Below are 72,089 nucleotides of genomic sequence, written 5' to 3'. Positions count from 1 at the left end.
CAATCTGAACTGACTTTAACCTGCATTCCCCGTCTCCCAGCACTGCTGGAAAGGAGGGAGGGGTAGGAATAAGGTTTTTAAGGTCTTATTTTACTTCTCACTGTCCTGCTCTGATTTTTTTTAGCAATAAATTCAATTACTATGTCTAATTTGAGTTTGGGTTGCCTGTAATAGTAAATGATGAGTGATGTCTCACTGTCCTTATCTCAACCCATGAACTTTTCACTATAATTTCTCTATTCTATCCAGCTGCAGAAGAGAGTGACAGAGAGGCTTTGGTGGGTGCCTGGCATCCAGCCAGGTTCAACCCACTACAAGCTCTTAGGAAGAGAAGTGGTCAGAGACATGGAATTAAAAGCTAAAATATTGTGCCTATTTCTAAAAATCTATGGATTTTTCTTTAAAAATTAATGCTCTAATGTAGTACAAAAGCCAAGGATTTGAAAATAGCAGAGAAAATTACATTTAGAAAGCGATGGGGCAAATGTTAGGCCTCTTGAAATAGAAAAGGAATTAATTTTCCATGAGACACAAATCGAGCATGTCTCATTACTTTCTCCACATACCTCTCTTTAAGGCATATTTTAAAACCAATACTCTCTGCAATATATAAGGTAGAGTGTATTGGCATAATGAGCAGGAAAGAATCTGAAAACATGAACAAAGAGGAGTGGTATGTTTCTGTCCTCTTTCAGAGGTAGATCAGTATCTTTTAAAATCAGAGGAAGATTCAGTGTGAAAATGTGCCCTTCCAGCTTCTCTTAACATCACAGAACTACATTTCAGAATCTGGTGGGATTCCATGGAACTATTAAGTGAAGAAGGTGTTATTCAACAGGAGTCAGGGTGGCAGACTGTGCTCCTCTTCAATTAGGCTAAACAAAGTTCCTGTCTGATCCTGAAACACAGATTTACCCTTAGAAAGTTAAATTAATCATCCTTTATTCATACATCTCTATAAAGATACTTTTAATTAGCACGTTTCCCCTTGGCCCTTCTCTTCCTTTTAACTTCTCAACATGGTCTTGACGGAACAATTGGTCTTTATTAATGTGTGACAGCTTAGAGCTGCAGCGAGCTGTTTGCCAGATGTTTGAACTCTGTTGAACTGCTGTTCACTTGTCAGACTAGCAATGAGGAGTGAACAAATATCGCACTGTTCAGCCTCCCTCCTGAGCCGCCGGAGAATTTCAAACAACTTCAAGGGCCAGAGCCAAAGGATCTGCTGAGAAAGAATAAGGTATGTCCCTAAAGAGATCAGTGAGCCATGGCTTTTCTAGAAAAGCGACTTTGTTTTTTATTATCTGCTGTGCATGCGAGTCAAGGGCTGAAACATCAGAGGGACCCACGCTACAGGGAGCGAGAGGCTTCAGAATGACACAGCTTTCACAGATCCTAAGGTTCTTCGTGGACTATTAAGTAGAGGAGAGAATAGAAGGAAAGGGGCTACTGAAAAGCTTCTCCAAACAGCACATTTGACTCTGAAGATGATCCTATCTGTGAGCAGAAAAGGAAGCAAGCTTTTGTGAAGAATTTCCATTTTAATCACTCGCTCACAAAGAAGGGAAAGAATATAAGTTTTGTTTCTCCTTTTTGTTGGAACTCTGTCTTCAGATTTACATTCAAAGTGCACAGGGGCAAATTAAGCACCAAAAGCAGGTCCCCCATGATGCTAAAATGTGTCCCACCAGTTCTGCTAATCAAATACACATACGTACCTTGTATGTGACCATCTTATCGAGGAGCTGCACTCACTGGGAGAGCAGGACCCTGTCCTGTGAGGATGTGTTCATAATCCAGTCCAGGCCAGCCCCTTTGACACCAGCTCACTGCCCCCTCCTAGCTATAAGTACATCTGCTTGTCTCCACTAGAACACCTGAAGTCACCTCTTTGAGTGCAGTGTCTGTAAAAACTGGATGGATTCTTTATATATAGAAGTGTATGGTGTGGTTTGGGTAGTCCCAGTACCCATTTTTTATTGCAAAATTATCAAATATTGTTTGTTCTGTGACCTTAAAAAGCCTCAAGATTGTTAAGTAGACTGAAATCACAACAGTTCAGTGTCATTATTTTGTGCCAAATGTACTGCATTATGTTGTTTACACTGCACTGAAGGACTCTTGAGCAGGATTATATGATGGTTCCTGTACAGGATTCTTTTGGATACAAAATGGACCTCTCATGAAGCTATGATTTTCTTTAGTATTCAGATTTTCTTTAGCATTCAGCAGTGATATAAACCCAAAGCCAACAAAATGTATTCATTATCTTTGCTATTTTTGTTTCTCATTTTACTTATTATTTCACTGTAGGTTCCAGATAAGAGAAAGAAGATGAACTAGGAAATAACAAGTACCTTTTTTTGCATAAATAATAAAAGGAAAAAAAAAAAAAAAAGATAGAGAGAGAGAGAATTAAAAAACTCACCACTCCCCCCCCCAAAAAAAAAAAATAAAACCAAAAACAAACACCTAAGGAAACTCATCTCTAGCAAGCTTGTTCTTATTCAAGGCTCTTCTGCCTTCAAACCCAGTTTAAAGTCCTCTCAATCAGCCCTCCCAACTCATGGGGTAGAATATTTTTCTCCCTTTTAGACAAGCAAGACCCATCTGTGTCCAGAAGGCCTGGTGCCATATAAAATGCCCTATATTTAAAAAGACCAAGATTATACCGACAGCACTATTCTTTAGGACACTTGTTGATCATGTGGGTTCTCCTGTTCCTTTTGGTATTCTTACCCTCCTGCTACCTAAGGGATTGAGGAAAACACCACCTCTGCTCCTGTCCCTTCAACCAGTCATCCTGGTGCAATTTTTGATTGCCCTAGGCCTCCTCATCTTCATCTGGACAACCAGAAGTGGGTATTAATTAGAGGGCCAAATCTGTCCAGTCTTCTAGTAAAATCTCATACCTGGGCCCCAGATAAGCAGCAGAAAATCCAAAAATGAAAAATGCAAATAGCCAGGAAATACTTTTATCTTGCAATAAATTTTAAAAAAACCCACACATTTTCTGAGTCCAGCAGATTTTCCAGTGTCAGTCCCTAAGCCAAAGTTTTTGAGCTTTCATTCTTCAGGGTTTATAAGCAGACCGCTAAAGCTGTCCACAGTTGTTTTTATGTGTCACTAATGATGATAAATTGTTTTCACATTTTTCTAAAGAGCTTCTACCCTGTTTAACAGTGCATAAAATTCCATCCAGTTATACCAGATATGATTGAAGGATTTTGACAGTATCCTCATAAAATCGACTACTACTGTGAGTTCACTAATCCTATAAACTCTTGATTTTCATAATTTCCCATGTGATAACAAGAAAAATTGCAAATGAATCTGCAGTTTCTCCCATCTTTTGTCATTATAACCAGCTCAATAAATTTGAGTTATCTTTTCCCTTGTTCTCTCTGAGCTGAAATATTATTTTCTTATTTTATCTACAGGCCTTGAAATCAGCACTAACACCTAGAAGGAATGTGTAATAGCCTCTCTGTGCTGATTGACTTGCTTCAAGTTCTTTCAGGATATTATTTTAGGAAAATAGTCTTTCACCTCTCCTAAATTTGAGAAGATTGGCCCTCTAAAATCTTGTTTTCTTACATATTTAATTGGTCGAAGCCTGGTTAACAACAATATACAGCAGGGGCAAGATGTATCAAGGAAAATAAATCAGCAGACAGTATTTTCTTGTAAGTTTTCATCCATTTTTATGATGTGTCCTTTGGCACTTAGATTGGGCTACAGTACATAGAACCTTGTTATCTGTGCAGCAATTGAGAGTCCCCTTACAGATAACCAGAGCAAATTAGAAGAAACTGTACATGGTAAATGAAGTAACTGTGGTCTGCTTAGCACAATCCCTTTTTTTTTTTTTTTTTTTTTTTTTTTTTTTTTTTTTTTTTTTTTTTTTTTTAAATAGTGCTTAAAGAAGTTCAGAAACATCTTATCCAGGGCTTCATTAGCTAGGGAAGAGGTAATAATACTCTTAAACTGTAGCAGTTCTGCAACAATAGTGCAGCCAAAACCCACCCTGTGTCTATCAGAATTATACCTGCTCTTTCTGATAGTATTACAGGTACAATTATGGGGTTGGGGCTTTTCCTTTTATATCTGGGGTAACCAGGATGTAATATTTCATCTGTACTTGGAAAATTCAGATATCTGAGAGATTAAAGCTTCCCTCCTGCGCTGCAATATAATGACAATAAATCAATCCTCTGCTGACAATTCCTGCAAAATTAACCTTAATGCATGCTGCTGATTGCCATTTTGAGTACTATTTTCCCTCCTTTTTCTTGTGTTAATCAAACTGCCCCTGAAACTGTCCTTTTCATGGTTTTAAACTTCAGTGATAAAGTCATGTCATCTTTTGCACCATGTGGAATAGCAAGCCACATTTTCCTCTAACTTTCAATGTTTGGACAATATAAAAATAAAATTAATAAACATGTAAATACACATGTTCATGTTATCCTCTCCAGCACCTGAGAGAGCGCTTCATGGCTGCCAGTTTGTGTACCAAACTTAATTTTTTATCTGCTTTATGTCATTTGTTGCCCTTCTCATTTTTCATTCTCTCAGTTGTCTTGTGCTACGGCACAATCTATATTACCCCTTCTTTTTAAAACTCCCTAAAACACATCTGCCACGGCCTGAACTGACTTATGGTACCAAGGAAAGAAGGATGATTACCTGTCAGCAATTACAGTCTGATTCTGACCCTTGCTCTCCCCTGTGCTGCTATAACCCAAGGGAGTGTGAAGCTGTTTGTACGATTAAGCAATCCAGGACAGTAAGAATCTCGTATTTCAGCACAGCCATGGAAGTCAGGGAATATGCAAGGAAATTTTCTAATCAATACACCTCTAAGTTTCACCAAAACAGAACAAGTAAAATATAGCCAACCTATAAACAGGACTAATGCAAATAATGTCATCCTATAATTTTTTGCTCCCAAAATATTTGTTATATGGAACAGCCATTAATCCTATCATGGTATGTACTACCTGTTGCATTTCCCTGTGCTGAGAATAATGCTCTCTCCAGCTACTTCAGCCAGAGGGAAAGTCTTGCTAAAGCACACAACCATTTTGCAAGAGGTAATTTAAGAAGTATAGGCATGAAAAACAAGCATGGATTTAATTAGAATTAGGTGAAGAAAGGAAAAGTAATAATGTGAGTGGGATTGCTAAACTAAGAGGAGGACTGGTACTGCTAGACAGAGAAGAGTAAGACCACTTTGGTGATGGTAAGGGTGAATTTTTGTTTAATCAGATCCTGAGACTTAACCGTTTTGAAGAATTTCTATCTAAACAGGAATAACATCACAGTCAGAGACTGAGATGAGAGGCACTGCAGGAGCAAAGCATTAGCTACAAAGCTTAGCATTTGATGCTAAAGGAACAATTTTAAGAAACAGTTATTGAGTTTTACAAAATTGTCAGAAGCTTTCAGAATCTAGACTAGAAAACCAGGACATTTACACACCTTGTGTATGTCTTTTGGAAAGGCAGTATTGAGGGGAGGAGTGTACATATCAGAAGGCAAATAAACCACACCAGTTTAGTTATTTGACATGTTTTGACAAGACAAATTTCTTCATTTCCTTGATGAAAATTTCAGCAAAAAGTGGTGAAAGGCAAATCAAATAAGAGAATCTATTTGGATTCCACTTTAGGCTTTGACAAGGTCTTTTGTTAGACTTGGAGTTATTTGGACATAGAAATCACCAAGCAAATAAATACAGAACACAAAATCAGATGAGATGCCTTCTGCCATGAAAATATAAAGCAAAATATTTAAGGATAAAAGATAAAGTTTCAACATAAAAGAGAGAACTATTGGACTTAAAATAAATTTGCTCAGATTTTCAACACTTAGGTGTCTGAGATGTAAAACTACAAAGTTGAATACAACACAAGAATGCATTTTCTACATTCTGATCTTAGTAAAGAACTAGCAAAACCCAGAAGTTCAGAACCATACTTAAGGAAAATATACTGGTATAAAAACTCTCTGTAACATCAAAAGTGAATGTTGGCAAACGGAAAAAGAAATATGTCAGAAAGAATTGTCAGAACGAATCTCATTTTTTAACAATTTCTGCTTTACCTAAAGTAATTTGGAAAAAAAAATAAACAAATTGCTGAGGAGAGATCAATGAAGGTCTCTACTGAATGTGTCAGCTATTAAAAATGGTCATGAAAATAAAACCTACAAGGATTATGATTAAAAATAAAGCTGCAGTGACTTCATAATGTAGATCAATGGTGTTACTTCACCTTTGTATGGCTGCCCTCAATCTGATCATTCCAATCTGCAGCGATAGAAACGGATCCATCCTAAGAACAGTGTAATGTGGGTCACTGGGAAGGTCTTGAGTGGGGGAAGGTTGGGGTTTATAGGGGGATTCACATTTGAGTAGGTGTGGGAGAGTCAGCTGTTCTCAGGGCTTTCAGGATCCAAGACACCTTGTGCCAGCCATTTGAAGCAGTTTGCCAGTTCTGAAAATAAATACACAGTTTAACTATTACAGCCTTTTTCCATCTTCCAGCTGTTTCACCTCATACTGCTCAAGATGTCTCATGTGGAATTCATCATGATTTCTTTGGCTGTTTGGGACACCACTGCCTATGCATTTGCTTTAACAACAATTAGAAAGAAATCCCAACAGAAGTAAACCACAATTTTTTCTCAGTCACTCTTGGTCTCCACACAGTAGTTTTCATTTTAGCCTAGACGTCCTGCCAGTCTTAATGGTCGCACTCTGGCACCAAGGGAAGAGCAGGTCTGGCAGAGTGAGAAGCTGCAGGAGCCAGTTTACCAGCAGGGCAGAGAATTTGCTGTGGTTCTAATTGAAAAAAGCATCCTCATTTGGGCTTTTGCCTTCCCTATCACTCTCTCTCTCTCTGATGGCTTCCTGTTAAGTTCTATTGTGTTTTGCCAATGCAGTCATCATATTCTCTAGATATTTGATTTACATAATTGAAGCAGTCCAGCTTATTTTAGGAAAATTACAACTTTGTGGGAAAAAAATAACTTATACAGTAATTATAGCAAAAATGTTCTGCTTTGTGTCAGACACAATGAAATTAGTAGGTTTAAAAATTAAGAACAAGCACTTTTAGCACTCTGTGTCATTTTTAAAAGAAGAATGAATACTCTTAAGAAGCAGCTTTGCATGTTAATCTCAGTGGCTGGGAACATTTCTTCTTAAGATATATGATATTCAAAACTATTAAAAGAAATACTGAAGGAAGGAAATTTCTACTAATTTTTCTACAGAATAGTTTTCCTGTCACTCCGTAAGATAAGTCTCCAGTGTATGTGTTTCAATTAAAGAAGACGGTTTTATGAAAAGTTACCTATTACACAAGAAGAAATATTGAGTCCACGTTGATTTCATCCAGGATTTATCCAAGACGTTGTCAGTCAAGAAAGCAAGATCCTGAGAGGTTTGGTTCCCATTAGTGTACAATTCCTCTGTGTGTAGGGTCCATTTCAAAAACAAAAGCTGCAATACTGACCATAAAATATGTGTCCTAGAAATCAGAAACCCTTGTCTAAATGTAAGATGTCTAAATGTAAAGATAAGATGGTGTGGCAATACAAGCTAGAGATCATGTGTATCATAAACAGTGTGTGTGCTGACAGTCAGAAAGCAACAGAGCAGCAGCAATTAGGATTTGGCTAAACTAAATACATACTTGAAGATAATTTTAAGGCCTTCTCTCTTTCCTTTAATAATGAAGACGAAGTCTCTAACTACCATTATCCATTGCATCCAAAGTTTTCTCCCACTGCTGTACTTTCCTTCCTAAAGCAACCTGGATTCAGGTCATCCCTTTTAGGACAAATAGATGTCATCCTACGCTGTTCCCCAGATCATTCTCAGCGAAGACTGACAATTCCACATTTGTGAAACCCTCTTAAGGAACAACTTATACACCAGGAGCACTTGAATGTCTCAGCTGAATAGGCAATTAGAAAGGTTTTGCTAATCAGCCCTCCTTATAAGATCATCTCAAAGCTAGGCTGAAATGTTGGAAGGTCAGTTCATGTCAGAGAGGAATCTACTGATTCACACTATGTTCAAATCCCTTCCCACAGCAGAACTACTGTGCAGTTTGTGGCATTGAGCAGCACTGTGTACTTTACTAGCATAATGCTCAGCACCCACCATTTCCAGTGAAAAAGCTAACACTGTTCACCTCTGAAAATTAATATTTCCTTGTAAAATCTGCTAGAAAAGAAATTTTACAAATAGCTTTTAGTTGAATGAATCAGGAAACCTAGAACCAAAGCCAAACCTAATGTCAAGCACATTCATTCATATATGTTTATACTTACTTCCCTAGTAACTCCTTGTAGCTTTTAGAAAAGTAATGTATCTTCGATTGTATTTTTTTTTCCTTTTTAACAACAGAGGAGGCTTTTTTTAGAGGTGCAGAAATACCTCCATGCTGAGTAGCAACCTTTTCATTCAGCAGCTCCTAGAGGTAGTTTCAAGTCCAATCCAGACCACACAAATGGATTTCAAGGATATCAGCTATGTAACTTTATGCAACATACTCAGCTTCATATTGCCTGTTTTCCTCCTCTTCATCAGTAGTCCATCAGGGACAATCTGTGGAGGCAGAGTATGCTCAAAATCAGGATCTAGAATAACAGCCCAGTTGTTTTCTCCCTTTAATTCAATCTATGATTTCTCTTTTCTCCCATTTAATTTTATTCAATTATTTTTATGATGAATAATGCAGTGTCCACACTTTAATGATATCATTACCTAATTAGCTGATTGGTCAAAGAGAGATGCTACTTTTTAATCGATCAGGAAAAGAACACATATCTGTGTGAAATGAAGGGCCAAAGGTGTTCTACTCAGAGCGATTAATCAGACATTTACTGACCTCCTAGGTACTACTGCATCATGTACAAGCTCTAAAATGCACTCTGTTTCGACACATGAATGCAATCACAAACTTCAAACCAACTTGAACAAATTTGCTTCAAATAAAATCCAAGCAGCTCTGTCCACACATTTCTAGGCTTACAATATCCTGCAAGTTTTGATATACATCTGGAAAAGAAATATGGCTTACTTAGAAAATAGCAGGATAAAATGAGAAAGATGGAGAGAGAAAAACAAAAACAAAACAAACAAAACATCCCAAAAATGTTCTGTCTTCTCCTGCCTTCAGCTAGGCAAAGACATCACAACAAAAGAGGTTTTCTTGGGAATTGATTGACTTTGTGTTACAGCTGCCCAGCCTATACACATAATTTGAGATTATTTTATCTAACACACAATTGAAATATAGTGGTTTCTTTAAATAGGTTAAAAAACAACCCTCAAACCCAAATAACATATTTTAAAAACTCACCAGTAAAACTTCAGAAAAGTAGCCTAAAACTTTGATGAAATTTCAATGCCACAGAGCAGAAATAATGAGGCAGAAAACAAATCAGAGTTAAAAAGTAAACACAGATTGGATGAAGACCTTAGAATATGTACATCAATATGAATAGAATCTATCCAGTTATTGGCCTCATTTGAAATCGACCATTAGCAATTACAGATAAAACAATAACCAGCACTCCTTAGCTAATGTTGAGCATTAGCCATTGGGAGGAAATGAATAGCAGATAGTCTGACCCTAGCTATCTCACAATCTTGTCCTAGCTTGCCATGCTGAACACTGACTTAATAATTTAGGCAAATATTTGATCTTGGAAATTAGTTTTCTCTTGTTTCCATGTGCAGTCCATTGAATATACTTGCAATGAATCTACTAAACTCTTGTTCCTCCACAGTAGGGTAATGTCAGCTTTGTATACAGCTGTTCTTTTCCCTTCTAATTCAATCAGCAAAATACAAAGCCAGCATACATTATATATCAGCTTCTGTCATTAGGAGTTAGTGAGAGGTTATTCAGCCCTATTTGGCAAAAATTGATTTTATACAAGTGTTGTGTACAGTGCACAGACATCTACAGTCAGTCTTAAAGTATTTGATGTAAGTGGGTACAACCTGGTAACATATGGTTTAAGGCCTTTTTACATAACCTCCTTCTTGCTGATGCATTTTGAAAATAGCTCAAGGGGGACAATCTGGCTTAGCTAGGAAGTAAGTGCTGCAGTTTGATACAAATCCACATGTTTACCCCGTGAGCACTAAGCAGTTTGATTTCCTGTCTAGCTAGTGTTGATTAGTGTTGCAAAGTGAATACAATAATAACTCAACATTGCAGAAAAACCTCCCAACCTAAAAGGGTTTTTTATCCATATTCACTCCTTGTGCATGCTGATGTCTCTCCACCTCACCCCACTTGTTCAGTTTTACTCATGTGACTTTATCATCAGTAGCTCTGGGGGCAGGTGACCTTTAAAGGTATAAGTCCAGTGTGCAATTTGTCACCTAGCTGGCATCAAAAGACAGGGGACATGAGGAACGACTGCATGCAATTCTTCTACCTCTAGAACATACAGCAAGCTGTGTCTGTAGTTACTTGGGCCAGATTACTTGCACAGATTCACTTCTATAATGTGTAAATTGCAAACAATATTCCAATAACTTTGAAGACTTTTTAATATGCTTCCTACCAATCTCCCATTATTTAAACTAATGGATCTTTTTACTCTTGGATTTTGTTTGCAGACTTAGTGAACAATTTCTGTTAAATTTGAAAATTACTAGATTTTTGCCTGAATGAAATTGTTAGGCAGGAGCAAACCTCTTTAGATTTGCTATTAGTGACATGCAGCTTGGTGTTAGATCACTGAACTTGTAAGTGTGCAAATCCATTGCCTCATCCAGAGAAGAAATCAGAAAGGAGTGTAGAAGTGCCACATGGCACCACCCTGGCCAAGGAGCTTTGTGCTGTCTTGGACTTCTTTCTCCATCTCCCTCAGATTGCAGACAAATAAAACATACCAGGTCTCACCTTTCTTCTCCAAGCTCAGCAACTCCTTTTGAAATAGCCTGGCCTTTAAAAGGAAGGTGGCTGTGCACCCTCTACACAGTTTCATTGCAATTCAAAGAAGCCTTGAATCCTTAGATGTCAGAATAAGAAAAATCCGAGCAACGTTTTTCCAGCAGATTCTGAATGCTTTCAAATCAGCAGCTTGGGCACAAGCCAGCAGCACCTTTCAGGGTAGCACACCATTTCTATTGACCTTTTGTGCTACCAGTAAAAATGAAGATTGCATTTGATTTCATAGTAGCTCTTACTGAAAGCATGATGTGTTCCCTGATGTGTTTCATGCTATAATGGTGACAGGAATGGGTGTATGTTCCCTCTAACAAATCCGTAACTGCAGAGTGCATTGCAGATTTCAGATATAGTTTATACACAGCACTAGTCTCACAAGCCAAACATGAAGTCAGAAATGGCTGTACAGGGCCTGTACAGCAGTAACTTGGCACAGAGTTAATTTGCAGGCTTACTGTATTTTTCCATGTGTTTGCTACAAGTCTATTTCCCTTCAGTTTTGTGTGTAAGATTGGGGGAGATATTGCAGGATTGTAATGGGATTTTTTACTGCATTATCATTTATAATAGACTCATTACCAAAATGTTACTCTGTTTGGAATTTTCTTACATTGCAGGGATTTCTTCCTAGTCACAAATCCACATGGTTCTCATATCCTCCTCCAGTGTAATTCTTTAAATGTGATCTTTCTCAGGTTTTTGGGGCTTTTTTAAAAATTAATCTTATGGGAGATCCAAACTGGCATATACATAAGATACTTTCCATCATGATAAAAATTGAGCTTTCCTCAATAAGATGATTCCTGGAGAAATATATTTATTATTTATTTTTCCTAAGCTACCTCCCAGGAGATTCAGACTGTCTAGAAGGCAATCCATCCAATCTTTGTAGGCAATTCATCATTGCAATATAGGTTTCTATCATCTACATTCATACTTTTCAGAAAACAAGCTGTAATCAAGTTTCTATCTGTTCCTCAATTTCTTCAGGGTTAAACTAAAAGTGAATATGTGTATCTTCTACAAAGAAACCTTAAGAGCTAACAGCTGCAGACAGAGAGTGAGAAAGAGATTTCAGAAGTGTCATAGATAAACAAGCTGTCCCTAATAATTGCTAAGTCCCAATACAAATACAGGCCTGTGTGTCAAGTGCCTCTGGAAACCTTTCTACAGAGCAAACTTTAAATAGGCAATAACCAGAAGTTAGTCACTAAACAAAGGCTGAAATCATCCTGTCCTTCCAGAAGTCATAACTTTCCCTTGCAAATTTTGCTGGAATATCACTTTGAAAAAGAATAAGATTTCAACTTTCATCCACACTTTAAAAACCTCTTAACACAAACTTAGGTTAGCCTTTCATAAAATAAAGGTGTGTTTCCAGCCCTAAGATAACTATCTTGATTTTAAAACTTATTGGAGGTGAAACAGAGGTACCTTTATCAGCATAAAGTATAGTAAGTAAAGTAAAGTACATAAAGGTACAGTATAAAGTACCTTTAGCAGCAACCTCAATGTAAATAAATTACAGTTCCTTTCTTCTTGGATTTTACAGGGGTTCACTATTTTGATGCAAAAAAAGCATGCAAAAATTTTATGGAAAGATAAGTTTTTACTTTTCTCCACTAGAGATAAGGTTTTAACTACTGGCAGTTGTTGTCATTAGGACATAATGAAAATCATTCCACATCTCTGATAGATGGTCTATCTCTCCCCAAATTACAGATGTGTAGACTTGTTGATGTGTGTAAATTTCTAATTTTCCCAACTGTTTCTAATGGATATAAACTCACTTTCTTAGGAATGGAAGAGTTCTCTAATGGCATGTTGCCACTAGAGAATCAGTTAAAGCAACATCACAAACAAGTTTTCCCAAGTTCTTCCCTTCTCTTTTCATATGAAAATATCTAATGAAAGAACTGATGAAAAAAAACTCATTAGAGGAAAAAATAGTGTACACAGTTGGCTAATAAAGTACAGAAGAGCTGCAGTTTGACATTTAGATGTCATTAAGTATCAAAGATAACACACAAATTATCTGGGCTCAAATCCAGCTTATGTGTATAATGGCAATATAATCAGAGGACACACTATTCAATGAACTGTGCTGTCTAATATAATTCTGTTTCTTAGTCTTACCTTACAGTATCCATCATTTTTATTGTTAGTGTTACCCACTATCATGGATTTTGTTTAAACTATAAACCATCACAACTGAATTATCCTATTACACCAGCTCCTGATGTTGATATATTTTTTGCAATGGTAACTTCATATAAATTATTGCTTGTGTTTTCTGGTCAGTGGAATTACCACTAGTCATTAGAATTTAGCTCATGATAATTTAAAAAAATGAATAAATTTAAAAGGGAATAAAATACCCAAAACTTCTTCCAAAATTGTATAATTTTATAAAATATACAAACTTCAGATAAATATTTTTCAAGTTGGCAGTACATTGAAGGATGAAGTGACTCATTAACAGACAAAATGGGAATGAAAAGACATTAGATAGTTTTAGATTCTGCTTCATAAAAGCTCAAAAGGAATACAAATACACATTCTCTCACACAAGAAGGTCCTAAAAGAAAGGTCTACAATATGAGGAGCTATATAACAGTATCTAACTGCAGACACCAAGAGGATAGGAACTCATCCTACCCACCCAGTCTGGGTGTGGGAACAAAGCCCATAAATGTTCAGCATCCCCAAAAGGGGGAAAAAAATCAGGAAAAAAAATCAAACAAAAACCAGAAGTACAAAACAATCAAAGTGATGTCATTACTGGTCCTTTTAAAAGGGGATACCTATTACAAGGAAATCAGAAGCAACTCCAGCACTCTGCATCATCCCACCATCAGTTTACTGTCCTGCCAGAGCCCTGCTGCTCGGCCACAGGGCTGCTCAGCAGACACTCTCCAGCTAAGAGATGATCACGTGCTTGGATTTTCCTGATGTTCCCTTTCTCCTGTTGCCCTCTCTCCAACCAACCAACCAGCCCACCCATCTTTGCTCGATTCCCATTGGCATTACTGACTGATTTGCAATTTTGTTTAGTAATTTTAGCCTTAGACACTCCCAAGAGACCAGCAGCCCTTCACTGTGTTTTGACATTCTTCACCCAATGGCAGCTCCAAGCACTCCTCTTCCACTGCATATAAAGTCCACTAGTTTCTCTCAATGTTTTATTGTTGTCTTACCTAATACAATCTCTTTGTGTAAATATAAATGCATTTTCTTTTAAAATGCACCATATTAGAGACCTATTCTTCTTAGACCACACTGATATAGCCAAATTATATAGGTTAAGAATTTGGTTCAACAAGCATTTTAAGAATTGGCTAATGAAGAAATGAGAAGTGATCATGCTAAAGAGAAGGGACGGGTATAAGTCCTAGTAGTATTTAAAAAAAAATCAATAATTATTTGACAAGAGAAATGTGCTAATGAAATTCACTGACAGCACTGGTTGGGAAAAAATGTCAATACAGAGAAAAATTGGAACATCACAAAAGAAGAACAGAAAGTCCTCTGGGACCAAAGTAGAAGATAAAAGGACAGAATACAAAGTCATGCATTCAGGAGTAAAAGAGAATTCTGCTAGATGCTAGAAACAAGTTATCCATAGATAATTGGTGACAATGAGACACTACAATGATTCAGCTGCAATAAAGGCAAAAGCTATCAAGAATGTTTTGGCACAAATGTTTCCAGATGAAACACCAAAGTTATATGCAGTAAAGGCACATGGAACAATCTTGTTTATTACAGGCAGTTTTGGATACTTATGTTCAAGAGTGACAAGTTCAGCCCAAAGCAATTCAGGGAGGAGTATTAAGAGCAGGACATGGCTGGAGACACGAGTGGGTTATGTTAAAAAGAATGACTGAGAGGATATATGATTGTTTTGACAGATAACTCTGGGACATAGATGTCGATGTGGGCAGAGAGCTGTTTAAGCTGAAGGATGTAAACAGACCATGGAGGATGGAGCTGTTAACAGGCTATGACTAAATACAGGCTGGCAGTGAGAAGATTTCTAACTATTAGAAGAGTAAAAGCGTGGAATAGCCTATTTCTACACTATCATAGCAGCAGAAGCAAAACTTGTATTTTATTACAAGATGAGGCTGGAAAATGTTCTGGACCATGGCTGTCTGTAGTGGGAGATTCATCCTAAATTGTGCATTTGTTAGCATAAATTCAGCATGGGTGAAGCTTTATCTCCACTAGAATGCAACACAGCTAAAAGGCTGTGGACATGCACTACAAATTCATTCTTGCCAATGAAAGAAATAATTGCTTTCAACAGCTGGTGTGAGTGTCCCTATGCTGAAGTTATCACTCAAACCAGGCAAGCAGCCGTCCTGAGTCATTGCAGGCAAAAAATGCCAGGTCACTTTAAATTCTCTCCCTGACACTGGCTGATTCTGCCTGAAGCAATTTAGGGAATGCTCATGAAAAATACTTTGCTGGCAGATCCAGGTGACTAGCAGCAAGATGTGGTCGTTTCTTCCACCAACATAGCTGGATCAGAAACATGACATTTTTCTGCATCTAGTTACATTGGGTCACAAAACTGCACAACTGCTTATTTTGGACCCTACTGAACTGGTATAAATATACCAATGTTAATATAGTCAATTCCCAAATGTTTTATTCTTCTAGGATATATAGTGATATAAATATTTCACTGAATTTCACTGACTAAATATTTCACATGAAATATAGTGTTCCTAATCTCAGTAGTTGTACTGGGTTAAAAGTTATATGCAGATGAAGCCTAGAAGAAGCAAGCATTATCTGCTCTCATTCTGATGAGACCAAGGCAATAGTAATCACATTACACTGAAGTCCTGACACAATTAGCAAGCATGCTGAAATGAAAAAAAATTCACTTTAGTGCCCCTGAAAGCTTTATTGTAGTTAGCAAGTGTTCATTTTTGTAATAATATAATTGGAGGAATGGAAAATTGCAGGTAATTGCTGTTGTTGTGACCTTGATCTTTTAGTAATGTAGTTAATGTAATTGCTACTATTTTGAATCGTATTCTTTCATGGGCAGCTTCAAAGTCTTTGAGGAGAGTGATAAGGGCAAAGCTGCAACATAATTTTTTTTCCCCCTGCATCTCTATTGGCATATGGAAAATAATTCAACTTCAGCTGAAGTTCTGTTTTGGGTGTGGGAACTTTTCCCTTCAGTTTTCCATATCTTAGTTTCCTTCGTGACTTGTAAATGTTTACACAACACACTTTTTGGACACTGTTGACAATCTTGAAAATCAACTCCATTAAAAGTCTTTTAAAATTCAATTTTTTTTTTAATGACAAATACCTTACTCTGCAGTAGCTTTTGTGATTAAGGAATACCTCACATATTGATTTTCTGAACAAGATAAAAATGCTTCATAAGTGAATGTGTATATACTTTGTGTATTTACCTTTCCACACAGAGAATAGAAGGTTCAATGTAATTGAAACATAAAATGCCCATACCCACTGTTGGATACAGTCTAGCAGCATGGAAGACTCAAAGAAAAACTTGAGCAAATGCCTGGGGAGGGGTTTAAAACAAGGACATGCAAATACTTCTCCAGACCACTCTGACAGACTTCAACAATTTCCACCTAGGACTCTCCCTCTACATGTTTCTATGTTTAGCAGTTCTTAGAGGCTTTTTCTCCCCGTGCATTCAGTTATTGATCCTAAGTAAAAATTATTCCACATCATCTTGCCTCAAATATGCACTTTCTTACTCTGTGACTTGAAAGTACCATGTTATGTACTTTATTGTACCTGATTTCCCTCATTCTGAAGGCAGTGAGCACCTCCTTCCAATGCACCTTCAGGACCCTATGGATCTCTACAAGATCCCTTTCCCAATGAAATATTTTTCATATGATAAATGATAACATAGAACAAAAACCTCAGAATCTGTGGTGACTGACTGTGACACACACCCACATCTGGCCTCAACGCAACTATTTGTTATTTGGCTTTAAATTAATTTTTTTCCTTTTGTTTTCGTTTTAGGCTTCTGTTTGTTTTATGCCCTGTCTCTTCAGGTTAAGATTTCTTTCATCTTCTTGACATTCTCATCCATTTTTCCAGCAATAAGTAACACTGAGGTTCCCATCTGCTAGAACACTGATTCTCACAGACCGATCTCTTGGCCTTGGCTGTCAAGATTACAGGATTATAACCCCCAAGTGAAAGAAAATTGAGATCTATTTCATACTGCCCATGTACTCATTCATCTGGTGTCAGCATTGGTTCCTTGTCTCCAAACACCTTTTTTTTTGTGCATTGTGTTTAAGCAAAACAGTTGTTGTGGGGTTTGGTTTGTTGTTTTGTTTTGGGGTTTTTTTCCCCTTTTTGGTCAGTCTTCTTTATAATCAAAATCTGCGCTGAGATAGGGCTCCGAACTCATACAACCAAATAGAGAAGTGCTTCCTGTTATGGCAAATCCTGAAACACACAATTCAAACCCTGGCAGCCTTGTGGCTCCCCGGGGGACCCACACTGGAGCAGCTCCCATGGTGCAGACCATGGTGAAGTAGCTGTGTTCCTGCAGCCCGAGGAAGACTATGGACTGGACTGATAGCATAGACTGATGGTGGATCCCAGCAGGAACCCCTGCTGCAGCCAGGCTGGAGACAAGGGGAGGAGTTCACTCAATGCTAAACCAGAAAGAGCCAGGGGTGGAGTTTGTAATGGATAGGCCTTCAAGTTGTTGTAGTCCATGATGTGAGTTGTGTGTTACAGGAACCAGCAACTAATGCAGGAGGAGCCTTACAAGAAGCAGCTGCAGTGCAGCAGTGACCCAGCCTGAGCTGGCTTGGTGCCCAGAGCTCCTCACACACACCCCCTCTCCAGTCCAGAGAGAACACCATAACAGACGGAGCCCAAAGTCACGGACTAAATTAACTCAACATTTTTAGGACATCTGTGGCCATTTCACGGAACTTTTGTAGAGGTGATCCTTAAACTTAAGACAATGTTTTGTATCTTATCTAGACCTAAACAATGTTTATGAATCATAACAAAGTATGGGAAGGAGGGATGTTATGTATTCATAACATGGTTTTGAATGCAATGGGACCTGGGCATGATGTAAATGGTACTGAACAGAACGTGGAATGTTCAGGGTTTGGCTGGCACTGTGTTAATTTTTCCTCACAGTGGCTAGTATAGGGTTATGTTCTGGATTTGTGCTGACACAGGGTTGGTAATACAGAGATGGTTTTGTTATTGCTGAGCAGGGCTCACACAGAGCCAAGGCCTTTTCTGCTTCTTGTACAGCCACAGTGGTGAGAGATGGGGGTGCATGGGAGGAGACACAGCCGGGACAGGTGAGCCCAGCTGACCAAAGGGATATTCCAGACCATATGGCATCATGTTCAGTATATAAAGTGGGGGGAGGAAGGAAGAAGGGAGGACACTTGGAGTGATGGCATTTGTCTTTCCAAATCACTTCCCAAGCCGTGCTTTCCTGGGGATGGCTGAATACCCGTCTGCCCACGGGATGTAGTGAAAGAATTCCTTGGTTTCTTTTGCTCCTGTGTGTGGCTTTTACTTTACTTATTGAACTGCCTTTTTTCAACTCAGGAGTTCTCTGGTTTTACTGTTTTGATTGTCTCCCCAGTCCTGCTGGTGAGGGAGGGACTAACTGTGTGGTACTTGATTGCTGACTGGAGTTAAATCGTGACAACTGGTAAAAGCCATTTAAAGCTACCTACTTACTTCTTCCCTCTGCAAGCTCATACTCCCATTTAACAAAGAGACCAGGAGCATAATTTATCATTATCATTCTCTTTAAGAGTTTATATTGTAACTATTTCCATAGACTGAGGACTTTCTGGAAGTATTTTAGGGTGTAAAAAAGATTATCCTGTGAATATAATAAAGTAAGTGATATTTTTACTCATCCTGTGTGTGTATGTTCAATCTGAGTTTGTGATCTAAGCCAAGACTCCTTCTCTGCAATAGTTTACCCACTGCATAAGGAAAGGGCACAGAGAGAACACAAATGTAATAACCTGAATGCTAATTATCTTCTACTTTTAAGTTCCAAGTGGAAACTGTTTGGTAAACAGGTTGAAAGCTCTGAAAATATCTCGAGGGCACATTCCAGCCCTGGGGAAGCATTTTAAAAAACCTGCATAGAATGGTAAGACTTTTGTAGAACTCCATCAACAAAACAGTTAAAAACTAGCTTTTCAAAATCAAGGTTATTGCAAGTGTATTATCGTGATGGCAGCCACATCCGTCTCTTCTTCTGGTCTTGTTTTATACCTTGTCTCTATACAACTTGTCTCTGTTGAAAGTCTCTGGAGCTTCCTCAAATATCGCATAGATCCTGAATACGTTCTCTGCTCTTTTCCCCCTCCTATTAAATCCAAACTTCTTCACACAGCTTTCACAGAACCTTCTTCTCCCCGTGTTCCCTTGTTATTCCTCCTTGCTACAATCCCCTCACCTCTAGTAAGGATAACATCTTTGTGGCTTTCCTCATTCTTCCTCTTTCCATTACTGCCCCCGTGTGGCACCAAATTCTACCTTCCCCAAGTGCATCAAGCAATCCTCCTCGGCACACTAAGATCAAAGACAGTCCTTCCAGCTACACAGACTTATTCTTCTGAGACAACACAAGAGATGTAAGGGTGGGCTCAGATCTCCCATGCATATTTGTTTTTTCAGAACACGCTGCGGAGTTGGGGTTGAATAGCACATGAATAGAACATCTAAATTCCCAACGTCTTCATTTGGTTTCTGAGTTCCCTTTGAAGAAGTTATGCTTCTATTGATAATTATGGAAAACTTCCAAAAATCGCTCTAAGTTTTAAATGGAAGCAGATTTTGGTCCCAATGAGGGCAAGAAAGTTATAATTCTTCTCAGATTTGGCACCATAAAATCATATCATTAACAGAAGGATGAGATATGGCCTAAACCTTGGGATGAATGAACAGCACAGAAAATTCTGCAGCATTAACAGACCTTGGAGATACAGCTGTATTTCTCACATATGCACAACAGCAGCTAGGGCTCTTAAATCATGAGATTTTACAACACCCTACTGAACAAGCAGGTAAATCTACTGATCAGAATTGATTTGCTGCTGCCTTGTCACAAAAGAAAAAGCTCAAATTCCTTTGCTGATGAAAACAGAGAAAAATCTGCACCAGTTTTCAATTCATTCGAAGCTAAATGATAACAATGAGCAATGTGAATATTTTGTTTTCCATGTACTTTAATCCCCGGTGCACTTTTCGTTTAGTTACAACATGCCTCAAATAGGAATGCATTAAAGCATAATATAAGTTTTAATAGCTGTATTTATGTGGAGAGAAGTATACATGTGGGCTCTATTCCCCTATACCATACCAGCCATGGGAAATTTATTTAGATTCTTTTGTGCATCTGCTGCCTCAAAGTGAACATTTTTATGCTCATTAGGGATACATCTTGATCAAAATGAACTTTTCAACTACTCTTAATCTTCAGTTGTTGGCTGGGTTTTTTTCTGGTGCAAACCTCGTCCTGTCTGTGTGCACATGCCCAGCAGCAGGCTCTCAGATGATGGGAGAATAACATGTCAGATCCTCCCCTGACAATTCTATGAGCCCTGCTCGTGCTGCTCGCCCAAGGCTGTGTTCTTCATGTAGCAGGAAAACAGCAGGAAATGGCTTTCAGGAACCAGGGACCAAGGAGACAAATAGAATATGGGTATAGCTTTGTGTTTAAATATGCAAGAAGTGTCAGAAAGGAGCTATTATCTTCATTAAATACTGAAAATCTAGACAAGGGAACAAGAATCCGTAGGAACCTCCAGATTAGCTAGATCCTATTTTGCTGTTAGGGGTATGTGTCTGGGAGGACACCAGGCCCTCTGTTTATTACTAACTTTTTGTGTGACATTAAAAGAACTATTTGCATATATTTTTAAGCATTCATCCCAATTATCATATTAAAATGCCTCCATTGAATTTTACCTTTTTTTGAAGCAACACTACAACACTGCCATTCCTCAGCCTACAAAACACTGTCACCTTTTGAAGATGTTACATAACCAGAGGACCAGACATTCCTCCTCTCACATGCAGCTTGAATGCACATCTTCATAGTTAATTGCCAAGCTATCCAAAAGAGCCTGACCTGTTAAGTTAGATGCTGTACAAAAATGTGACAAAAAGCCAAACCCTCCCCGGACAGCATGCAATGTAAGCTGAAATGGAAGACACAAGCAAAAAAAAATTAATGTGATAAAAAAGAAATCAACAGGTAAGTATGAAATCACTACCTGTGTCATAAATGGTACATCATGTCAATAATGTGATTATTATAACATTTAAAACTGCCAAGAACCACCTTCCCTGCAGTGGTTAGTATGGGCTGTGGCTACCTATTGCTCACAGAGGAGTATTTTCTTCTCACCTTCTTGCATTTTACATTTCACAAAGTCAGACTTCTATGAGCGTTTCAATTGCATAAAATATTGTCATTCTTCATGCACCCAAACACTTCAGCAAATGAAGCAGATGCTTGCCTTGATGAGGTTTTGGTCTAAAACCCTAACTCAAAGGCTTTTGCTGATGAAATATTGTCTACTGTTTATTTGCTGCTTTCTTCATAATATGCAGAAATATGGAAAGCTTAAAATTTCTGATGTTTTAATAATATTCTCCTTGTTTCTAGGACAATTTATTGGGTTCTTATGTATTTAGGGCTATGCCATTTATCCACATTCACAGAGAGAAAAGACTCAAAAAATCAGAAAAATCAAAACATGACAAAAGAAAGGGAGAAAAAGAAAGAAATAGAGAAGGAAGGATTTATTTCATTTTAATTAATTCTGTAATTCTTCATCTGTATGATTAGCTTCCACTTACGACAATGCAGGGGTGTGCAGAAACATAGCTTAAGAATCTTACATGTAATTTATACAAATCAGAATAAATTTTCACCTGAATACTAAGAATATGTTTCTTTGGGGGGAAAAATATTTAATAAAGCTCTATTAAAAAATAAATAAACCCATTTTAAACAATAATTAATTGTTGTTTACAACAAAATTACTTAGAAAAGTCAAAAAATTAAATTGACTGTTGTAAAAAAAGAGGATTTGCCTGCCACAAAACCTGCACTTTCAGCTTGATTATGCAACTCTAATGACATCTATCTGCATTTTAATCCCTGCTTGGAAGTCTGCTGGTGGAATTAATAATTATAATCAAAACCCATGGAAGTCCATGCTAATGATAAGATAAAAAACTTACTCTCACCACCTACAGTGAGAAGCTAATCTTCCTCAATATCCCAATCTACTGACATACAGGGTTTGATCTGAAATAAGGTCTTAATAATGAATAATCTCCTATGAATGATTCTGCTGAGCAGAAAATGGAAGATTAAAGAAGGAACTCTGAAGAATTAGCTATCTCTGATTTTCTCCAGTTTTAAGACTGCTTCTCCAGCACCCTACGCCTTCCCCAGAAAATAAACCAAACCAAATCAAAAAACCAAACTAAATATAAAAACCAAACCAAATCAAAAAACCCAACCAAAACCCACCTTTTTTGATAGTCGCTGCCACCCTAAGGACACAAACAGCCAGGGCTGCACAAATGTGGTCCTTGTGTAGCTGCCTCTTGTGTAGGTGTATGCTGGTTTTGGCTGGGGTAGAGAAGTTTCTCTTCATAGTAGCTGGTGCAGGGCTGTGTTTGGATTTGTGCTGGAAACAGTGTTAGTAATACAGTGATGTTGTCCTTATTGCTGAGTGGTGCTCACATAGAGCCAAATGCTTTTCTGCTCCTCTCCCCATCCCATCAGCAAATGGTCTGGAAAAGTGCAAACTGGAGCTTTCTCATTTATTCTCATTTTTACCCTTCCCATTCTCTTCCCCCCATCCCTCTGGGGTAAGGAATGAGCAAGCAGCTGTGTGGTGCCTAATTTCTGGCTGGGGTTAAATCACAAGAAGATGATATTTGGTGTCAAGCTCCAACCTGTTATTAACTCCAGAGAACCAACTCGTCAGTGGAGAAGTGGTGGGGAAGCCAAACCCTTCCTTAACAAACAGTTTGGGGGTTGGAATTTGGCACCTGCAGAAAGTCAGTGTCCTGCCTGTACTGTTTAACATAGTTAATCTCTGTGCATGTGTACTCTATAAAGCAGAGGGAGGTGAGACAGATTACAAATAGTATTTATTTACTTGTGTTTGAAATCAGCCACCAGAAACCAGTTACTTGGACTTAGCAGATATTTCACTATTGCAGTTGACTTCCTTACTCAGATTTGAAAAGATGACCAAGGAGCTGTAAATTTCAAAGTTTTCCATTTCAAAATCATTAGGTACCTTCATTTTTGAATGACAAACCTGGCACATCCTTGAGGGTATAAGTACTCTTTTTGACATACAGAGCTCAAGGCCCTTTATATTCTCTGCTTAACTGAGTATCCAAATATTGATGAAGAGTGATATTATTGATGTCATTGAACCTGTGACTGAGCTGCTTCATTGAGACAGCAGATACCAAAAGGGCATATGACTCTGCAATCCATACAAAGAAATGTCAGTTGTGAAGGACTGTACTTGTATTTTGACAATCTGAAACATTAAGTAGTTCAACAAAGCCTGAAATACTAAATACATAAGTGAACGCTTATTTAGTTCACCAACAAATACACTACAGAATTTCCATACATGCGTTGGTTTGGATGTGCAAGAGGAAAAATAATAATGAGCACACATTTTGAAAATGGGTGTGCTATACAAGACAATCATGATCAAAGCCTAGAAGTAAATTTCCAATTGAAAGAGCATATTCATCTACAGTTGCTTTTACTCTAGTGATCCTTATCAGAAGTAAAAAGGATCTAAATTTTGGGTCGAACTCACTGGAAGAGTCAATGTTTCCACCAAAGCCAGCAGGAACCAAATGTAGGTAAGAGGTGATAATGAGAAGTGAAGGAAAACCCAGTTTTTAGTCAACATAACCCCCCATAACCATCCCATCAGAGCTGGCTGGTGCTAGAAGTGTGCTAATGGCTCCTGGTGTCCCAGACTGCAGATACCTACCAGGGACCAAGGCAGGCCAACACCCAGGGTGAGATCAGGTCACTCTACAGTCATTTCCCAGCTCATGAGAAATTAATGAGCTTTGCTGTCCCTGTGCTGTGGTGCCAGGCAGGGGTCTCAGTCTCTAGATGACTGCAAACCTCAAAGGGACATGGGTCAGAGAAAGAAAAATGGGCAAGGTGGGGAAGAAGAACAGCAGAGAAATGAAAATGCACTGCAGCAAGCCAAAGTAAGACCACACTGTGTACTGCAGGGTGGGGAGAGGCCAAGCTGTATACAACTTCAGGCCTTTATTTTCTGATTTCATCTTTGCCTTATTTATCAGTCATAATCCTCACAAATTTCCAGAGTTCAAGAAAAAGCTGCCTTCCATTTGGCATGAAGGTGTCTTACAGATCTTCGGTGGTGCCTCATGGATATAGCCATAGGGGGGACAGGAGGAATTGTCCAACTCTGACTGTACCCAGCCATGGAGTGTGCTGCCCAGAGGCTGGTTAGGTGCTGGCAGGGTCTGCTCCCAGCTCGGGCACCAGTTTGCCTCCTCACTCCATTGCAGCAGCATTGGCCTTGTGCAGAAGTTGTGGCCAATTCTTGGTCCACAGAGTCACTGCCCACCTTCCCCAGGCTGCTGGTGGGGCAAGTGGGGCTCCTGGAGCCCCAGGGAGCTTCCACCAGCTAATTTGAAATTATTTCACTCTGAGCAGGGATGGGGATCAGCCAGGTGTGAGCCAGCAAGCTCCAGAGAGGACTTTCTGTCATGGAGAGCAAAGTGTTGTACCATAAAACTGCCCCAGGAAGGCTACTGGCAGGGAAGGGGAGAGCTCCCAGAGCATCAAACAGTAATTGTTCAAAAAATAAAACATCACCATATGTTGAACCCCTTTCAGGGCTCTGATTCTTCTATGAACAGCTGTCTGTCTTTCAATTTAAAGTTAAAAAGTAGGCAGTGCTTTAGTGGACCATTGATAGAGCCCTAACGCAACTTACCTGAAGTCCTTTTGTAATGATTTTAGCATTTTTATTTACAGTTTGCCTGGATTGTGGGAACATTGCTGACATCTCATGAAGTCTTTGAAGGTGTAAATTTTTTTTCTAAATTTTCTTCCCTAAAGACTTTGGGTTTAATTAAAATCCTAAGGCAGTTGCTTTTTAAAAAATTAGTGCTCTTCACCAGAGCAATGATTAATTATGGCATAATTTGCTCAGCCTGGTCAATTTGCACAGTAACATTACCTGCTGGTGAGCCCTACCTTGTGCATCCTGTCTTAGGATCCCCTGTAAGAGAGGTGGGGATTTAATATTTACCATCATTCATCAGTCTCCATGTGCTTAAATGTGACTGTAGATGTTTTTCTAAAAAATCATATCCCAAATATCCAAGCAGAAGAGCAGTAACATGATTTTGTTTGGCTCTTTAGCATTTTCTTGTGTTTGGAAAATTCTGGATATATTTTTACACATGGGGGTTTTTTTTTTCAGAAAAGTGCCTTTTAATCCTATATAAATCCTATAAGTGTCTTTTAATCCTATATGACCTCTGACAAGAGGGTGATGACAAACACAGACCACATGGATATACTTTTAATGTGGAAAGACAAATAATGATTGAGATATATGTTTCCATCTGCTTGAACATGAGCTAAATCCTTGATGCTTTCCAGGTACTTGTGCCACTGAAAAAATATCCTTTGCCTGAGAATATGACACAACTAATTAAAAACCAGCTGTGTCCCCACATCCTTCAAACCATGCTGGATTTCTGATGGCTTCATCTCTCTGTGACGTGTATAAGGACAAGGAGCCCCCCAGACAGACTAAGGGGGATTTTGGGGTCCAGGTGTGATCTGGGACAGGGCAGCAGCCTCCCCTGCCTGCACTGGCAGAGGTAGGGAGCAGCGCTGAGAGCAAGCTGCTTTCTGCCCCTGTGACTCAGGAGGGACTGAAAAAGGGCAGAGCAGGTTTATGAATCCATATATATTTCAAACTGCAACCTTGGGTGTGTCTCTGATTATGATGCCCAAATTTTTCTCCAATCCATGAGGCAGTGCATTAAAAAATTCTGTTGTAAGGTTGCACCCAAAGACCTCTAAGAATACATTCACTGGGGATTTGCCCTTCACTTCTTTTTTGCTGGCAGCATCTTGAAAATGAGGCAGGGCTGAAAGCCCTTAGACAAAAGTTTTCAGATAAGCATTGTTAATGGTTCTTTAATTTTCTGAACACATTTAACAACATTTCTCCCTACTTGTTTACAACTAGAGTTAATTAAAACCAGTGATAATCAATGGAATAGGTAATAGTTTAGGTATAAAATGAGGTAGAAAGGCTGAAAAATTGCTTCATGTGACAGCAAATGCTTGGCATAGATCTCAGAAGTACTAGTCCCCATTTTTCCTCACCACACTAACACTTCTCTGAGGGTATTTTTAGTATTTTTCAGCACATGTAAGTGTGGTTTTGGCTATACCGTATTTTCTGTGCCACCCACAACATCCCCACCAAGAATCTAAAAGAACCCTTCCATGTTCCCAAGTAAAATACGTACCAGAGTTTATATGGAATGGTTTGGGGAAAGGAAGCAAGCTTTATTTCCATGAGCTTGAAGGAAAGCATTCATATGTGGTTGAATCTCCTAAAGAAAAGGGGTCAGACAGAGAGCACTAAGAAGCAAGCAGTGTCAGAGGGGAGGTGAATAAAAAACCAAAAGGGAACATCAGCCCCAGGGGGCTGCACAGGGCGTGGAGAGATCACCATCATTCATTCAGCGTTTGCTCAGGGTAATTCAAGGGACTGTCATCATGTCAGCAGGGGAATGAATGGGACAGCTGCAAGCCAGAAAGTGCAGAGTCTTTGGATGTTAACTTGAACCATTTGACAGATAAACTTTCACCATTGCATGGCACTTGTCTTTGGTATTTATTCAAATCATGAATATGGAAATAGGGGAGGTAAAGTATTACCTGCTTCTCTTAATTGTATGGATTTGGGATTGCTTAAGCCTAAAGAAATTAATATGAGATTTGGTGACAGCCCTGGTAACCAGGGAAGGGAACATTTGTATCTAATTAAATGAGCATTTTCAAGCACAACTAAGCTTGAGTTGAGTACTAAATATGCAATGTTATCAACTAGGATACCTAGAACTCATTTCTAGCTAATTTAGCAGGACTAATAGATTCCCCAACCTCTGTGAATAAAGCTGTGCAAGGAGGCGCATGTGAACCCAGAGAAGCTGCTCTTGCTATTGCAGAATCACGGAATCCTTTCAGCTGGAAAGGGTCTCTGAGATCAAGACCAGACTGTGACTGATTGCCACTTTGTCATCTAGAGTTTGGCACTAAGTGCTATGTTCAGTCATTTCCTGAACCCCTCCAGGGACAGTGACTCCATCAGCTCCATTCTAATGTTTAACAAACCTTTTATTTAAGAAATTTCCCCTGATATCCAGCCTGAACTTCCCCTGGCAAAAAGATATCCTGTGCAGTATGCTGCCCCAAATCAATTTGCATCTACAAATTTCTGACCTGCAGAGCAGGGGAAGGCAGCAGTCTGGGCTTTAGTCTGCATGTCACCTAGGTACTTATTGTGTCTGTACATAAAAATAGTTGTAGAAATATTTTTTTTCAATTGATTTCTAGAAATGGGTTAATCTGAAGAGACTAATTTTGCTTTGAATAAAAATTTTAAATTATATGTGTAGTGCTTGTGAACAATGAAAACATTATCAGGTATGGCTGGAAGTATTGTACCCTATAATTAATATTTTTTCCCTCTAAGAAACCTCAGTGTAGACATAGGCAAGAAAATAAGTAACCTCACTGAATACTTGTTAAAACTGTATATATATGGGTCTTGGCATTACCTGTTCATCACACATTCTAGGTACTGTGATCCCTTGAAACGAATAAACTGGTTCAAGAGATGTAATTTTTGTGGAAACACTGGGATGAAGGAAATCAGGAAGAACAGTCAAGGTTGTTGATATTTTACCTGTCAAAAAGAGTGTTTTTCCTTTGGTTAGCACCAAAAATATTAATTGAAAAACATGGGAAAGAAGTTTACAATTTAGTTCAAAGTAGTGGTGCTAAGGATGAAAGGATGGTGCCACAGGAGAGCGTTCAGCATAAAGAAGCAAAGGGATGTAACTTCGAGTTACTTGGAAGTTCAAAACAAAGTTTGGAAAATGTAGAGAGTTCTGAGAATTCATTGCAGGCTGAGGCTTTAGTAGGGCAAGAATGCAATGTAGGAGAAAGCAGGCTGGGCAGTGTTCTGGTAGTGTGGTTCCTAAATAAACTAAAGCTGCATTTGGCCTTAAAAGACAGAAAATGACACAGAAGATACAGAAAAAACAGCCAAGGCAGCTGAGGGATTTTTTCAACAATGCCAGCTCTGACCCATTGTTCAAGTATTAACCACATCTCTCTTTCTAAACAGACTGAGATTCTTAAGAGGAAATACTTTATTCAGACTAAACATTTTAATCATTTCAAAGTGATTTAATCTTGAGGGTAGCTTTTACTTCAGGCAGCCTGACATGCTCCACCTTCTTGACTCTGTGTTGCCTTTAGAGTCAAGCCTACAGCCAGCTTTGAAATTCTTCACTGATTATCAAGTGGAATAGTTGCACTGGTTCCAATTATATGTATTCATTTATAGCAGTGCTTCTGCTGGGTGTGCTGTGAGCTCTGTGATCCAATTATTTCTTCATTGTAGGATTAGATGCAGCTCCAGACAGAGTGAGAAGAATAAAAACCCCTAAATGTCTGGTACCACAATGAAGCAAATGAAAAGTAGAAAATAATTTGAATTCTAGGGTGTTTGCAAAACAAGAAAGAATTGCATGTTTATAGTATACTTCAGAAAAAAAAACAAAAGGGTCTCCACTAGGTGTTTTTTATCATCAAAAAAATTTATAAAGATTTAAAAAGTTTTTAATTTGAGAGTGACAGCTCTAGGTAATAGGAGCTTGGCTGAAGCAATAGCACTTCTTACTGTCTTCAGAATTCTGGAAAACTAAATCACACCTCTGTTTTGATTGTGTTCATTTTGCATTTTCTTCATAATTAAGAGGATTGGAAAGACTCATCTTTTAGCAAAGAAAATTGGGATGCTGAGCATAAATGTGTGCAAAGTGAGCTTTGGAAACTGTCTTGATTCTGGATGTAACTGTCTGTCAGCACAAGCAGTAGCCAGCTATGACAGTGACTTCTCATGGCTGTTTCACATTATCAGTTTCCTAGACAAGCTATCTACTCATCTGGAAAATCATCATTTTGTGAATGCACTGTGGAGATTTCTGGGTTCACTCACTCTCTCATGGGTCTCTGTTCTCACCACACTCTCACTGCCATCATTGCTCTCTACTTCCAGACTTGTTTGGCCAGATGCTCTCTATTGGATGCAGCTGGAACCACAACTGTAACCACACTATCAAGCATTAACAATATTCCTGTGTTGTAGAACCCTTTGCATTTTTGGGAGAAAAAAAAGGCAGGTTTTCCTATGCTTGCACAAAATATGAAAACCTGTATATGGAAAAAAAAATCCATCAAATGGGTTTTAACTACAATACAGACACAACATAACTTAGGGAACTGCTAAAATATTGTTCATAAACTGTCAAGAGATCACCTAGAAATCATTACTGTCTGAAGACAAAACAACTTATTCTGAATTACCCATCTTTCACAGACTTTGTAAAGTGTGAGTTTAAACTGTAACATTTTTCTTCAAATTTTAACCATTTGGCATAGCTAAATCAAGATGAGAGGATGAAGATTTTCAGTTTTCCTTCTTATTCTTAACTCCTCTGGTAGAAAACCTGTTTGATCATTGTAGTATCTTGAATCTTTATGAATCTCATTGACTTTTCTTATTCCTTGTAAACTTGTATAAATTACAAATACAATGGCCATAAAAATGTTTTTGGAGAAAAACAGCTTTGGAAGGGCAGATGATGTAATATACTTCTATTTTATTAGCTTCAGTGAAACGGTGCTAATTTAAAGGCATTAAACCTAGAAGTGTGTGTTGATAGGTTTATCAAGGCCCATCAGGCAGAGCTATTGCTGAAATAGTTAACTGACAATCAGAGAAACTTATGATGGAAAAACTAGAACTCAGTGAAAATTATTAAAAACATTCAATTGTTATATGCCTCATTGGGTACTCAGTTAAGCTACATTATTTTTCATGAAAGCAGCACTGTAAGAATTAAAAAAAATAATCCTAGTCAAATTTGTTCAGCTTCTTCTTATCACCAAACTACTATAAACATTTTTCAGGGATTTACAAACAAAAATATTATTTGAAAGCAATTGATTTAATTTTCTTTTACATTAGCATCAATGAATAATTCCTCTTGTGAAAGGCAGCCTCCCAGTCATGCAAGACCATGAAATGTTCTTTCCCATTTGACTAGGGTTTTCAAACCCTGGGGATTCTTATCTCTGAGTCCCAAAAAAGATTATTCTTAAGACTCATAAATTTAAGAACAACACCACGAATTTGCAGACAAAGAAGTGATTTTTACACACTTAAGTTGACAAGGTAAATGAGAGCAATTAATCATAAATTACAATAGCAGAACATGAATAGTCATCATTATGTGCTTTTTCTGTACAGATTATGATTGTTCCTGTCTGAGACTATTTCAAATAGAGACAAAGGTGCAGGAATTGTTTGTTCAACTGTTTCTTGGTTATGGTAGTAAGGTGTCCAAACACTGGTCACTGCTATTTTGCCATTTAAAGAGTGGTCTCATTGAGGAATACACCTGGACCAGGTAGCTGCAGGTTGAGCCCTGGGTGGAAGCACTGGCTGGGGGGTGGCCAGTCACTCAGAGACTCTGTACAATCCAAATAAACAAGAAGACCTCAGTCCAAACATCACCATTCAACCAAGAGCATGTATAGGGGTCATGAAGCACATGTGAGGCACACAGATCAGGAGGATGTACAATCCAGGGATTCTTTTGGTGGGGATCCCTTCCTGGAGGCACCAGCTCAAGCTGATTGGTGCACCACAGTTAAATTACTCAGAGTAACCAGAGATTTGGGACTCTGTTGTGGGAAACCCAGGTCTGAGCCAAAAAGGAAACCCTGTCTGACTGTGTGAGTGGGGGGTGTGCAGGGAGCCAAGAGGGACCCATGGGGTCACTGGAGCCACTGAATTTGGTCCCAGCAGTGAAAGTCTGGGATGGGGGAAGTGTGACTGCCAGAGTGGCTCCTGGGTGGTCAGACAGGAAAGTTTCCTTAACAGTCTTGTTTAATGCCCTCAATGTTATTAATTGCTTGATGTTTAGGATTCTGAATGCATGTGACATACATTGTCATTCAGAGTCATTTTAGTCATGTAAATTTTCACAATGGAAAGCAGTCTTTGTTGTCCAGTACCTTAAGCTAGGAATAGGTGAAGGTTTGGAACTGAATTGACTTTGTCATTCAAAGATTAATGTGGCAGCACAAGTTTAAAGCCACTGTGAATTTCAGGTGAACAGCTGACAGTTTTCTTAACAATTAGTCTGAAAATCTATCATTTAATTATTAGCTTGAAGGACACTGCAAATGAACATCATAGATATCCCGTTTACATGTTTAATTGGATTAGTCTCCTGACTTTCAGAGTCTAGCAATTAATTTGTCTGGGCATTTTTTTCCAGATAGTCAAATGATTAATCTTTTGTATTTCAGTGCATGGATTCACATCACACACTTTTATATTGAAAAATGAATTCTTCCTCCTCACCATTGTTCTGCTGTTTCTGTATGACCTGTTGTAGAACAAACTTTTCTTCTTGAAATAAGTGTCACAACTTATCATAGATGTGTTTTACATTTTGAGATAATTGATTTTATATTACCTGCAAATGTTTTGCTTTCACTTATGAAACCAAAAATAGAAAAATCTAATCCTACTATTATGTGCATGCAGTCAATAAATAAGCATTTCTTGCTATGTTAAATTTCTCTTATCTGTTTAATAATTAACAACTGTTTGGGCAAAATAAAATACAGTGACATAGCTGTCATGATTATGTGTTAAGAATACCAAAGTCTAGGTTTTTCAAAAGGATTAGCAACCAATGGTTCCCATTATAACCTTTGGGGGCATACATGGTTCTTATGTTTGTAATACAGCTATATAACAGATACTTGTCTATTCTCCTTCTAGGCATGACAGAAGCTTAAATCTTAATAACAAAGATGTCACATCTCAATGTGTTCAGAAATTCCATCACTCAGAGATCTCTTCTCAACCATGTTGCTTGTCATCTTGGTTTTATGTTTGGAAACAGGCAGGTTTCCTCCTGAGGTGGGCCATTCTTGGTAGTTCAAGTGGGCCTTCAGGACCATAAAGGGCAGGGAGTTACAGCTAACTTTTCTGTCCTTCTATCCAGTTCTCCAGTGCTCACCAGAGAAATTTCCTAAAATGATGCCATTGTTTATTTTGTTAGTATTTCTTTCCTTTTTTCCCATCAAAACACTGCTACTGGATTTGACATGGAATGCAAAAGTGAAGTCTTGACAAGGTACTTGTCAATTGAAGGTGTATTGGGTTTGTGTGGCCAGGTTTTGGTAGCAGGGGGATACAGGTGTGGCTTCTGAGAGAAGCTGCCAGAAGCTTCCTCCTGTCCAGCAATGGCAGCCAACTCCAAAGATGGTCGTGCTGCTGGCCAAGGCTGGGGCAATCAGGAATGGTGGTAACAGATTTAAGATGAAGAAAAACAAGTCTTTGCACTGTTGTAACTGCAGCCAGAGAAGAGCAGGGTGAGAACGTTGCAGAAGAACAACTATGCAGACACCAAGCCCACAGTGGTGAAGGAGCTGTGGAAGTGGAGGGTGGAGGGAAGGTGTTTCAAGGTTTGTTTTTGTTTGTCATTATCCTGATCTGATTTTGTTAGCAATAAAGTCAATTAATATCCCCAATTTGAGTCTGTTTTGCCCATAACGGTATTTGATGAGTGATTTCTCTCTGTCCTTGTCTCAGTCCAGGAGCCCTTCATTATATTTTCTCTCCCTTGTCCAGATGTGGAGGGCAGTGAGATGCTTTGGTGGGTGCCTGGCATCCAGACAGGGTCAACCCACTAAAGCAAGTTACCAGTAATGGTTTTCCAGAGATGTAAAATAGCTCTGCTCATACTGAGCAAAAATTTGTCTACACTGGTGTGTTGGCAGGTGTAAAATGTAAAGTTACCTCAGGCTCCATTCAACAAAGTGTTCACATATGTGAAGTCTATTAATTATAATAATTACACATGCATTTTTGATTAAGAAGTCTTATTCCACAAAATAATGAGCATCCTCAGTCTCTGTAAAAGTCAATGAATGATACAAGGGTTGAGTGTGTCTCATTTTAAGATGTTTAACACTGTGGAGAATTAAGCCATAATCAGTGAAATATCCTTGTATGTCAGTGTCCTGAGAGCAGGACACTCTTTAAGTCCCTCTTCAAGGGAAGCTGAGGTGCGGGTCACCTCTTCTGCCAGGCAAATAGAAATAGGCCAAGGGGAGAATGGTCTTAAGTTGCACCAGGTGAGATTCAGGTTGGCTATAAGGAAAAATTTCATCACTGAAAGAGTGGTTAAGCATTGGAACAGGCTGCCTAGGGAAGTGGTGGAGTCACCATCCCGGAAGTGTTCAAGAGTAGATGTGGCACTTCATGACATGGTTTAGTGGGCATGGTGGTGTCAGGTCAAAGGTTGAACTTGAAGATCTTGGAGGTCTTTTCCTATCTTAATGATTCTATGATTCTGCTGTTACTTTCATAGCATGTTTACTACCTTAAAGCACTCCTGCTTTATCAGCACCCAAGGTATAACTAGCAGATCACATCACAGGGCCACAGGTAACTTACCCATTCCCTGAGTTCAGTGTTGTATCACAGGTAATGTGGAAGCTGCTTGAAGGATTTGTAAGCATTGCAGTTATACAATTATTTCCAAAACTTATTTCAAGTAGCTTATTCAAAGTAACTGAGGGTAACAGGGTGAGTTACTAACTTAGCTAACAGCATGAGAAATATTGTTTCCTATTAAACACTTTTAGATCAAGAGCACAGCAATATATAATATGTTGTGTTCTACAAAAAAAAAATGCTGTTTATTTGGGGCTGCTGCTGTTAAATACATGTCTACCCACATTCTTGCAGGGAGACTTCTAAAAATCTGCATGTTGAACTGGAACTAAACTGCAAAACTCTGTCAGCTATTACTTTTAACTGGAGGACTCCTGAAGAGTGTATATTATCCTATCCCTGAAGGCTGTAAATTGATAAAGCCACCAGTTAGTGACTGTTGTGTGGCTGCTGCAGTGGTTCGTTCTTTAGTTCCTGTTTTTACTTTTGATGGTCACTATATAAATTCTTTCACATTAGTATATTTTTCCATTAGTGCTGTATACCTAGGGTATGCTCATAGCCAAAATGCTTCTTATGAGTTCACTGGAGACTTTGTCTCCACCTCAGCTTCTATTTTCCAAATCTATTTCAGCTCCTTAGTGTCTTTGGGTAATTAGATGAGTAAAACAGAAAAATTAAATTAAACATCTGTATAAGTAGCGTGTATTTAATGGGCTACACTCCTTTGGCATATGTTTCTCAACTTGTATTTTTGTATTTGTTATTACTGCTGAATAGAAGATAATAACACGGGTAATGAGTCTAACAGATTGTTTTTAATACTGGCAGAATGAAAGAAGATGTGGGACCCAGAATATATAATATTAAAATTGCATCTTCTAAGAGGCTACAAATTTTGGTAGCCAGATTGTAATCCTTTATTAAAAAAAAAAAAAAGTTCAACATAAACCAAACATTAGACAGTCCCTCTGGCAAAAGGCCAAAGCTGAACTCTTAGAGGAATATAATAAAATCCTCTTACACAGTTTTCACAGGGCTTTGGGCTTTAGCTCTTCACATATTGCTATTTCCAAGACAATTACCTTGGGGGAGTGTTCTGGTGTCTTTAGCAATAGAAAATGTTTCTAAAAAGAATTGCAAAGGTTGTGATTTTCCACAATCATAATTGAACAAGATCATTCCCACAGGACATTTCAGGGCAAAAGCCATGACAGCAAACCCAAGAGCAACGACAATATGAGAAAGTTCAGCCAATACTAATAATTTCTTAGTGCAGGCATTTCTACACTTCTCTGATTACTCAAAAATAAGACAAGTCTGTATAAAACACATAGCATGCAGACGAGGATATCTTTTAATTTTTTTTTTTTTTTTACCTTTGAGCACTTCTATTAGGATTATTTTGTGACATGCAAATTCTCTCCTTTCTTTTGGGGTGTAGGTTGCTGAACATATCAGCTTATGTTCACAGCCCCGTTCTTCTCCCAAGGGACATCAATAATTTGAGGTTATGTAAATTAATCCTCTGGAAGTTTCTTCTAAATGGAAATGCTCATTTGGAAGATCTAACACCCTGCTGAGCTGCTACCTGCCCTTCACTCTGCTGAGATGGAGCATACAGTAGTGAGGACACAGCTGTGATACTGAAAGTGGCCTGGGTGCTTATGCCCAGCACTGAAATTTAAACAGTATTTTCAAGCTGCATGCAGCTCTTTCTTGCTAGAGCAAGAAATGTGAATATCTGAGTGGTGATCACTCTAAATGTACAGACAGAAGCTGTGACCTCCTTGTCCTCTATGTGAGTGTTGGTGTTCAAGTTCTAATTTTGTCTGGTTTAATCATATTTTTTACTATTTTCCCTTTATCAAAACAAAAGCCAATAGAATCTGGACTAGAACTTTAAAAATATGATTACTGTGGTTTATTGATAAAAATCATTAATAGTCATGCTTGGGCTTAAAGATCATCAGTTCTGAAAATTGATTTTGCAATTTTCCAATCAATAGCAGTAAATGCTGGTGGATGGTTATCTGAGCACTTCAGAATACACCTATTTGGATGTAATAACTGTACCTAAGCATAAAAGAGTATAAAGCAAATGTCAAATCCCTGATTTTTTTTTTTTGCCTGATAATGCATGGGTCTTGGCAAATCCTTCAACATCAGTAAAATTAGATTTGGGCTAGGTGAAACACAAAAACTTTAGGCTGAGTGCTGTTTCTGCAGTTAGTGAATTGGCACTGATGGATGAACCACATGAGCTCAGAGAGCTGGTTAATAATTTAAATAAAATATTCCTTCATTTTTTTGCCCTCAGGAGAACTTTCCATAAAGATATGGATGTCTTTTTTTCCTGCAGTTTGTCTGCTCTTTCCTGTCATTCCTGTGTGCTGGTGGTTTATAAGCTCAGTCAAATTGTTACTCTTATTTAAAATTCAATAGAAGTCAGGGGTCTCCATCAAAATTAAGTGGATGTTGTGCTAAGATGTACTACATAGTAGGAAATCAACTCTGCTCTGAAAAGTTACAGCTGAGATGAAAAGCAAAGATGAAGCCATAGCCTCTTTGCCAGTGAGACAAAGTGAGAAACAAATGAAGTCCTGAAGGTCTGTGGGAGCTTAGGCACTCAAATGTCTTCATGGAACTGGCTTTAGAGACCCCTTTTTAAATTCTGCATTCTATGAGAAACAGTGAAGTGAGTTCCAAGTCAGTTGGTGTGTTGATGTGGTGGCAAAACTGGACTGGGACCTGAAAGTAGCACAGCTCTTTTAGCTCTCTAGCAGTGCTTGTTGGCTTGGGCACAGGGCCATGCTGACACAGCTGTATTGCTTCCCCTTCCAGGGTTACATCACCTGGCTCACTAGACTGGGAATCTTGTGTGTTTATGTCATTTAAGCAACTCTTTAAGTTTATCTAAGAGGAAAAGAGCTGCTCTCAGTTCCTCAGACCCATACTACTGTTGCCATTCTATTCCCTTAATTGTTTCCCTCACTAGTCACTTCTGTATAAAACATAATTCTGCTGGAAAAATTCAAAAGAAGAAATTACTGGTGCATTAAATAATGGATTTTGCATAAAAGAAAAGATTACTGAAACCTGTGTTCCTGAAGTTCAGACTTTTTTCTTTAGATACGTTCAGCTCAGCCTATACTAATGTCTCAGCTTGGAATTAGTGCTTTTTCACCTGGAGGGAAACAAAGGCAGTCTCCCTGCAGCCTCTCTCAAGCAGGCAGTTTGGCTCATTTCATCCCACTGCGTGTGTGTTCTGGAGGAAGTTCAAAAGAGGTCCACCAGGGTCTCAGGAGTGCCCTTGGTCAAAATTTCAAATAAACCCATGAAAAAGCCACAAATCCTGGCAGGATTTATTTAAGGCATCTTTTTACTGTGCTCTCTGCTTCGTGTGTGTCCTCAAAACCACGGATGTGGTAATCTGCTGACAAAAGCAAGCTTTACTACTGTCAGTGCTTCAGAATCAATACTGCTGCAGAAGAGCAAGCTGGGTTCCCCCACAGCTCCTCCATCCTCCACACCTCCTCCACACATCCCCAACAGTTCTGCCTCCACATACTGTCCCTTTTGGCCAATAATGACAAGGGAAAGTTGCAACTTTATTGGAAAGCAGCAGCAGGAGTGAGCTTGCTGCAGTGACAGATCAGAGATGTTAGTTCTGACCTGAAAAGAAAAGCACCATGATGGCCTGGTGTTGAGCCCTGGTCCTTGCTCAGCAAGTTTATTCAAAAGGGCCTTGAGGTACCAGTCTTTCTTTAGGTGGGTGCACAAGGGAAATGCAACAATATTGTCAGGAGGCTGAAAAACGAGCTGGAGAACTTCAGAAAATTAGAAAATTAGGCATTTGGAAGAAAATTAAAACAAACATTCTATGAAAACAAGGTATCAGTGCATCGACTTGGAAAACTCTAGCCATACAACTTCAGGTCATCCATATTTCAAGAAAAGGAAATTAGGAGTAGAAAAGAAGAGAAAAAGGAAAAAGAAGGAGAAAAGCAAGATATAGCTACCACCTTGGATCCTAGGGTGGTGTAAGCTGCCCTAAAATCCAAAGACAGTAGGGATGCAACCCCATGCAGCTCAGGGCAATAAGTTTTATCTGCTCTGGTCTCCAGTGGCCACCCCTCCCCCAGTGAGGCTCCCAGTCATTTGGCCACCCTGGGGCTAGACTGGGGGCTTCAGAAATGGGGTGTGGGTCATTGCTTCTGCTGTGCCAGGTTAGCCAGTGACTGACAACCATTCAGTTGTCCAGAGCCTGTAATCATTTTCTCTGGTCTCTCACACCTGGCTAATCCTTTTTTAAACAGACTTTTTTCCTCTCATGAATTCCCTTTCACAAACAGTGCATTTGTTCACTTGCTGATGAGATTTGTAACCTGAATCAATATTACTCCAGCCTTTACGCAATGCAAGGATGTAAATACTTGTAAAAAAATGTGAATGGCTTGCATCCCCAGAGCTCAAACTAACAATTTACGAAGAGAATCAATGACCTTCACCATCTCAAACCTTGCCCTGCTCAATTATGTGGGACTAGTTTTTTGACACCTCCACAGCTGCCTGTCTGGAACAGGAGCGATGTGGAGTCTCTCTGCAGCCCCCAAAGTTTGGTTCCTGGGCCACTCTCCCAGCTGTCAGTGAGGGACACTTTGCCAGCCCCAGGGGACAGGCTGTGGCTGCAGGCCACACTGCCTACTTGCAGCTCTCGGATCTCAGCTCAGTATTGGCAAGAAGAGGAACAACTTGCAGGGAAGTGATGTGAGATGGGGAATCCTGTGCTGACTAATCCAAAAATGGAGGACTTCTAGCAATACAGCCTCAGATGTGTAACCTATTTTCAGCATTTATACCACACTGTCTGCCCAGGTATTTTTTGCTGTGCATTGTTCTGAAAGGGTATTATATTTTCCATGTATTTATTCCGGCTTTATTTTATATACACTCTGTCTGTTGCAGGTTAGGTAGGATGGTTTCAAATTTATTTTATAACTGGCACCTTTGAATCGTTGCAATTGTGCAGCACACACGACAACATCCTCAGCCTGACAAAGTTCAGCAGCTTTGTGAGAAGAAATGTTTTCCCTCAGTAAACTCATCAGTTACACACAGCCTGGAATAACAGGATATTATCAATAAAAAAAATTCTCTTTGTGCTCCCACATAGAATTCCCTTAATGATTTCTCCACAGCAGACCTGCTGTGTGGCAGTTTGCACACACACTGCAGTTGCAAAGGTTCAGCTACACCTCAAATCTAAGTTGTACAGAAAAATACTGCTTGTTTCATTTGCTTATAGCCTGGATTCAGAAGTCTTGTTTCTTCACAGCCAGGAAGATTTAAAAAATCTTAAATGGGACCAGTATTGTTGCTATACCCTGCAGTCACTGAAGGCCCACAAACGGCATGAAGTTTGGAAAGAAACGGACACTGAAAAATGTCAGTGTAATAGATCAGAAGGCTGGACATAGTTGTGAAGACTGAGAATTTTATATCAAGAGAGAAAATGACAGTATTTTGTCTTAATAGCATACAACTTCATTCCAGAAGGAAGAAACAGGATACTCACTGATACAGGTGGGTGTCTTCATGCATTAGAGTTGGGTTATGATCAAAGGCTAGACAATAAGGCTCTAAATTAGGTGTGTTCTCCCTGTCTCTATCAGCATTTGATAGAAATAATTTTACAAATCATCACGGGGAAAAAAGGATGCTTTTCTGATGTGAGGTAGTATGTACACAGAACAGTGAAACACTTTATTAGGTAAAGCTGTGTCTCTAAAGGATTTGCCACAGACAGGTGACTCATCACTGGGTTGAAATAGGACAGAAGTCATTAGGATATTTCTACACATGTTATAATGTGTTCTCACAACTTTCACCTTTTAGATCTAGTGGCAACTCTAGCATTAAAATTAGAAGAAAGGACAGACAAGAAAATTCGGAGAAAGGTAAACAAAATGTATGTCTGTAAAATCTGTTAAGATGGTTTCCTTGAAAGATTTTCATTTTCGTAGCGTGGGTAGAGAGGATCAGGCCAGATGGAGGCTTGTTTTGCTTGAAAAGAATGTATGATCATGCCCTTGGCATTTTTATGCACTTGAATCCTGTTTGCACATGGAAACCCTTAACTGATGGTGCTTCAAATGGAGTTTGGCTACATATCCAGTGAGCATGAGCTGTCCACTGCTAATCCATGTGCTTTCTGTAGCCCTGGTACTATTTTACAGTGTGGTTGCTTTACCCAAGCTGAGTGGTTAATGGAACAAACTTCCTTCAATATTTAGGAGACGCTGCAGCTCCAAATAAGCATTTGCCTACTGTTCCTAACTGCAGATCTATTTCTTTTAAAGTTGATCAGGTTTTAATTAGCACTGGCAGCCTTCAGGTGTACAGCTTGATATACGTCAGTATTTCAGTATATAGATCAATTTTAATAACTGCAAAATTTAAACAGAAAAAGGATAGAGAAAATACAGCCAATTTAATTATTCAGAAATCTTAATTCTTGTTGAGTCAATATTAAGCCAGATTTCTGTATTCAGGCCTACTTCAGCACCAAACCCTTCAGGAAAAGACTGAAAGTAGCTTGTAATAAAACTTTGAAAAAGTTATTTAAAAGTGTTATGCTTGCACCCCATGCAGTGACATTGAGAGAGTTGTCCAGGGTGCAAAAAAGGGCTTGGATTGCCCTATGTTTTCTCAATCCAGACTTCATCATTCAGACTCAAGATCTGGAAGTCCAAATTGCATAAACTCACTTGTCAGCTGGAGGATTAGCTCCCAAGGTTGAATTCATTTGGAGAGCTATGTGAGAAGTCATCTTGATAAAAGCCATAATAATAAGTCATATTCTTTTGTGATAACATTTTGAATCGTTATTCAGAGAGCCAACCCTGTAGGGGCTTTTTGTGTTTAAAGCCTTTTAAATGTTTTTAGCTAATCTTTATTTTTAAAAAGAGCCCTGCTCTCTGTTCTGCTGTGTGTATTATATTTGATCAATGCTTTCTTTGTGCCTGAAAAGTGAAAAGTGTGTTTTTCTTTGTCATTTTATTATTTTAATCTGGTAAATGGTTAGAATTTAATACCAAAAGACAGCATAAGTTTTTGTATTTAAAGTGACATTGCTGTTGGGTTTTTTTACTTAATTTATTGCTGGTGAAAAGCAGCAGAGATTACAAGAAAAGCCTTACCCTCTTTAACCCTCTTTTCTAGTAAGACACAGATGAATAATTGAAAATCCAAGCATCAGAACTCTCAACTCATCTAAACTGTCATCCTTTACTTCCAGCAAAGGACATTGCAGTGAACAATAGCTTGGGAAAGGAATTTCCAGAACCTTGTTTAGCATTCATGAAAGAATGCTAAATTTAGGTGCTCATGTTGTGCAAGTGAATTGTGGCTTTCTTTTTTTACATTGTGTGCCTTCCATTTTGTGTTCTTCCCAGAAAAAGTCTTCCTGGAAGAGCAGAGCTTATGCCATATGTTCATTTAAGAGTAGGAATTGGAGGATAAAGACCAATGAGGTAGATTGACAAAAGAGGCCTGGTTATTCATCACAACATGAAATTCAGATGGTACAAAAATCCTCACAGCTGATCCTGTGCATACCAAAATCTTCCCTAGCCATGAAACTGCAAATAAGGGTAAGTTTCTAGCAGGGTCCTCAGGGTAGTTTCTTGCCCATGTGCAGTTTAACACTGTGGGAAATGACCTCAAAGGAGTAGACAACCACTGATAAAAGCATATAAATGATACAAGAATTTCACAGAACATCCTGAGTTGGAAGGGACCCATGAGGATCATTGAGTCCAACTCCTGGCCCTGCACAGGCCCAGAATCCCATCATGTGCCTGAGAGTATTGTTCAACTCTGTCAGGATGGTGCTGTGACCCTTCCCTGGGGAGCCTGTTCCAATGCCCAGACATCCTCTGGGTGAAGAACCTCTTTCTAATATCCAACCTAAACCTGCCCCAACTCAACTTCAGGCCATTTCCTCAAGTCCTGTCACTGGTCACCACCAGAAAAGAGTGACGAGATCAGTGCCTGCCCCTCCCCTGCCTCTCACAAGGAAGCTGTAACTGCAGTGGGGTCTCTGCTCACTCTCCTCCAGGCTGAACAGACCAAGCAACCTCACCTGGAGCTGCTCCCCACAAGGCTTCCCCTCAAGGCCCTTTGCCATCTTTGTTGCCCTCCTTGGGACACTCTCTAACAGCTCCACAGGTCATCGTGGTGACCAAAACTGCACACACAGCTTGAGGTGAGGCCACATCAGCTCAGAGCAGAGCAGGACAACCATTAAAACTACAGAAAGATGTGGATGGCTTGGTCAGCTGGAAGCTGGACAACTCCTCAGCATGGTCAAACCGAAATGCATGTGTGTTTGGGCTCAGGAAAATTATAAAGCTATGCCTACAGAGTCGTGTAGCCTGACCTGGAAAGCAGTGGCTCTAGAAGGAGCGGGACAGGCCCCTGGAAGCTAACCAGGCAGGCACACTTCCCTGTGATGGTGTGACTGAAAAGGATACTCCAATTCTTGGATTTATTACCAGGTTAGGAGACAGGTTTGTTGCTTTTGTGCTGTCAGTGATAGACCTGCTACAGAAGAACAGTCCACAGTCCAGAAAAGGTGACACTTATCACTTCAGGAACAATTAAAAGATTGAAAAATATTTTTTTGATTCTGAAAAAATTAATTTCACCATTTTAGTGTTTTGTTTCTTTTAAAATGATAATATTTAACCATTGGAAAAGCACTCTATAATTTGTAAATTCTAGATCTGTAGAAAAATTTTAAATCAAATCTAGATGTTTTACCTCTAAAACCTTGCTCTACTTCAAAGGGGAATTAATTAAAGAAATCATTACTGTGATTTGTACTGCTCAAACAAGTGGTAGCAATGCCCATTTGTGGCTCTGCAATTAAGGGAAGCTTTGATGATTTTGCTCAAAGTGAAAGAACTACTGAAAAGGTAAGAGGATGCCAGTGGAATTGAAAAGTGAGAGAACAAATATAAGTTTAAATGGAAATTTTTCTTTTACCATTAGGTTTAAAATTAGCTAATTGAGCTTCTTTATTCTTATCTGTTAGATTATTAACATATCTCTATTTCAGCTAATACTTAGCCAACCTGTTCATGTGAATCTTTCATTCTTTTATCTAGATATCCTGTTTAATTGATCCCTGGCCTCTGGTGATTTTTGTTCTCCCTCTCAAAATATTTCTCAGTAACTTTCCAGTATTGAAATTCCCAGAAACTAATGAAACATTCCATGCACATCCTTGTTCAATGGCACAATGCCTCCAGTTATGCAAACTAAAATTGCTCAGTTGATGACTCTAATTAGCTGTTAAACAGTCCACTTCAGTTCCTTTTGTAATTTTCATGTTCTGCTCCTGCTGTTTCTTATACCCTCGGTTTTCACTAAAATATGTACTGTTATCCACTTATTCCTGGATAACTGTATACAGTCTTTAATCAAATTGACATCATGCACCAAAATTGCATCCATTCCATTTGAACAAATCCAACTATTAACCATTTGCTGAAGAATACATTTCTTCCCATCCAGCCCAAGTCTAGTAGTTGCTTGGCAGTGTTTGATATAATGAAGAATGGCAAAACTAAAAGAAAGCTTCCAGAATTCTCATGTAATTCTTGAACTGTTCCAGGACCAGTTTGATTCAGTGCCACTATCTTAAGTCAGGGTAGGGTGATTCCCTCTGGTATAAGACAAAGAGACTTTCTGTACAGTATTTGAGACATTTCTCCCTCACAGCAAACAGAAACTGTGCAGTAGGAAACAGTCTAAGTCTTAGGAGAGGCAGCTGAGAGAACTGGGACTGTTTAGTTTGGAGAAAAAGCTGAGAGGAAACCTTCTATCTCTCTACAACCACCTGAAAGAGACTGTAGCGAGATGAGTGTCAGTCCCTTTTGCCAACTGGCAAGTGAGTTATAGGATGAGGGTAAATGGCCCCACGTTGTGCTGAGGAGGTTTAAATTGAATGAAGAGAAAATTCTTAACCAAAAGGGTGATCAAACAGTCTGTTCAGGGAAGCAGTTGAGTCATCATCCCTGGAAATATTTAAAAGACACGTAGACGTGGCAATTTGGGTTTTGTTGTGGCAATGGTAGGATTATAGTTGGACTTGATCATCTTAAGTGTCTTTTCCACCTTAGTGATTCCATGATCCCATGTTCCATGATTCTGTGATTCCATGCTGTCTGATTCTGTGAAGTGAACTATTTCTGGCAGGGTTTTTTGTACTCTGAATGTCAGTTCATTCTATACATGACTACATTCTATATACAACTACATTGCCTTCCTCTCACAAAATAGTCTGCCACAGCTGTTTAATCACAGATTTACACTGCAAACCAGAAAAGCATATCAGCACATTTAGATACACAATTTGTTTTGTGGCTGTCAATGGAAATGACATGTACACAGGGAAAACTAAGTGCCTGGATTTCTGGATCAGAGCCTAAAGAACAACATGCAGAAAAGCCTCTCCTCCATGACTATGCTTTTACTTGACATACACAAACTTAATACAGGTGCCTGGACACCTGGGGATGTCACTTCCCCTACAGAGAGCAAGTGTAAGTTCAATAGTACATACTGAAAGAAGAGCTCCATTTGGTTGGCTTATCCTACTTGCAAAGGATCTTTAAAAATCTTTAAAATATGTACCTGATAGAGTTTGATAAACTTGTGGCTTTCAATCCAAAAAATGAGCAGGAGGACTGCCTGACCTCCAACCACCCTGCTTTCTCCAGGAATTCTGCTGGGTAAAAGGTTCTTATCCAGTTCCTGGGGAAAGCTGGCCAGCTGAGAGCAGGATTGCCTATCTGAATATGAAGGCATCTTAAGCATCCAACAGGAAGAGCCTTAAGGATTGAATGCCTTATGGTAGCAGACATCACCACTATGAAAAAGCCAGGGAAGAGCTGCTACTATCCAGTTTTCCTCAGCTGGTTTCTTCTGGACAGCTGAGGCAGCTGACAGAGAGGTGCTGGGCTGAGCCCTATGTCCCTTGCTCTGCATACACCAGAGTGACACTGACCCAGAATTTTAGATGTCTGTATTTTGAATCTAGGAGATTAGAGATACAGGCTGGGGAGATAATGCAAATCTTTGTGAAGATCTATTTGAAACCAGGACTAAGCTCAAAGCACTGATGAGCCAAAGGATTTTATCTGAGGTGTTTCCTTCCTTGCAAAGAGTCTTACAGAATCTGTACCTGGTAAGGGAGACATTCAAATTTACTGAAACCAGGACAAGAGGTAAGATCTTACCTCTTTCCCATTGACCCCTGACTTAATTGTTTTCAATCTTTACTTTAAAAATTCCAGCAAAGTTGCTGGCAGTTACACCTGTGTAAAGAGTTAGTGATGTGGATGTGTATGCAGATCTCTTTTTTCTGCTCTTCCTTTACAGAATTCTTCAAGCCTTTGAAGACTGACTGAGATTTTTAAAGGAAAAGTACTAATTGCTTTATGCCACACCTGTTTATAATTCCTAATTTAAGGTTTCTTCACAGGAACTCATTTTTTAACCTGGCAATGAAAATAGATAAATAAAGTTGTTATTTAATGAACACCTGGCAAGCACCTAGTGAAATATGATGTGTCAAAAATACCTATTTATTGCTATTCAATTAAATGAAGGAAAAGAACATACTCTCATGGTATAGTGCAATATTTCCCAAGATCTACTTCTACCCAAATGTTTATAGAGCAAATTACACACCCTGATAATAGACCCTTACTTTCCAGCTTCCACAGAAAGTAGTTCATCTCTTTCTTTCTGTGCAAGTAATCTTAAGGGGGTTGTGGCATTCCCCAGCATTTTATCACCTTTAACATATTGTGAAAATACTTCGCTGTACTTTTCTAACCCTTTTTTTTCCTAATTAGGGATGTGTTTCTGCTGAGAATTATGAACTCTCCTGCTGAGAGTGTGAGCATACACGATGGTGCTAAGCAACTGAACACATGCAGAAATGGTCAAGACAGCATGTAATTGGAAATGCATGCATCACTTACAAGATTTTGCTGCGAGGTACTGTTCAGTGGTTTTTCCTGGCACTTAAAATATCCAGTTATAATAATAAGCTTTTTATAATATGAAATCATTCAATTGTTCCTAAGATTTACTGGGAAAGCTTCAGGCTGCAGCTAATGAGTTGCTTCTGGCCCAAAACCCACATTTTTAAATTAGTTGACTGAACTACGATATTCACATTGTTGTTTCTGATTTTTTTGCTTCCTATTTACTGCAAGAAGCAAAGTGTTCTCTTGAGTCCAACAACACCTCCATGCCCTGCTGCTTGCTGTTACCAAGTGTAGTAGTGAAGAGGACAGTTATGTCCCTTTTTAGACCAGTTCCATGCCTACAGAGTTCTGCATCTTTTCATTTGTGGACAGAAGTGTGCAGCCCTTCCCTGGGTTCACTGTCCCATCCCATGCCCCCTGGGGAGGGTCTGAAGTGATTTATGTGCCATAGTAGCACAGAGTAGGGGCAGAGAGCCCTCACACCTAGGAAAAAGCATTAGCTGTGCATAGCCATGCAAGGGTCAGCCTTGTCTGGTTCTGCCTGTCAACTAACTTCACTGTCTTTCACCAAGAAGAAAAGTGAGCTGTGGAGTTAAGAACCTTTTGCAGATTATAATCTGCCTCCAGGCACAGAGCCTACCAATTCAAGGCCCTATGCAAATCAGGCATGTCAGCCAGAGACCCAGGGCAGGGAATCCAGCATTTCAGTGAGGTCATTTGTACCCATGGTGGACAGTGGGCATAAAAACTGAGGATTCTGAAAACCTCTGTATGCAAGGGAGACAAGAGTCACTGGTGTCACGTGTGCTTGATATGCAACACACAGAGCCCATGGCCACTGCAGAGGATGTGATATTTCAAATATCCTATTCAGATTCTCTAATTAGCCATTTTCATAATGACACTCTGTCTAATAGGTCCATTTTCATTATAAATCTCTATGTAATAGGCATTCCCCCTCTTTCTGGTTCTCTTAGTAGGATGAACAATTATAGTGCAATTGAGAGAATGTTGCATTTCTGCATATTTTGGTCAAAGTCATAAACCAAATCAATTATTCAAAATTGCTCTGAGCAGAACATAATTTTATTACCTAGTTGTCAAGTACATTAATCAGATGTAATTTTTTTAACCTATCTTCCTTTCTGGTTAGTCTTTTGCAATTATCCCTACTTTAAAGAATCCATTTCTGTACCAAAGAAGGGTTATGGTGTGCCCATGACTAATGTGTTTCTGTTAGCAAAGAGGAATTATCTTATTTTCATCCATTATTCAAATTTAACATAAAAAATCCTTCATTTTGAGCTTACTGTGTATAGAAATGACACGTGGCATTTTACAGTACAACGGGCTTGCTGGATTTCTTTCCTTCTATTTTTTAACACTCAGGAGGGCAGAAGCATTTCAAAAGCAGAAAACTACAATGGACTCTACATTTTATTTCCATATGAAATTTAAATGAAGTTGGAAGCATCACTCAAACAAGACATCTACACATATATAAGAAAAGTCAGTAAATCATATCTTTCTCCCACCTATGCTGATTGTCTAAGACTCTTTATATCAAGGGAAACAAATCCGTTGTCCCTCTTAGGGGTGCATGACTTACAAAATTTGTAATGAGATAACATAGGCTTTTAATGCTGGTCTTTTGGAAAGCCACTCTAATTCCAGTCAGCAGTGGCTGTAAACTGCTTTCATCTAAAAACCATTGAACTGACAAATGGCCTCTGTGTCCCTGCTTCCTTATACCTCCCCTAGGGTTTCTGATAAGCAAGCTTCTACTTCAGAGATTGACACAATTGACAGAGAAGACAAGGTTTTGACTAAGCCCAGTGGAAACTTATGCAATATCTCCAGATTAACAGCAAAACTCCTCATATGAGAATCTCAGTAGAAGAATCCTTAATCTGGGATTAGTATCATATGTCTCAGTCTTTGCCATCTTCTGAGAAAATAGGATATGTAAAACTAAAAATGACAGGCTATTTCACGATCGTGGTGAATAATAGATGAAAAGAAATCTGCATTTCCATGAATGTTTTCTAAACCACCACTTACCATATTCCTGTGAAAGTTGCACTGCTGCACAGTGAGAAGGGGCCAGGCAAACCACCCAGTAAGGAGAGGTGTTGCTGATGATCAGAGCGAGCAGAGCCAAACACAGCATTCCTGTCATCTCTGCAGCACCTCTGAGCACCACTTGAAAGAAGGGAACAGGCTGTAGCTGAGAGGAGCAGACAGCCTGGCACTTGGCACTGCCTCTCCAGCTGACAGGACCTGTAATACTGCACGGGAAGCCCAAATTCTCACAAGCAGTTCTAGGTTTGGCTGTGTGGAGGAGCAAATCAACACGCAGAGAAAGCCATGCTGTGGTTGACAGGCTGTTGTCAGTGCTTAGGCTGGCACAGGTTCCTCTCCACCGCACAGAACAAGCTTGCAGAGCACGGTGCTGTGCAGCAGATAGAAGTAGCAGACACCAAAGTTCCTGGATATCTGAGGGTTTGAGTACTGTCTGATTCACAGCAGAGTTTTTCAAGATCCATAGAACTGGCAGCTTTGGATGCATGTTATCTTCTGAGAAAGGAATGCAGTGACTGACCGAATCTTGTGAGCCAGCTGTGCAGGAAAGGAATGGAGCACTGCCAGTATCATCCAGCACAGTGAGACATGCCCTATAAAGCTGTTAGGCTTCATTCTCCCTTTCTCACCTTCTCTTCCTTATGTTGACCTAAGGTTCTTAAGGCCTCCTGTGAGTGGTATGACACAACACAGCACCTCAGAAGTGGCAGCTAATCACCAGTTAGAGTGTCTGCATGAGCAGAGAAGGGCAGGTGTTGTTTGGGGAAATGCTGAAAGTGCACATTTGTAAAATGGGTAGTGCTTAAAAACTAGCATAATGAACAGAGATGGATGCCTGACTCTCACAAATGCATATTGTGGCTTCCTGTGATTTTGTCTAGCGCAGTAAATGACTTTCAGGGTTGCTTTGCTTCTAATGAAATTAGAGTTAGTGAGACTAACCCCAGTAAAAAGAATCCTCCTTAGAAAAACAGCTGCCTCCAAATCACAGCAAATGTTCCCATTAGGTTTCAGTAAACCTTAAGTCTTTAAGCTGTCCTTTATCAAATGTAGCTTATGGTCTGCTGCTTCAAGTGTAGCATCAGCACTGGAGGACTATCATTTGCCCTGAAAAGTTTTGTGCAGGGATAAAACAATAGGAGCCATTTAAGGATAGTTCTTCCTTTTATCCAGTTCAGATATACAGTCAAGGCACAGACATGCTTGGATCAACGCAAGGAATGAAGTTTATTCTGAATCTATCCCAGGTATAGCTAAAAAAGCCTTTTACCTTTAGTTACAAATACATCTTTATTTAATATAAAATTATTATATTCACAATTGTCTATCTAACTATTCCACAACAAAGGAATCAGAACTAAATTATAGCCTGGGGGGAAAAATTGCAGCTCTTGTATTACTAAAGGAAAAACAGAGTTGTTAATCTGATACATACACTTTTAGTAAAATAGAAAATAGTCCAAGTCAAAAAATTGACATTTTGTGTGCTCAATGCCTTCCATGAAGCTGTACAATTATATTTACATCAGATAACGCTTCACATCCCTCCCTTCTGTATGACTAGAAATCCATACCAAACGAAATGCGTGTATCTAAACATCCAAATTTTCAAATGTGGAGTGAAAAGTGCAATCTTCTTATCCCCTCCTGATCCACTTGTTTAGCTTTATTTCTTTTGCTGTTATTCTTCTTTCATCTCTCTTTAATTCATAGTCTCTGGTAGGAATGGTTCCTGCTAAAATCATTGGCTTTGTGTTATCTCCTCTCTTACTAGAGTTTTCCAGTTCAACTTTTCCTGATACTCACTTACATGTATATGGATTTAAAGGTACTTCACAGCCTATCACCTAAATCCTAGGTGATGGAAATCTCTCATCTTGGAGTGGCTTCTCATCATTTGATTTGTATCCCAGCATATGATCTAGAAGGAAATCTGCTCATGTCCATGAGTGGGTGGGTAGGAAATCCATGCACTTTCTGTTCACATCCATCTCTGCTGCAGAGCTGATGCTTTACAGCAAGAAAATAGTAACTCTCCTGAACACATATTTAGCTGCTGTCACTCTCAATGCCTTCCCCATACATGAGTATACATGCTGTTTACTTACATTTCCACTCCCCTTCTCCTCTTTCATTCTATGAAAATAACATTTCTGCACACAAACATGATTTAACATATCCACTTCTTGTGCAGGGGATTCTATGAAGTAGAAAATACCAGAAATTTCTAAGGCCAGAAACTGACAGAATATCCTTCTCTAAGAATATGCCACTGTCTGAGCATCCATGCTGAAATCTGCATGTGATGGAACTTAGGTTCCAGGTGATCCATCTTTCTTATACAAATCTTGGATGATCTGACAGACATTTTGCAATAAATAGTACAAATAACACAGGCAGAATTGCTTGATTTTCATCCACTTGCAATTAATTTAATAGGAGAAAATTATTCCATTATACTCAATTCCACATATGTGGAAAATCATAAAATAGTATTTTTTGTTTCTACCTGTTTTTTTCTAAAATCTTCTTGACTAAAAGCCCTTACAAAACAATCACTGGTGGTCTATGAACCACTCCTCACAATTTTTTAAAATGTGATGGTTTTTCAGCAGTACCTTAATTTTCACTCCAAATCTTGGCAGGCCAATCTCTCCTTCCATCCACCCAAAGTAGATGGCTGAAACTTGCTTCCAAAGTAGTCTTGGAAATAGAAATGCTATCACCGTCTGAAGTCTGAGGTATTGCAAAACGGGGATTTGCTTCACATTTTCTGAACAATACATGCAAATAGAAACCTTACTGAGACAAACCGTACCTGACTAAGCTATTCATGGATGCTGTCAGAAATCAGAACATGAACTTCAAGAGATAATGTTCCTGGTGCCTTGTAAATGTGTCCCAGTAAAAACTGTTTGCTGAGACTCGATCACTCAGAGAACGACAGACCCATATAGGTGGTGCTGTGGTCTATTTGCTTTTGATATTGTGTAGTTACAGTGACATTCCTGTTGTGATTCCAAGGGCTGTTGTCAAACCAGTGGATTAATGGAAGTGCTACATTGGCAACAGTTATTGATGGTTTAGGTGACAGCTGCCTGTCATGTTTTGATCCTGACGCCGAAGAACGAGCCTTGGAATTACATAATGGTTGCTGCTCCTTTGAAGTGCATTGCTATGACTTACAGCATGCCAGCAAGTTGCAAAGGATGGGGAAGTGGAAGAGATGAAGTGAAAGCCTCACCTAAAGAGAGAGGTTAGATTTTGCTAGAAATACATCACGCTGAGTTCTGTGGTTGAACTGGCAAATGCCAGAGTCCCAAACAATGGCAGCCTGGTAAACAGTAAGCAGCTCATAAACATGAGGCCTGGGAACCAGGGAAATGAAAGCTGAAAAAGGAGGGATATTTATGGCAGGAGGGAAAGAATATGGTTCTTGGATTTGGGCTCTGTTATTATGAGACCTGCTCTTTATCTGCTGCAAAATAGATCTGGTGAGAGCTGCTGCTGCATTGTTGCACTGCAGCTGGCTTATCTCAGGGGGAAAGGATGAGGAGAACAGCCCACAGCACAGAAATTTAGTCTCTAAGCAGCTGGGATGTCTGTTGGGTTGGGAAAAGCTGCAGAGAGAGAAGGGCAGCACTGGTGGGAGTAAACCTTGGTGGATGTAGCCCATAAAAATCAAAATGTCACTTGGACTGTCTGTGAAGAGGCTCAAAGGGCAGTGCAGTGCACATTCAGGTTTCTGGGGACAGGGTGATCCAGTTTTCATGACTTCTAGAGCAGAGGGCCTAAAGGACAAATCTGTGAGCTCTTAAAATAAAAAGAGAAAGTAGATAGTTCTGGCTGAGGTGTTTGCCAGAAACTTTGAGGGTTTTTTTTCAGTAGACTATCTGATCTGTGTTGAGAGGAGAGAATTCTTGTTAACTCAGCATTTCCTTTTCTTCTGGGTAGACAGCAAGAAGAGGGTATGCACATTGCTGACCTCTCAGCCTAATTGAAAAAGAGTTATTTAAAATGTCTATGTTCTATTCTTTACTTCCACGTAAATATATCTTTTGTCTTTTCTCAGAATAACCAGACTTCCCCTCTATGGCAAATCTCATTCCTCTTCATCTTACTCCTAGTTTTTCTCTTGGAGTCAATTCAGTCTTCCACATTTGCTGTCCTACTGATTCTAATTTTTTTCCCTATTTAAAGAGATTTTTCTTTCACCTTTTTGTTTCTCTTTTTAATTCCTGAAAAATTTCTTCCGGATATTCTGACACACTCAGTGAAAGTGAGGGGGAGGTGGAAGAAGTAGAAAGATGGGACTGCCAATGGTCCCAGTCCTGGTCTCAATACCTACTGTAAGATCAAGATATCTGCTTCACTCCTGCCTTCCCAGAAGGTTCCAGAGAGGGAGGGGAGGGAGAAACTTCCAATGCTGAGTACTTCTTCACTGGGCTGTAGGTAGGGCTTGGTAGAGAAGGATGTTGGAACTTCAATACAGTAACACCTAGAAATCACACCTCCGTCGGTGTGCTCACAGAGAGCCAACGGGCTCTGTCACCGCTGGCCCAGACACAGCGACAGAGTGGTAGGGGGTCAGTCTGCAAGCTCGCAAGCAGTTCTGACTCCCGTGGGTTCTTTGCCTGGCAGAGGCTTATGCGAGCGATGGAGATTCGAGGGGCAGTGGGAAGAAAGGAGGAAACAATTTCAGACGAACAGAGGGTTTATTGCAAACACCTCCTCAGCCCGAAACTGCTCGGGGGGAGAGGGGTGCGGGGGGTTTTTGTCCAAAGGATTTGGAGGGGGGACAAAGGGGGTGGCCAGCCACTGCCAGCCAACCGGGGCAGGTTGCCAGGGGATACAGGTGTAATAGAACATCGCTTGGACTAATCAGGGGAAAAATAGGAGGGATTTACAAAGGCGGGAGAAATGACAGGCAGCTAACCGTGTGTGTCGCATGGCAGGTGCCGGAGTCATGTGAGTCATGTGAACAAAGGAACAATCGAGGGGTGGGATACAGGGAACCCAACAAGTACAAAAGTATAGAAAGCCTAACCGATTAAATTAACACACTGCCACACACACCCATGGTTTACATATGCCGTCTGGTAAAACCTCCTTTACCAGCTAGCACAGAATGGAACAGCTGAGCCAGCACTTGAAACCAGCAAAAAATGTATAGAATATCCAAGACTGCTTCTGGTAGCCTCAGTAGCAATGGGAAAGTGTTAAGATTTGAGACAGCTATGTTATTAAATTAAAATTGTCAACTTTTGACCTTGATTAACATTAATGGCTTTGGACTGTTCTGCTTCCTCTATCCAGAATAGTCTGCAATTAAAAGTCTGTAAACTAATAACAAAGTTGAGACTTGAGCCTGCTTTTGTGTAAATTGGGAAAGGAAATGAAAGCCTTTACTAAGTTATAGTTCTGAGATCAACAAAGTATATCTAGTATCAAAAGAAGACTGGAAAGGTTGAGGAAAACATTTTTCTTCTTGTTAAATTATTTTACTGGACACTTCAGGGAGCCACTGAGTACTTGCATTAGGAACAAACAGAGTCTATTTAGAAAGCTTTGAACTAAAACTCTTCCTGCCATAACAACAGGAAAGAAAAATCATCAAAAATCGTTCTGCAATGTGTACTGAAAACAGAAGCAGCTTTCAGTACAATCATGGGTATTACCAGAAACTGTTCTGCAGATACATCAAGAAGAACTTCTACTCTCTACACATAGATCAGAGCTATGTGCTAGGAAGACTGTGCCAGTAGACTAGAGAAACACCTGCTAAAACCAATATATTAGATCTGCACATTTTACTGCAAAAACATTCTGTGTCTAGGCAGTAAAAATGTACTTTGTTCACTGAAACTTGCATCAAAAGCATGTAACCTCTCTGTAACAGGAAAACAAGAAATCATAGGAAAACAGTGTTTAATAATATAGCATCAAGCAGTCCAGCCCATTTTTGCCCAGGAAGGGCTTTTCTGATTTTTTTTTGTATGAAAGCAGAAAATGTCCTTTTACAGATAGACATCTGTACATACCAGTAACAATGAATGCAGCTTTCTCATTCAAACTTCCTACTATGCAGAGCTTGTGCATAATTTAAAGCTGGGTTAGTCTTTCACAAAACTAAAAGGTGCCTTTTGTTGTCTAAGGTTAAGCACATGAGGGCATCATGGGAAATACAGAGAGCAAGTGGAACAATAGTATCAGAAGAAAGCAGCTTGCAGGTGTGCTATTTACAGGCACAGGACCTGAGACAGTAACTGCACCTACCTGACTCTTCAAACCACCCTGAATGCTTTCAGATAACTCCAAGACTTGTCAGATAACCCACATCCACTACCACTCATCTTTGCTTTCAGTATACCAGGGATATTTCCCCTTCTCCCTTCCCCCAAGTTAATCAACATGTGCCAGGTGATGACAGGGAAGAAGCATACAGTTAATCAGAACAAATATGAGCAGATACTTGCACTGATGAAACTGGCTTTCTAAATATGTATTATTTATCTGCCCCATTTTTAGTTGTAAAATGCATGTACACAGAAGCAATAATAGAAATGTAATAGCATGGATTAGTTTAATGATACAGAATTCTTCCCTAAGGGATGATATTCCTCCATATCAGCAAGTAGGGAAAGCAACATTTCAGAGCACAAGCATATAGCTGACCTAAATATAGACAACTATTTGTGCACATTTGCAAGAGACTCCCCGAAAAGCCACAGCATGTATTCAAAATAGGACAGTTATTCTACAAGCCAAGAACTTATACTTGGCTCTTCACAGCTATTTTAGTGCTTAATTCCCATTGAGATCAAGAATGATGCTTCCATTGCATTTCTGAGTGTATTGATATGAGCACAATAAACAAAGATATGACTAGAGACCAGGTTTAAAATTTACATTTTTGCAACAGGCTTTAGGTTATGGATTTTATGATGGGACATACAGAGGTGAAACTGAAAGTAAAAGCTAAATTCTGCTCTTTTAAATTTAGAGTAAAACTTTTTCCAGCCATGTAGACAGAGACAAGGGTGAATATTACTAGAGGGAATATGGATAGAGTAGCTTGGAGAAGGTGATTCTTGAGTGGCTTTGGTGCCATGGTTCCTGATGATGGTCTGCTGTGCCTTGAAATGTTCTTCAGTGTTGTTGTCATACTTTGAGTGGTGTGTGCAGTTCTGGGCTCCCCAGTACGAGACAGGTATGGAATTACTGCAGTGACCTTGCTGGAGTGAGCAGGGCCAGAGAGATGAGTAAGGGACTGGAGCATCTTTGATATATGAAAAAGTTTAGTGGGATAAGACACTTCAGTCTGCAAAGCAGAAAGTTCAGGGGGAGTTTCCTACAGTCTCTAAACACCTGGCATGTAAAGGAACAAAGACAAGGAAGACTGCTGTGCTCAGCACTGGTGAGGCCATACCTCAAGTCAGTTCTGCACCCCTCACTACAAGAAGGACATTGAGGTGCTGGAGTGTGTCCAGAGAAGGGCAACAGAGATGGGGAAAGGTCTGGAATACAAGTCCTGGGAGGAATGGCTGAGGGAGAGGGGATTGTCCAGCCTGGAAGAAAGGAGACTCAAGGGGAGAGCTCGTCAGTCTCTACAGCTGCCTGAAAGGAGGGTGTAATAAGGTGGGGGTTCGCCTCTTCTCCTAGGTACCAAGAGACAGGACCAGCAGAAATTACCTCAAGTTGCAACAAGGAAAGTTTGGATTGGAAATTAATAGAAATTCCTTCATCTGAAGGGTGGTCAGGCATTGGAACAGGCTGCTCTGGGAAGTGGTGAAATCACCATCCCTGGTTGAAAAAAGGTGTGGTTGTGTCACTTGGGGACACCTGTGTCACCACAGGTTAGTGGTGAACATGGCAGTGCTGGGTTTAAATTTGGACTTGATGATCTTACACATTCTTTCCAATAAACAATGCTATGTTTCCATGCATAATAGTCCATTACCACTTTTGTGCCATTCTGGAGAGCGATGGACTTTTACTCAGGTGCTGTCATTATCTGAATCTGATCCTGTGAGACCACAAGTGTTTCTAGTGTAAAATCTGTTGTTGGAGGCCAAAACAACAGGTCAGGGTTTCCTATGATGCAGCCATTGGCTGAAGATGCAATCCACTAAAGCAGTGCAGAGATGAAATTGTGCAGCAAGCTATCTTAAAAACTTTAATGAACCATTTAAAATAAACTCATTGCAAGGTAATTTAACAACACCACTTTTACAATTAAATATACTATTTTAGCATGCAAATACAGCACATTAATCCCATGTCAAGATAGAAAATGAAGTGAAACTGAAGGGATTCTGATACATGAAAGTCATCTCCGTAATTTCTCATCAGTTCATGGTGCTCTTAAGCGGCATAATGAAAGAATGAATTGATTTAAACAACATTTTCTTGGAGCAATGGGGTTTGTGGAATTAAATTAACTTGATGGTTTTCTGTAAGAGCAGGTCTGCATGGCATTATATTATTCTTGAAATTAATTTCTTTTTCTCTCCAGAGTTATTTTTGTTTTGGTTTGGGTCTGATATTTTCTTTCTTGTTTATTTCCATAACATCCACCAAGGACTTCTATGCTAATTTTCCACATTTTTCACTTCATTGTAATAAATAAAAAGTGCCTACTCAGATCCTCATTATCAGGTTCCTGAAGACAAGAATCAGCAAGAATTCTTCAGTTTATTTCTTTAAAATAATGTATTTTTTCCTTTTCTTTATTGTTGTTAAATCCTTCTCCTCTTTTCTCTTTTAGGAGATACAGTGGATGAGAAGAATATTAACCAGGATAGTACAGAGTCAGATTATACAGGGCTATAAAGGGAAAAATGTTCCAGTGTAGTGTTTTAATGAAGCAGAACACAGGAACTTTTGATAAATCTAGTTAAGTAATAGTTGAGAGGAGCTGTGGTAAAATTTGAAGTATTTGTAAGAAGAAATACCTAGGTTAGACAGGACTCCTGTATAACCTGTAGCTAAGCAGGACTTTAGCTCTGTAAAATATCTTCAGTGTTTAGACAGAGACTGTGATGCTCACACTCCTAAGAGCCAGATGACAAACTGTGTTATTTCCATTGCTAGTGCCCAGCTAATGCATCACTCATGCTGTGCCATAGTACCCCCGTAAGGAAGGAACTCCTTCTGGCACAAAAACCAAATATGCAGGTGACTCACAGGGCCTTCCATTAGCAAATGCCTTCCCTTTATTTCCTAGCTTCAAACCTGTATCTTTTCGAAGGAGGTAGCAGTTGGGCACATCAGTTCTCAAGCCAGAAAAAATTTACAGTTGCTCAAACTAGAGAGCAAGCGATCTGATGAGAAATGCCAGGATATGCTTGTAAGGATGACGTGCAAACACTGGCTCTGGCTCTTCCTCTTACTGTAAAAATAAACTAACTGAAATAGTTAATTGTAACACTGTTTGCCAGGTATTTGGCCTTTCACTGAGATTTGCAGATTTAACACTTTGAGAAAAACACATTTGACACTTTGAATGCTGATGAGCTTCTAGTGGTTTCCTCACCTTGATATCAAGAGCTGGTTTCTACTGAGTTTCCACAAAAATCACGGAAACACATAGAAATGCAGCATGATGCTCCGCTGAGTTGGAGCAATGAGAATTATTTTCTTTAGCTCACTTTCTTTATCAAGGCTCTCTCAATTTGTGTCACTTTTTTCCCAAGAAAAAAACACAGCATGTGTTTCACTGGTCTCCAGTTGCCCTGGGGAGGAGGGTGCTGCCAGACCCAAGGTGGACAAACCTTGAATGTTCTAGCCTGTGCTGGGCTCTGGGCTCTCACCATCTGCACTTCCCTAGTTTGATCCGCTGCCACAACTTCTGAAGTGTCTGCTTTTGTTAGTGTAATTACTATGACAAAAAAATAAAGTGACTTATCTAGAGGAACAGAGTTTGTCCATCTTGTCACAGTCTTAAAAGCTCAGCAGTGCTCTTAGAGAAGTATTCAGAGATGCACTTTCCTTCTATTCTTACCTCTCACGTCTCACAGCTCCATTTTGCTTTCTTGATGCACCTTCTTCTCTTCTGTGTAACAGTCACAGAAATAGGGTGAGAGGCTCAAAATATTTTTCAAGCACTACCTCTTCCTTGCAAGGAGATGAAAATGCCAAGGGGAATATGACAAATTATATACTGATCTATATTAGTTCTTTTTTAGCACAACAAGGCAATTCATTAAGTGATGGGCACTTTCTTTATATTGTCTACATGTTTTCTATATACTATAAATATTAGAGTCCTTTTCAAAATGCCTCCACCACATTGATCAATTTTGCACATCAATAGCCAGCAACCCAGCTGCCTATGTTTCCTTGTAGTTCACCTTTTTAGACACTTCATGATTCAATGAGAAGGGAATAAAAGATTTTTTTTCTCTCTGAGCTATGAAAGATGCTCACTTTCCTTACAGACAAGCTTGCTTTGTCAGGAATGGTCTCTAGAATGAATTATCTAAATAACCTAAGTAGCATGTAATAAAGGAACAGATGCTAAAAACTCCTAAACTGCAAACCCCTGTTTCATAGTATCTCATTAGAAGCAGACACTTATGCACAAAAAATCCAAGGCTTTTCTCACTGTGTCTTCATGGCAGTATCATATATTTTTAGCATCTATTCAGGTCTTTCTGCAGCTCTACTTCAAATTGATAATTCTGTGGTATTTTTATACCAACAGTGAAAATTATTTGCAAAGAAAATCTTAATTCATTGTAAGTGATTTGCTTTTTCCCCCTGCAGATTCCAAGCTCACGGATTTTAGCAGGATTTTACTGAAGTACATGAGGCCAAATGAGTTGCTTAGCTCAGACATGGGGTCAGCAGCTCTTCACAAGGTCAGGAGTCAGGGCATTGCTTGCTTTGCACATCAGGGATAATTATGTTTGCATTAAGATAATGAGACAATTTTTCGAGCCATATTCCAGGAACAGATGTAAATTCATGGCCTTCACTAGACACAACATAAGTTGAATCTATGTGTCCAGAGATAGAATGTGGCTTGTGATTTGTATTGTATCTCATTTAATCAATAAATTCAACAGACCAAGTCTTTTACGCTTTCAACATTTGCGTGTTACACCAGAGGTAAATCTGTCCCATTGACAAGACCTAATTCAGATTAAATATTCTGACTGCTGTTCAGCTGAACGTTAGAAAACCTGGGTGCTGATGGTGGTGTCACTGACAGCATAAAGGAACATCATGGAAGCAATGTGCTGCAGCCAGACCTTGGACCAGAGAGATCATTCCTACACAGCTGAAGATACACTCAATGACCAACTATAACCTGGAGGTACTGGCTGAAGAAGGAATACCTCTGGCACCACTCACATGTTCTGTGGAGATTTTCCACTACATATCCTTGATTCTCTTAGGAGTTGAGATTTTTCATAGTTTAGGCTGTTGTGTGTGTGAAGTGAATGTCCTCTGCTTGATCCAAATACAGCAATGTTTGTTTTCAGGTGGGTACACAGATCCTAAAATTGAGATTGTATCAATTGTTAATTACTATAAATATTAAAAAGCAATATAATTATGTCTTCCACATGAGCAAAACAAAACAAGGAATTCAGTCTCCTTCCCCTGGGCAGGCAGTTGTTCAACCACCCCCAGGAAACAGGGCTCCATCATAGGAAACAGTGGCTTGGCAAGACAAACACCATCACTCCAAATGTCCCTCCTTCTTCTTTCTTCCCCCTTCTTGATATACTGGACACGATGTTATATGGTCTGGAATATCCCTGTAGTCAGTTGAGGTCACCTGTCCTGGCCATGTCTGCACCCAGCTTAGGGACACTTAGGGACATTTTTTAGTGGTGGTGGCCTTGGCAGTGCTAGGCTAACAGCTGGACTCTTTTCTAACCTTAATAATGCTACAATTCTGTGGTTCTTACAGGACTGTCCTGATTTCAAAGGCTTCTCACATATCCTCATATGAAGTTGTTGAGAGAGTTACATTAAGCCTTTGGGTATTCAGTAGTACAATAAATACAGGGAAATGTAGGGTTTTCTGTGCTGGAACAGATCAATGAGCCATTTAATTTGTTATCCTTCCTCCAGCAGCAATCAGCATCAAATGCTGTAGAGAAAACCCTCCTCAGAACGTGACCTGACAAAGTTCTGCACAGTCTTTCCTGGGAAATATAAGGTTGCTGAATAACAGATCAGGCTTTCTTAGAAAATGTTGATGAACATATTGGAACTATCATTCATCTGATTATCATTAAGACTCAAAGTGCCTCTCAACATTTTTAATGTCACCCTAGTTGATCATATGCTCAATTTTTCATCAATATATCTATAAACTCTGGGCATGCTGTTATTGAGTATTTTTTCTGTTTGTCGTGGCTTAATGTGAGGTACGTCCCTTGGTCAAAAGTCTTCATGAGGGGTACACAGCAAACCAGCAACAGGGGATAAAATTATGTGATGTTTTTAGAGAAAATAATACTCTCTGCTTTTTTATTTGCATGCCTTTGCTTTTCTAGGTTGGAGGAAGGTAAAAGAATAGAAAGTTACCAGCAAATTTGCCAAGGGAAGAGGCATTCCTTTAGAATATTTTAGGTGAAAATATTACACAAATTGTCTGCTTATGTTATCTCTAGCTAGCTCTGAGACCTTTGCAAGGGGGAGTTCACCTACCCAGTGGGCTCAGGCACTGAAGCCACCATTTAGGAGAAACAGAGCCAAAACTCCTTCCAATTGCTTTCCAAGTGCTGAGCTGCACAAGCAGAGGCTAATCTTTCATTGTGGACAAAAGAATAAAATAAATATTCCTTCTTCAAGCAAGTGAAGTATGGGTGGCTTAGTTTGAGTTCAGGGGAGCCAGGTAATGGTCAAGGGCTACATACAGTGGCAAGTGCTTAGGCAAATACACCCAACTAAAATCAATTGTCTTCAAAGTCCTTAATTCTCCTTTGAGCTGGGTTCATTGCGTAGTGATAATAATGGCTTATATTGTACTGACAACAAAAATGAAGAGGTAATCATCACCTCTAGATATATGCCAAAGGCTTACCACAATACAATAAACAAGGATGATTCATTGAGACATTTGTACAATAAAGTAATGACTATTGTGAAGATATTAATATTGGGATTTTGTAAGCACAATATCTACTTTAAAAAAAAAAAATTACCTTGTGGCTACTTTTCTCTCACCACCTAGTAAGCTTAAAACATTTATTTCTATTTGAGATTGGTTTTAGTGATAAACAATTACATTAAGAAAAAATATGGCAGTAAATGTTGGCACAAACATTTCACAAATCAGGAAAATGTTCTCATGATAATGATCTAAGCTTGCTCTTTTTCTCCCAATAACCTTTATTACAATCAATGTTATTTACTCTTTGCATGGCACAAATTCCATGCCTTGTGACAGAAGGGAATTATATTTGGTGATACCTAGATATTGTGGCTCTCTCACAAGGGAGACTGGTTCTGTCTGATTCCTGGTCTCTGCAGTAGTCATAGAAACACAGCACCAAAAGGGAAGTGGAGTCCATTCTCCTATTCTCACATGCAACCTCAGTATTCAATCCTATTCATCAAATCCCATTTAAAAAGTGGTTTCATCTAATGAAGTCAATTAGTAGCAGAGATGGATGGACAGATTACAGAGATAACTGCAATGTAACCTTTTTTGGTCTTTTCAGTACACTGTTCTTTTTCCCCTTTTCTTTCCTTTATTCTTTTCATTTGTTTTTTTTTCACCTGGGATCCCTAGTGTACCCCTGCTCCCTCCCTGTGTTGGGTTCCTTTATGTAGAACAGATTGGTAATGAAGCTCTGAAACCCTTTGAGAGTCTTACAGAAAGAGCGCATGGGTTAGAGGAATACAACCCCTGTGACATCTTTGCAGCCTAACAAAAAGATTATTTTGTCATTAAGTGGTTTTTCTCTGTTGTTTTCATAACAGCAACCATCAATCACATTCCAGGAGCAAAAGAAACATTAAGAAAATTGTTTCCTTTTGTACCTGTAATTGTGCTCCATTAATGAACAATGAACAGCATTTTCCATTCCTTTACAATCTGTATGAATTTCAGTGATATTGAAAATTACATGGAGAAAACTTGATTTGATTTAAAGAGGATTTGGGTTTAATATTTATACATTGTCATGGCTGCTTTTCACCTTCCTGATGCTAAGTGAGTCTCACAGCAGAGGACTTCAGGGTCTTGGTATGTAGTCCTAGGACCAAGGAAAAACAAGTTATTCCAGCTGTTTCAGAGCTTGACCTGGCATTTGCTGGTTTAGCAGACTTCACATAGCTAGATTACAGATTTTCTGTAGCCTACCATGCTTTCTGTAGAGTGCTTTTGAAGTGCTGCCTAATTTGTCTCTCTCAGGCAGACTGACCATTTCAGAGTTTCTCCAGGATCTTGCCAGCAGGCTTGGCAAGGCTCTTGGTTTTGGGATGCAGGATTCAGTCCCACAGAGAGAAGCAGAAAATGACACTAGAATGGCAACATTAACATTATAAATTTTAGGCAGGAGGGTTTATTTAGCCATTTCTCAGAAAGTAATTATGTGCTCATGTAAACATTTTCATCACCGAATTCTGTGACAGTTAGTAGCAGTAAGTGGTATATATTGCTTTGGTTCTTGGACTATTTTGAAAATCTGACTTGCCTCATGATTATCAGTTCTGAGCTTAGGAATGATTTTTGGTAACACCTTTGCTTGTGAGGTCATTTTTTTTTGACACAGTTGAACTTTTTTGGAAACTTGGTGTCTGTATGATCTTTAGAAAACTATTGCAAGTCTGTTTTATTAAAACAGTTACAAAACAAATTATTTCTAAGTACTTCTAATATGCAGCTTACTAGTGAGTAGTTGCCCAGAATGATTCCCTGCCACCCTGTGTGGTGGCCACTAAAATGCATTTTGTGGTGTCAGCCTATTTAATGAAAATAACCAAAATCATTAGAATAATCACAAGAGACAGGAAAAATGGATATTACCTGGAGTTTCAGACTCAAGCAGAAGACAGGACACATATGAGCTTAGATTTCTCTGAAGCAGTCAGGGGGGTGAGTTCATGGCCCATTAAATGAGAAGATTTCAGACTACTGAAGTACTCCTACCGTGAAGTACTCATAGGACATGTCTAGACAATTTAATTCTCCAGGATTGCTACACAACAGTTTCTCCCAAACATATAAATTGAAAAATGAGGAGGGGGAAGCAATAGAAGATGGAAATTAGCACAAAGACTCACAGATGAGCTCTCTCATATAAATGACAAATGAGTGCGCATGATACTCAGATGCCCCAGACCACAGGTTAATTTGCCACAGCCCTCACTCTCAGGGGCTGATCCTTCTCTTCCATGTCCTCAGCAAAGAGATGACTGCTTCCTGGCTTTGAGCAGATTTCCTTAGGGTTCTGTTTTATCAGTATCCTACTGGGAAAGGACTAGATTGGAAAGAGGCTTTTTTTTGTTCACAGCACAGAGACTCACTGTTTGTGTGTGTAGAGATGAGAGACGTCAGATGAAGTTAGAGTAAAATACTGCCATGTAAGCTCCCAAACACTCAAGGAGTTATCTATCAAAATTTTTAGCACAATAATTCTCAGTCTTGCATTGTGTTGCTGAATTTCTTGATATAGTCTGGACTAGGCTCTAGAACAAGGCTTGAGTTTCCTGAAGCCTCCTTGGTGTTAGTCTGTAAGCAGTGGGTGTTCCTCGCATCTGTTTGAATAAGGTAGATCTTACTTAATCCATTCAAAAAAGGAAATGGTCGTGTTGGTGTCACAACTGACACTCAAAATTACAACACGGAGGCAAGAGGTCTGCAGTGCAAGAGCTGCTCCCCCAAAAGAGGGCGAGCCTGTTTATTTCTTTCTTTTTTATACATTTGTGGGTTTGGTTGTGGATTGGCTGCTGGGGTTACTACCTCTTCACCCCACTGGCCAGACCAGCTGTCAACCAACATTATTTTCAGGCTAGAAAATATGTAAACAAAAGACAGTGAACAGAAACAAGAAGGTTTGTTTATGTTCCAAGGCATGAGAACCTGAAAAACTGCTCCTAATATTGTTCAGAAACTAAAGAACTGACTCCATCTTATGAACAAAGCAGGAGGCTTTAGAAAGACTCAGAAAATCCAGGGTGACATGTTGGCATTTTAAAATATTTTCCACACCAAAGTGTTTGCCCCCACTGGAAGTCAAAGTCAAACTTCTGTGTATTAGGCAAGGAAGAATGTTCAGCCAAGGGTGAGCCCTGGAATTCCCTAAAGCTGAAGTCTTTGAAGGGAAGTCCTTGTGTTTCCACTCTTTTTATTAATTTCTTTCATTTGTATCTTTCTGACCATTCTCTTTATTTTTAAAATATACACTTGTGTCTGAGAAGACCTATTCATAAAACATCAGGTTGTAACTGCATATGTAGCCACAAAGAACAGGTAATAGTTCTTTCCATGCATATTCTATACAACAGATTTCTGCCAGTCTTTGCATGTCAGTGTTTGCGTTCTTATATTCAGCTTCTATTCACCAACACAAGTGCTTTACAGATCCCTCAGCAGAATAGACAAATAGCTTGTTGTTTCACTAAGCCATTTCTACCACGCCACTGCAAATACAGACCTCTCAAATTGAGGTGCAATCTCTACAGAGCATCCAGGACAAAAAGCTCCTCTAGCTTAAGTTTGCTTACACCCACTCATATCACAATCTTAATGTTGCCAAAGTGAATTCATTAATGTTGTTCATTTCCTTGTTTGCAAGATAAAGCCAATCAACAAACTACTGTTAACCCACTTTATTTGCAAGAGGTGTTTTTCAAGCAAGGAGAAATTACAGCAATTGTTCATCATTAATTTTTGTTAATAGATGTGTGTTCATTTGTTGTATCTTGTAAACAAGCCACTGCATTATACAGTAAGCATACTGGTAAACTTGGGATGCTGTTTAATGTTCTCATTTTATTCTGTATAATCACAACATTTTCCAAGAAGCCATGACTAATAACCTTCAGGCAAGGCCCTTTGTGAATTTTGAAGAACCAAGAAGCTGAGCTTTGGAACCAGTCCTGAATATTGTAAATCTTCACCTACATCAGAACATGAGCAAAGGCAAAGTGAATTATTGAGGCAACCTAGCTTAGCAAGATTCTAAAAAAGGATTAGATACATATGAATACTGTAAAAAAAAAGCTTCTGCTTTCAAGTTACAGTCGGAAGGATAAAATTACAAGGGCTATCAGCCCACATGCTTCAAAGCGTAAGCTGATCACCAGCTTGAGCCAGGAAGAAATGTTCTCTTATGGGAATTATTTTTATCTATAATGCCATTAAGTGCATTATAAAACTCTTGAATTCCTGATGAAACAATCATTGATGACTATTGAGACACAGCAAACTAACACAGACTAATTAATCTGGTTTTGATATGGAAATTTCAAACTGCATAGACTTGAGGAGTCATCAGACAGCCCTTGATGAAAATTTTCAGACAGGAAACTAAAAGCACTTTGGAAGGAAAATAAATTTCAGTAACTTTGCTCTACAGGTTGGGAAATGTGACAAAGAAGAGCAAAATGACTTAACCAAAGGCAAAAGGCAAACTTTGTCAAAGCCAAGTGTATTCTGCTGTTTTCTGAGTCTTACATATGTGCTCATCCTATAAGGCCTGAACCCATTGCTTTTTTGTTTCAGTTCAGTTTTCTCTTCAAAAAAGTGTCTTAATGTGAGTTCTTCATGGATTGGTTTAACTGGAAGCACTCCAAGTCCATTTCACAGAACTGTCTTCATGTAAATCATTTGGAGTCATGTTTGACCTAGGAAGAACTATTTAGGGATTGCTGCATGGAAAAATATACTGTCATCACTTAGTAGAAAAACTTTACCATTCCTGCAGTGCAGATTATTCTCCCCAGAGCAGACAAATTTCTCCAGTTAAAAGTGATTTTGTTTCAGAATAATTGTTTCACTGTCCTTTAGTATGTGCAGAGAAATGGTGCTTGGGGCCTGGGTGACAAGGTCAGAGGGACAGGTTGGGCTCACTGGGCAGGGAGGTCTGAGAGGTGCATGTCTGATTATGTGTCCTGTGGTACCTCTGCATTGGCACTCCTCAGTCTCAGAGGCTGCTTCTCCTCCTGTTGCCACCTATCTCTGATCCCTTAGGAACTCTGTTCCCCAGTCCTGACTCTTGACTGTTGAAAAATGGATTTGCCCTGCACAAAGAGAGATGAAGAGGGGCGTGATACACAAACACAGTGATCAACTAACAAGACAAACACTAAATTTGTGTCATTTCATATGTTTTGAAAGGGAAGAGATTACTTACCTTTAAATATCATGAAAAGGAGATGACAGAACATGAAGGGGAAAGAAAACAAGGAGAAAGGCCAAGAATAAGAGCTGTGGAATAAATGCAAAGAGGCAGATCACCGGAATATCTATCTGAACATTATGGTGGAAAATGAAGTCAGAACTCCAGAAAGGACTTATCTGAAGTTCTTTGTTTTGATGTTTCTGTGAGCTGTGGTTTCTGACCAGATCCTCTACCTAGTTTTTCCACAGGATCTCAAAGTGACAGAAACAGGGAATCCACCTGAGATGTAGTAGTTCCCAGTCCAATGAAACACTGTCCACCAGTGCTGCTCTGGTTTTGACAGGAGGAGATCTTATAAAATGGTTGGACTCAAATTTTCCATTTTCTCTGTGGTGCAGCAGACTGAGCAATGGTTGTTTATAGTTTTTCTTTCCAGTTGTATCTGTCTTCCCCATGTCCTTATCCATTTGTCATCCATTTTGCTAAGGACAAATACTAATACTCACATATCCAAATATTGGTAGTCCTATGCTTAATCTTGCTCCAAAGGAAAATACAATGACAATGTTATGTTTATTGGAACATGGATGTCAAATCAAATCATTTTGCCCAGTGAACTCTAAATCTGTCATTTAGTTTTTAAGCATTGAGGGAGACAGGAGAATGAAAAAGATCAAACCAAGCCAAATTGAATGAAGTCATATCAATATTAAAGTCCTGTACAAGTCAATGAAAAGAGACATTTGATTTTATGAGATTTGTAAATCATTTAATGTACTGTTTGATATATAATAAAGGAGTGAATGTCAGATAACCATTTATGAAAATATAAATTAGGAAAACCGGATAAAAATCTGTCCAGACATGCAAGGAGGGATAAATTGCAATGTGAATAAGTGAGCCCAGTCAATGATCTTGTGGACTAAAGATAATAAATTTCTAATTTTACAATTAGCACTAACTTTCTCAACAGAAAATAGATTTGTTCCTACCATTTACCCAGTGTTTGAGGACTAACATATTTCTTTGAAAGTCATCTACTGTGGAACCATTTTTCATTTGATGCCAGTATTTATAATATTTTTCATTCCATTGGCAATATGCTATTCTGGTTTTAACTTCACTATTTGATGACAGTGTCCAAAATCCTAGGTGAAAACTAGTTACACCTTTGGTCAGTTGTCATTTCTATGTGGTGTGGGGGAACCAAAATACTTTTAGCTGCAACACAGCAGAACATGAGAGGAAAAAGATTGCAGAGGATGAAATATCTATCAAATGTAGATACTCATAAGACTCTGCTTGTTTCTGTTCACATATTCCTGTGTCAAGGAGATGCTATTATGTACTCCTGACTATATTTTCCCTTCTTTTCTTTTTTTTTTTTTTTTTTTCAGGTTTTGGACAGTATCAAATTCTGTCAAAATAGCTGTACTTAATATAAATAAATACTCAACAGGCTAAGATGAAATCCTGTTACATAAAAGCATTATAAATAATACATTTTCCTTTAAATCTTTTAATTTGATTAAGGATATAAGACAGAAAAATCATGCAAATGTTATTCAATAACTAGTTTATGTCTGTCAGAAAATATGGAAATCAAAGGGTTCTACTTTAAAGCATTCGTGCATCATAGTTAATCAGCATTTTTATCTTGAAGATCACAAGCTGGTATATATGAATCAACTACTGTGCCAGGACATCATATTAAAAATTCTTTTTGAATTCTAAAACCACTTGTCAACCTGCATGTTCTAGTAGTAAGTGCACATAGTCACTTCAATGCTTTCTCTGATGTTGCCCATTTCCTGTCAAACACAAGGGCAAACTTCAATTATGAATTAAAACCACTATGATTGAAATCAATCGTGGAACTATTAACAGCAGTGGCCAGAGACAGACTATTCTACTTTGCATTTCTGCAAGCTCTTTCTCTCCTCAGATCTCAAAGGGTTATTTTTACAGATGTGCATTAGTTCAGCCTCACAGCATACGGCCTCTGTGGCATTGTCAGTACTCTAAAAGCCAGGTAAGGCATGGCACAGAGGGTCTGCCACTGCTGGAGGAATCAGAAGTGTTATTGGCCACAGCAAAGAGTCACATGAATGAGACAAAAAGACAGATTCATCAGGAGAGTTCATTCACTCAGGACAATGCGGTGCTGAGTAGACTTACCCAGAAAGAGCAGAGTTACTCAGCTTGAACACACTGCAGATGCACTGAGAAGCCAAGATCACTTAAAACAACTCCATATTTGGTTGAGTGAGGCACCCAGGTGTGTGTAGGCCTGGCTCTGAAGAACTTGCCAAGTAAGCAACTCTGGGACTTAAAACAGACTCTCCAAGTCATGAATTGGAATGTTCTGTTTAAACAGTGGAGCTGCTGCAGATCTCTAGCACTCATGTTGTCTTTACAAGGACTTAAATACAGAAACTCATGTCTTCCCTTTGAGAGAAGATCAAAAGAATTTTAAATGGCATTTGATCAGGTAATAGAGTCAGAAAACACTGTCCTTAGTTTACTATCTTGTCTGCAGCCCTGAAATTCAAAAACTAACTCTCTAGTTAATGCAGGATTCGAAATTAATTTTTTAACTGCATTCAGTTTAGCTACCACAGCTAACCAGGCCAGGAAATGTGATTGCCTTTATTCCCAAACCCTTTAACACCAATTGGTATGTGTTGTGATGAGTTGCTGTAGTGCAAATGAGGCTGACTTCTGTTAGCACAGAGCCACCACTGCCTTGCTTCTGTCTAGAGGTAGCTACATCCCATTCCCTTTTTCAGGACTAGGAATGTCAGTATTACCAGGGTCTTTGTAACTTGGATGATCTCAAATGTCCTTTGTGGACATAGCATCCATTTGGCACAAAAACAGTGTTAAACAAAGTATTTAGAAATGCAGAAACTATGTTTTACAGAGTCATAACTCTTCCATTTTATTCTTGGTTGCAGGGAAACACCAAGAATCCTGCTCATGGCATCAAGGGATGTTTGAACAGCCTTTCGGAGGTGGGCAGTGCCACCTGAATTACCACACAAGTGGCAGGATTTCCTGGAATTTCTTAGGAATGTTTATGATCCTTCATTACTTAAGGACCTTGTATTATTATGGCTTTTTTGCTGTTGCTGGGAATGTCCAAATATGCCCATTAGTTTAGCAAAAGGCACAGAAAGCTTAAATCTTAGCAACCATTTGACAGCCCATACCGGTTAAATACCTCACTCACAATACAGAAAGCAGATTTCACTTTTGAAGAGGAGTAATAACTACACAGGAAGCACACAAAGTCACCATGGAAAAAAAATCTCTGTTGAGACACGTAAGAATTTATGTGAGCATATGGAAAGTAATATTTAATTGAAGCTATTTTAGCATGTGGGTAAGGCTTAAGTTATATGAAATCCTCTGGGAAAGAATTGCTGTTGATAACTGGCCAGCTTCTGTTGTGGAGCAATCTAGCTTGGAGAGATTAATGAGTGTGCTAAAGCATTGGTAGTGCTTTCTTTCTGAGAATTTATTTTCAGACACCTTGATCTCTGTCATATTTTTAAAATACGTGTGAAAAGTAATACCAATGCCACAGGCAGGAAACAGCTATCTCTTTACTGCAGATATGTACAACCAGAATAATACTCATTAGAGCTTTGCACAGATCAGCATTTATTTCTGGTGGGGGTGTCCGAGCTTGAGCATGCAGTGCACCCCTGTGTCACAAGTTTAAAGACGGTTTGCTGAGGCAATGTCTGCATGGCTGTCTAAGATAATGCAGCAAACGTGGCTGGAAGCTTCGTCTGGACGGCTTCTGGTCTATAAGCAACACAGTGAGGCAGCTTTCAGGTTCAGAGAAAAAGATACCCTCAAAATATTCTATTAAAAAGTATTTCGTCTCTGAAATTCTGGGCTATCACAATTGTGGAGCTACTGATAAAGTTCACAAAGAAAATCATTTTACCACTGCCTATATACTTGGTAATGAAAGAAGTGCCCTGCAACCCTTCTGAAGAATAAATTCTTACCACTAAGTTGTGAAAAGCTAGCTGATCCCACTCTGGCATGTCTCCAAAGAGTCTAACAGGAGGCTAAGAAGAGGCTAGAAGGCATGTTGGACACAAAAGGCATCGAGTACAGACAGGCTGTGATGAGTGTACGGCAACTATTCCCTGGCCACCCTCCTCGAGGGGCCACAGGCAGGTTTGCACTAAACAGCCCTAAGAGTGAGACCAAACACAGGGCAAGAGCCACCTCCACAGCATCTCCATTCTCAGGTCTCTCCTGAGAAAACAGGAAGCAATAAAGATGTTGCAATAATAGTTTAAACGCTACCATCCATTTCTGTTTGAACAGGAGAACATGCCTCTATGTTCTGGACAGATGGAATTAGCAGGAATGGATGGAATTACTGTATCAATGTCACATCCCATCATCTGACATTTGCTCATGATTGTTATTGTCAGGGCATTTTTATGGTAGGTGAGGGCATTTTTTCAAATTTTTTTAAAGTAACAAAATAAAAATTTCAATACATCCCTCAAAGATGTTCAGTAAAAAACATGATCAATCATCTCCATTTAGGCAATTGCATACTAAAATTTAAATTTTTGCTTCATAATCATGAATTAGATACCTTCTGCCCATTTTTCTGTGGAAGCATGCAAGAAATTGGTGTTAAGGGGATGGGGGAGAGGTGCTGGCATCCCAGCTGCATTATGTTATATGGTGTTCATAGCAACAAAATTCTGTGTAAAATGAATAAAAGATAATTCAGTGCATATGTCAATTCTGGATACGATAAAGGCTTGATTTGATATTTATTTGAAGCAGACTCCTGGTGACTGTCTATTGTCATAGCATTAGATGAGAAGAGAGGGACCGAGTAACTCTTTGAATGTGACTGTAGTAACAAGGAGAGCCTGCAGTCATGTCTCGTTAATTTACCAAGGAGGATGTCACATTTACATTTCAAACTATCCCACTGCAGAGCTCTCAACTTGCTAGGATTATCCTGAGTTTTAAACCATCCAGACTGAGGCTTCATAGTTTACCCAGACTAATCCTTCACTTCACGCTCTTTCCCTCCCTCCTTTCCTACTACCCTGCCTACAGAAAAATAAGAAAAAGAAAGAACATCTAACACTAAAAGTCTTGCCAATCCTGCTCAGTAATTATGAGATGATTCCTCTAAAAGAGTGGGGTGAAATGTCATTTTATTATTCTACTTCCTTTCCTTCTCATGCTTCTCCCTCACCCATCTTCTTGCAGGAAGGCATCAGGAGTAAATTTTCACTGTGATGTGCAGGGATTTAGCAGTGGGAATCCTATTATTGTTATTAATTAGAACACATCAGTAGAGCCAGCAAAAAAAAAAAGTGCACCTTTTAATGTTTATCTGCTTGCTCCCACTTCTTATACATACCCTGGTCCTGATTCTGATTTCTCACTGGTATTTACCTATGTAGTACTAATGATCTCTGGGAATTATTACTGATTTATATGAAAGATTTTCTAGCAGCTCCCATCTGTGACATTTATGCAGATGCCCCATTGTCTTCTCCATTATTCTGCTTGCTTTCTTTTAGGACCTCTTAATATATTTTCTACATCATTCACCAGCAGGAATTATCAGCCCAAATTTTCACATCCATTTTCCAGTGATTTTATTATAAAATGATGTATTAAAAAACCCTTGGTCCCATGACTGCTGTT

This window comes from Prinia subflava, chromosome 5 (genome assembly GCF_021018805.1).
Source record: "Prinia subflava isolate CZ2003 ecotype Zambia chromosome 5, Cam_Psub_1.2, whole genome shotgun sequence".
NCBI lineage: Eukaryota > Metazoa > Chordata > Aves > Passeriformes > Cisticolidae > Prinia > Prinia subflava.
Note: the sequence above shows the minus strand (reverse complement) of the source record.